Source organism: Poromitra crassiceps (assembly GCF_964638095.1).
Source record: "Poromitra crassiceps genome assembly, chromosome: 1".
NCBI lineage: Eukaryota > Metazoa > Chordata > Actinopteri > Beryciformes > Melamphaidae > Poromitra > Poromitra crassiceps.
Genome location: NC_139623.1, coordinates 30066070 through 30138158, shown reverse-complemented (window position 1 = coordinate 30138158; position 72089 = coordinate 30066070). Strand labels below are relative to the sequence as shown.

Below are 72089 nucleotides of genomic sequence, written 5' to 3'. Positions count from 1 at the left end.
ATATTTCTTGTCTTTAGGTGAGATTTCTAGATAAACACGTAGTGGGTTTCTATCTCACCTGCACATGTTTATTTTTATTTCTTTGTATACATTTTATTTTCTGTTTAACCTGTTTGCTTTTAAAATGTGCAAATAAACAAACAAACAAACAAACAAACAAACAAACAAACAAACAAACCCTAACCCCTTCCAAGTGAACTTTTCAGTGAGGTACATCTCAGGTGAACTCTCGTGCTCATACTGACAGTCACTCATAGAAGTGGTTACACCGCTTAAAAAGCAGAGACTGAATTTCACTGGCCACCGTTAACAGCATGAGTGTGTGTGTGTGTGTGCGGCCTGGCCACCGTTAACAGCCTGAGTGTGTGTGTGTGTGTGCAGCCTGGCCACCGTTAACAGCCTGAGTGTGTGTGTGTAGGCTGGCCACCGTTAACAGCATGAGTGTGTGTGTAGCCTGGCTACCGTTAACAGCCTGAGTGTGTGTGTGTAGCCTGGCTACCGTTAACAGCCTGAGTGTGTGTGTGTAGCCTGGCTACCGTTAACAGCCTGAGTGTGTGTGTGTAGCCTGGCTACCGTTAACAGCCTGAGTGTGTGTGTGTAGCCTGGCTACCGTTAACAGCATGAGTGTGTGTGTGTAGCCTGGCTACCGTTAACAGCCTGAGTGTGTGTGTGTAGGCTGGCCACCGTTAACAGCCTGAGTGTGTGTGTGTAGCCTGGCTACCGTTAACAGCATGAGTGTGTGTGTGTAGCCTGGCTACCGTTAACAGCCTGAGTGTGTGTGTGTAGCCTGGCTACCGTTAACAGCATGAGTGTGTGTGTGTAGCCTGGCTACCGTTAACAGCCTGAGTGTGTGTGTGTAGGCTGGCCACCGTTAACAGCCTGAGTGTGTGTGTGTAGCCTGGCCACCGTTAACAGCATGAGTGTGTGTGTGCGGCCTGGCCACCGTTAACAGCATGAGTGTGTGTGTGCGGCCTGGCCACCGTTAACAGCATGAGTGTGTGTGTGTGTGTGTGCGGCCTGGCCACCGTTAACAGCATGAGTGTGTGTGTGTGTGTGTGCGGCCTGGCCACCGTTAACAGCATGAGTGTGTGTGTGTGTGTGTGCGGCCTGGCCACCGTTAACAGCATGAGTGTGTGTGTGTGGCCTGGCTACCGTTAACAGCATGAGTGTGTGTGTGTGGCCTGGCTACCGTTAACAGCATGAGTGTGTGTGTGGCCTGGCCACCATTAACAGCATGAGTGTGTGTGTGCAGCCTGGCCACGGTTAACAGCATGACTGTGTGTGTGCAGCCTGGCCACCGTTAACAGCATGAGTGTGTGTGTGCAGCCTGGCCATGGTTAACAGCATGACTGTGTGTGTGCAGCCTGGCCACCGTTAACAGCATGAGTGTGTGTGTGCAGCCTGGCCAGTGTGCAGCCTGGCCAGTGTGCAGCCTGGCCACCGTTAACAGCATGAGTGTGTGTGTGCAGCCTGGCCAGTGTGCAGCCTGGCCACCGTTAACAGCATGAGTGTGTGTGTGTGCAGCCTGGCCACCGTTAACAGCATGAGTGTGTGTGCAGCCTGGCCACCGTTAACAGCATGAGTGTGTGTGTGCAGCCTGGCCACCGTTAACAGCATGAGTGTGTGTGTGCAGCCTGGCCACCGTTAACAGCATGAGTGTGTGTGTGTGTGTGTGCGGCCTGGCCACCGTTAACAGCATGAGTGTGTGTGTGTGTGTGTGCGGCCTGGCCACCGTTAACAGCATGAGTGTGTGTGTGTGGCCTGGCTACCGTTAACAGCATGAGTGTGTGTGTGTGGCCTGGCTACCGTTAACAGCATGAGTGTGTGTGTGGCCTGGCCACCATTAACAGCATGAGTGTGTGTGTGCAGCCTGGCCACGGTTAACAGCATGACTGTGTGTGTGCAGCCTGGCCACCGTTAACAGCATGAGTGTGTGTGTGCAGCCTGGCCATGGTTAACAGCATGACTGTGTGTGTGCAGCCTGGCCACCGTTAACAGCATGAGTGTGTGTGTGCAGCCTGGCCAGTGTGCAGCCTGGCCAGTGTGCAGCCTGGCCACCGTTAACAGCATGAGTGTGTGTGTGTGCAGCCTGGCCACCGTTAACAGCATGAGTGTGTGTGTGCAGCCTGGCCACCGTTAACAGCATGAGTGTGTGTGTGCAGCCTGGCCACCGTTAACAGCATGAGTGTGTGTGTGCAGCCTGGCCACCGTTAACAGCATGAGTGTGTGTGTGCAGCCTGGCCACCGTTAACAGCATGAGTGTGTGTGTGTGCAGCCTGGCCACCGTTAACAGCATGAGTGTGTGTGTGCAGCCTGGCCACCGTTAACAGCATGAGTGTGTGTGTGCAGCCTGGCCACCGTTAACAGCATGAGTGTGTGTGTGCAGCCTGGCCACCGTTAACAGCATGAGTGTGTGTGTGTGCAGCCTGGCCACCGTTAACAGCATGAGTGTGTGTGTGCAGCCTGGCCACCGTTAACAGCATGAGTGTGTGTGTGCAGCCTGGCCACCGTTAACAGCATGAGTGTGTGTGCGGCCGCTGCATGCATGAGGTGTGTTGTGTGATCACAATAAAGACAAGCGTGCTTGTCCCGGTTTTGGTTTTAAGTGGATTGAGTCTTAGGTCAACGGTCAACTCAAAAATGGCATAAAAACAAAAAACAAAAACACTAAGACACACAAGGATTGGAAACTAGTGGTGGTGGGGCGGGATCGATACAGCATAGTATCGCAATATTTTGTGTGGCAATATTGTATTGCACGAATGCAGAGTATTGCATTTTTTCATTACTGTATATAAATTGGCAGGTGCGTGCAACATTTATTTAGAACAGGTTTTTATGACAGTCTTTGTCAGTCTGTCTGCTTGACAATCCCATTTTGCTGCATAAAAATTATTGAAGTGAGATAAACACACTGGAAACTTTATCTCATTAGATAAAACAGAAGTTGACAAAGTTTTTTCCTCTGGGGACATAAACTTGCAGTTGAAAAAAAGTAATAAATCGCAATAAATCACAATATTTTTAAAACAGCAATATTATTTTGACGTATCGTGATAATATCGTATCGTGGGGACTCTGGTGATTCACACCCCTAAAGGAAACAGCAGAACTGTATGGCTGAGAAAAGACTTGATATGAGTGTCATGCCCTACTGTCACACTAACCCTGCTGGTGAACTTGCTGAATAACTTATGATCAAAAGAAAAAGTAGTAGCATCAGAGTGACTGCCTGGCAAGGCAGGTAGGCCACAACTTTCAACAGTCAAGTCTGCCTAAACATTGTTCTCAATATCCATCGTTGAGCCACTGGAGTCATACCGTAGGTGGAAGAGGATGACACATGCCCACTCACACAGCTCTCACACTCATTCATCCTACCAACATGGCCCACTCACACAGCTCTCACACTCATTCATCCTACCAACATGGCCCACTCACACAGCTCTCACACTCATTCATCCTACCAACATGGCCCACTCACACACTCATTCATCCTACCAACATGGCCCACTCACACAGCTCTCACACTCATTCATCCTACCAACATGGCCCACTCACACAGCTCTCACACTCATTCATCCTACCAACATGGCCCACTCACACACTCATTCATCCTACCAACATGGCCCACTCACACAGCTCTCACACTCATTCATCCTACCAACATGGCCCACTCACACTCATTCATCCTACCAACATGGCCCACTCACACAGCTCTCACACGCATTCATCCTACCAACATGGCCCACTCACACACTCATTCATCCTACCAACATGGCCCACTCGCACAGCTCTCACACTCATTCATCCTAACAACATGGCCCACTCACACAGCTCTCACACTCATTCATCCTACCAACATGGCCCACTCACACAGCTCTCACACTCATTCATCCTACCAACATGGCCCACTCACACAGCTCTCACACGCATTCATCCTACCAACATGGCCCACTCGCACAGCTCTCACACTCATTCATCCTAACAACATGGCCCACTCACACAGCTCTCACACTCATTCATCCTAACAACATGGCCCACTCACACAGCTCTCACACTCATTCATCCTACCAACATGGCCCACTCGCACAGCTCTCACACTCATTCATCCTACCAACATGGCCCACTCACACAGCTCTCACACTCATTCATCCTAACAACATGGCCCACTCACACAGCTCTCACACTCATTCATCCTAACAACATGGCCCACTCACACAGCTCTCACACGCATTAATCCTACCAACATGGCCCACTCACACACTCATTAATCCTACCAACATGGCCCACTCACACAGCTCTCACACTCATTCATCCTAACAACATGGCCCACTCACACAGCTCTCACACTCATTCATCCTACCAACATGGCCCACTCACACAGCTCTCACACTCATTCATCCTACCAACATGGCCCACTCACACACTCATTCATCCTACCAACATGGCCCACTCACACAGCTCTCACACGCATTAATCCTACCAACATGGCCCACTCACACACTCATTAATCCTACCAACATGGCCCACTCACACAGCTCTCACACTCATTCATCCTAACAACATGGCCCACTCACACAGCTCTCACCCTCATTCATCCTACCACATGGTCTGGCTCTCTGGCCACCCGATCTGACTGTTGTCACCCATAGATTTAGTAGGTTCGTCATCAGCCCCATTCCTATCGCTGATAAACCTGCTAGTAGGTTTCAGTAGGTTTCAATGGCCGTTATCAAACAACTTTATATTTAGGCAAATAAAACAACTTAGGGTTAGGGTTAGGGTGAGGTTTAGCGTTAGAATTAAGCAACAAAACGCGTTAAAATACGAAAACGGAAACCTCTCCTGATAACGAATCGCTGATAACGACCTTCTGCGCCTACTAGCAGGTCAGTAGGCTGCCTACTGGCCGATATGAATGGGGTGATAAGACGCTGATAACGACGCCTGCATGATCGCACCATGGCAGAAAAGATTGTTTCACACAACAGGTTGAAATACACCACAAAGTCTGAGAATTTGACTGTTTCTGTGACGAGGGCCAGCTCCTGGTGAGCCATGTAGTCTACATTGTTGTTGCCTAGCATTGCTAGTTGTTTGAAATTTGGATTCATCTGCATATGCGAGACAAATCAAATCACTCACTTTTAAAAGAGTTGTTGAAAATGAATGAGTCAGCCATTTCTGGGAGCAAGCAAACACCCTGCATGAACCAAAAGTTGACGCTAGGGGGCTGTAGTGCAAAGAGCAGGGCGAGAGACCTGGGGGAACGAACACTGGAGCAGGTGACTTTCCCCCTGTGAGAGCCGCTTTCTTTGGCCTTGCAGGTGTGATTGACAGGTTTTTCGCTCCAGGTCTCGCGCGGGCAATTCCTGTTCCTGTTCTTCCTGATGTGCATTGTACTGACAGTGGGGAAGAAATGACTGGGAACAAGGTGGAGGTGTAGTAAATGACAGATGATAACGTGTGACTTCACCGCAGGGCCACTGATTCATACGATGGGAAAATATCACTGCCTTTAACTAGCGAGACACTTGTGCGTGGTTCGTGCAGTGACTTGCTCCGGCCCAAGTGGCTGCCATCCAGACATGACAGACTCACACTTGTGCGTGCTTTGATATTCTCACCTCAGTCTCGTTCTGTACTGCAACTCTGGAACTGTTGTCGACACACCTGCATCTTCACAGAAACGGCATAGCATTTTTATTTGCCAGTAATTGTGTTGGAGAGTGTGCAAGAAGAGCTATTTTGGTATTATGACCTTTTCCAATTGAATTTACTCAATATTAAAAGTAATCACAGGGTAATAAGAGTCAAAAAATTGTAATGCAATACAAATCTTTTCTGAACAGAAAGTGAGTAGATAAGCCTGGCCTAGGGCACATTCATGGGGCAAAGGAGAGAACAATAGGGCTTTGGAAGTAGTGGAGGATCTTAAAGAGCTGCAATGTATTTGTATTTATGTTTTCCCTTTTCCTTTTGGTCCTGGGGTAGAGTGGGTGGCTTTTTCCCTTATTGAATGTTTTTTTTATTTTTCAGTGTACTGCCACAGGTGCATTAAGAGTTAGTATGCAACATGTCTCAGTGTACTGCCACAGGCGCATTAAGAGTTACTATGCAGGCATTTTTCAGTGTACTGCCACAGGTGCATTAAGAGTTAGTATGCAGACATGTCTCAGTGTACTGCCACAGGTGCATTAAGAGTTAGTATGCAGACATGTCTCAGTGTACTGCCACAGGTGCATTAAGAGTTTGTATGCAGGCATTTCTCAGTGTACTGCCATAGGTGGATTATAGTTAGTTAACACAGTGTACTGCCACAGGTGCATTAACAGTTAGTATGCAGAAATGTCTTAGTGTACTGCCACAGGTGCATTAAGAGTTAGTATGCAGATATTTTTCAGTGTAATAATAATAATAATTGATTGGATTTATATAGCGCCTTTCAAGACACTCAAAGCGCTTCACATATCAGGGAGGGAGGGGGAGCCGGGGAGGGAACTCAACTCAACCACCACCGATGTGTAGCACCCACCTGGGTGATGCACAGCAGCCAGTTTGCGCCAGAACGCTCACCACACATCAGCTATCACGGTGGAGAGTTGAGGACTGAATGTGCAAATTAAGTAATGAGGGATGATTAGATGATTAGGTGGCCATGATTGAAGGAAGGCCTGTTTGGGAATTTAGCCAGGGCACCGGGGTTACACCCCTACTCTTGGGAAGAGTGCCGATGGAATCTTTAATGACCACAGAGAGTCAGGACCTCGGTGTAACGTCTCATCCGAAGGACGGTGCTCACTCACAGGACAGAGTCCCTGTCTCTGCCCTAGGGAATTGTGGAGATTATTCATCAGATCAGATTATTCATCAGACCATTCGGACCAGAGCACCTCCTACTGGTCCTCCAACACCACTTCCAGCACCAATCTCCCACTGTGTACTGCCACAGGTGCATTAAGAGTTAGTTAACACAGTGTACTGCCACAGGTGCATTAAGAGTTAGTTAACACAGTGTACTGCCACAGGTGCATTAAGAGTTAGTTAACACAGTGTACTACCACAGGTGCATTAAGAGTTAGTTAACACAGTGTACTACCACAGGTGCATTAAGAGTTAGTTAACACAGTGTACTACCACAGGTGCATTAAGAGTTAGTTAACACAGTGTACTGCCACAGGTGCATTAAGAGTTAGTTAACACAGTGTACTACCACAGGTGCATTAAGAGTTAGTTAACACAGTGTACTGCCACAGGTGCATTAAGAGTTAGTTAACACAGTGTACTACCACAGGTGCATTAAGAGTTAGTTAACACAGTGTACTGCCACAGGTGCATTAAGAGTTAGTTAACACAGTGTACTACCACAGGTGCATTAAGAGTTAGTTAACACAGTGTACTGCCACAGGTGCATTAAGAGTTAGTTAACACAGTGTACTGCCACAGGTGCATTAAGAGTTAGTTAACACAGTGTACTGCCACAGGTGCATTAAGAGTTAGTTAACACAGTGTACTACCACAGGTGCATTACGAGTTAGTTAACACAGTGTACTGCCACAGGTGCATTAAGAGTTAGTTAACACAGTGTACTACCACAGGTGCATTAAGAGTTAGTTAACACAGTGTACTGCCACAGGTGCATTAAGAGTTAGTTAACACAGTGTACTGCCACAGGTGCATTAAGAGTTAGTTAACACAGTGTACTGCCACAGGTGCATTAAGAGTTAGTTAACACAGTGTACTACCACAGGTGCATTAAGAGTTAGTTAACACAGTGTACTACCACAGGTGCATTAGAGTTAGTTAGCTGATTTCAACATTGTTTCATTGTGTGATTTTTACTATGTAGTTTTATACATATACCTGAGTGGCGAAGGTTTGCATGTGTTTCTGTGAGTATATGTATGTATGTATTTGCTCGCATCTTTATATTTACTTTATATTTTTATAATTTATTTACTATAATTTCTGTCTATTTCTATATTCAATTTGTTATTAGTTATATATTTCTCATTCTACACTGTCAAACCCTTTTGCACACCATATTTGTGCCATGCTATGTTTACCTTTGTTTGTAACTGATTGTATGTCTGCAGTTGATTGTTATGTAGATCAAAGATGGGGTGCTGACCGCACATGCTAAATTACCTGGTAAATCTGCCCTTTCATTTTCCTATATGAGCAGCAATGGATCTGAAAATTATACTAACAACATATGTGGAGCCCTTATGAACCTCCAACATGCCTGTATTTGGAATCAATATTATACACTTCAGCTTTCTTTTCACTGCCAACTAGCCAAGCAGGTGGGCTTTGTTGCAGTACAGATGAAGATTGCTCTGACATTTACAACACATCCTTAAGTTGGCTAGCGTTCAGGCTTGTATCTCTCTCACAGCAACATAGCAGTCACTACTATGTAAGCTCACCTATTTTCAACTATTCTTGCCCAGACCAGGAGTTATTTGCAGGTTCACTGTGACCTTTAGGAATGTCACAGACAATGAATTCCCACTATGAGATACTTCCAGGGCCGTACTGCTTCAAATCAGCTTTCAGCACATTGTATTCACATGTATGTTAGAGCAGAGGTTCTCAAATGTTTATCAGCCAAGGACCCCTTACAAGATAGAAAATATATCGGGGACCCCCTCATTCTGATTTGTGATTTTGGGCTAAGCTTAATTGTTTCCACGGTAACTTGACTTGACTTTTAAATTGATAGGTTTGTTAGATTAGAATGTAATCCATGAACCATTATAGATTTAAAGCATACAATATTTTCGATGAACTATGAAGCTTTTGCTAAAGAAAACGTTTTTTTTATTTTCCTGAAAACTTTTCGCGGACCCCCTGGCAAACTGCCACGGACCCCTGGGGATCCCCGGACCCCCATTTGAGAACCACTGTGTTAGAGCCTCCAAGTCTGCATAGGTGAGTTAACACGTTCAACCCTTTCCACTGTTTGAAACTCACAGCTGTCACAAATAAAGTATTATTGGAATCATGTGTTATTGGCTTGTGATGATTCACTGAGCATCATTATCCAAGGTCTTTTGAAGGTCTTTGGCATAATTGAAGCTAATTAATAGGAATAAGGGGATTCATTCATGAATCTGGACCACTTTAGTCCATTTATGCAAACCTAAAAATGCCTAAAAATGCCAAAAAAAAAAAGCTAACTACAAAGTGGCCTAGTAATGCTCTAGTAATTCCAAATCTTGGCAATTACTGTTCTCACATAATCACACTGAAACAATTTCCCTAAAGACAAAAAATAAAGAAAAAGAAAAGAGTTGAATGATACTGTATATAGAAATGTCTATGTCATGGAAATCTGTGTATGATGGAAAATTATGAAGGCTATATTGTCTCTCTTTAGGGACCGTTCGTTATTTAGGGAAGGGTCCACTGGAGGAAAATAGGGGAGGGTAATTTTGTTTTAAATTTAGTCTGAGGGAGGGTACACTCTCTTTAATTTGAGTCCAGGGGAGGGGTATACAATGTTGATTCGATAAAAATATATAAACTTTTTTTTGTGTGTGTAATGTTTGCTTTTCGGACTTCAACAACTACTGAGTTGCTTCATTTACACCCCTCCTGTCCAAACTGTTTGGTATGTCCCGGTGCATTGTTTCTCTTTGGCGGTCCTATCTGTCAATCTTTGTGCTTGGCCTATCCAGACAGTGGGCGTGTACAGTATCTGGCGAATCAGTGGCGCTTTTCTGGTGATAATATGGAAGTACAATAACCCACTGGAACAAAGTCGAGCAAACAAACAGACATGGCATCACAAAATATATATGGGCTCTATGCGCAGATAAGTCGTCTTAGGAAGTCACAGTAGAACCGAGTTACGGCTCACTCATCTCCTAAATTACGTTAAGTCTGCGAGGGATATTTATACCACCAGGATGACATATATGTTTCACATAGGGTTGTGTTTTTACGCACAATAATAGAACCGGCGAACTTTTTTTCCATCAGTCATTGACCGCTATTTAAACACAAATATTGATATAGCCTACACAGACTGAAGATTGTTTCACAAGCGAAAATAGCATTATGTAGCGACCGGAGGAGGCGGTCAGTCTGATTGGTGACAGTTCTGCTCTAAGCAGCGCAAAGGATTATGGGAGTTCATGTTCTTGTGGGAAGCTGTTACTGTACAGTTAAAAACGTGGTTTAGTGATGTTGTGCTCATGTTTTGATTGCATTATGTGGTATGGCAATGTTTGTGTGGCCAGGATATGTTTAGTTTTACTATCAATGGAGCCACCATGACTGAGACTGTTAGTGTGTTCGATCACCTCTGGCCGGAGTTTCTGCAAATGTTAGGTTAAAAGTAAGATATCTGTGTCAGTCTGCATTCTTCCACGCAAGCTCGCCACAATATTGTTTGGGGAGGGTAAATTATATTTTTCAAATCACTTCGGGAGGGTCAAGGAAAAATATATTTTGATCAGGCAAGGGGCACAGCTTTTTATTTCAGAGCACACCAAATCCCTCCAGTGACCCCCTTTCTAAATAACGAGCGGTCCCTTAGTAGCTAAAATATGTTTATTATAGGTTATTACACCTATATGAATTAATATATGACATATATGGATTTAACATGCAAGTATAGTTCACACACGCACTTTCTTGTAGAAACCTGTATATACATGAACATGAACATTGACTGTATATATACAGTCAATGGTAGGAACTACTTAGATTTTTTGGGGGGCTAGTTGACAGTTATAGGTACTGGAGCAGATAGTAAAACAAAACTATCACAAGATGGGAAAGGGGTCTAAAATCTCATTAATCAACTCTAGTCATATCAAAATAAACATGAAAGAGTTGCAAATTTCTGAGTGTATAGGGGTCACCTGTAAAGATTTCCAAGCAGAGAAGACGTCTTTGCCCTTGTTACAACTGTTGAATGATGGTTTTTGCACATTGATTTACGACTTGTCTCCTGTATTGATGGCATTTGTGAATTTGTACTCTTTGTACGCTTGGCACAAGCTTCTTTATATTTGATAGCTTTAGCTGACATGGGCTAGACAGCGTCGTTTAATACACACACACACACACACACACACACACACACACACACACACACACACACACACACACACACACACACACACACACACACACACACACACACACAATACACTTGTGACTATGTAGGTTAACTAGCTGCCAAGATATACATCAAAATCACCTGCAGACCACAATAGAGAAAAACTGAGTGAACAGTGTTTTTATGAAACATATGGTGTTATAGTACAGTATATTCAAATAAAGTCAATATTTAGTTCAGATATGATGTCTTTATTGCTCCTAGATCATGAATGACCTGACTTGAGACTTCTACACCAACAAGAAAGGAGTAATAGTTGACTGCCACCTTTACTTATTTTCCAGGGTGCCATGAGTTGCAAATGAGTTTGAAAGTTTGAGAGGAAAACAGAGGGGAAGTAAACAAAGATGAGTCGCCTCTAGGAAATCATTACCACACATCATTACTCTTGACTACACACTGCAGCGAAGTACGGATGCTGTAGATCAGGGCTATTCAACTGGCGGCCCACGGGCCAAAGCCGGCCCGCCAATCAAGTCAGACCGGCCCGCGGATGTTTTCCTTTCCTGATGCACTATAAATGTTTACAATGCTGTGGTGTAGCTAAGAGAGGTCAGAATTGACCAAATTATATTTCAAATGGCTGGCATGTGTTGTAGAATACTTAGATTTGTTTCAAATGTGTTTACTTTTGGGGCTTTAACACAGCTTGTGTTGCACAGAAATTAAGTGTGATGCACCTTAAATAAAAATTAAGCTACTTTTGCAATGTAGTGAAATGCAAGTTTTGAAAATTGTGGTGGCGCGTTGTGTCAAGTGTACATATAATGGGATTAATCGCTCGGGGAACGGTCCGGCCCCCAGCCTCTTAGGTTTCTGACAACGTGGCCCCCTGAACAATTTAGTTGAATAGCCCTGCTGTAGATGCTTCAAAGCCAGAAAGAAACGATTTAACTGGAGTTTTCAATCGTTGATTTTGTCATAGACATGGCAGACGGCCGCCGGTCAGACAAGGGGCACAACATGTATGATCCTTTTGAATTGTGAAGGAATCGAACAGGCTGAAAACACCCAACAAGGCTATAGCGGCTGCAGAGGGAAGCCCAGTCAGTGGTGACCTGCAGACAGCGGATCTGTCTGCAAGCACGGACAGCTAGGAGCCCGAACAACATGGTGCTCATTTTTAAAAAGGAGAGTGGGCCTGTTATAGAGCTGAACAGTCTCTTGCCATGGAAGTGAGTTCCCCATTCATTTTCTCCATAGACATTTAGAAAAATCCTTCTATAACGAGGCTGAAACCAAGCCATCCCGTGACCTACTGAATCGTGAGTGACCATAAAATATTTCACTTGGAGCAAAAACAAAAAATAAAGATGGGGGGAATCGAAAATTTGACCCCGCCCCCCCCTTTGTTATTTTCTGTTCAGCTCTATTGTTTTGATTTAGACAGTAAGATGCATGTCACTCTAAAGTGGACAGAGCCAGGAAAGAGGGAGTGGGATGACATGCAACAAATGAAATGTCCCAGGCTGGATTCATACCCAGGTTGTCACTGGAACATGGCATGGCCCCTTAATCACCCGAGTCATTTTGCCTTAGCTTGGACCCATTTTAAATCAATATTGTGATTGATTCAAGTGTGTGAAATAGTTGATTTGATCTGCAAGAAACAAGAGTTGATAGGACTGGCCGGCATTGATTCAAAAGAATCACACCCAGGTGCTGAAGTAAGCGGTGCAGACAGACACACCACCAATAAGAAGACAATTGCTCGAGTGACATCACTGATGACATCACAATTGCCTGATGACTGCAACAGCAATTGCGTGACATCATTGTTGGCAAATTGCAAATGCATTCAACACACACACATACACACAACTGCCCGACTGACATCATATCCGTCACAAATTGTGACTAAGAGCAATTGCAAATGCATTCAACATTTGCTCAAGTGACATCGCCGATGACATCACAACTGCCTGATGACATCACAGTCGAGCAATTGTGTGACATCACTTCCAGTTGAGTGACAACACTCGCCAGATCTCACGAGACTACATCTCGTGATGGCACGAGATGGATTTGCCCGGGTGACTTCATGACACTTTTCATGTGAATACATCTCGTGCTTATACACACAAAGTCACTTATATATATATATATATATATATATATACACACATACACATTTATCCAATACTCCTGTGGTCACGTCAGAAACCTATATTATCATAATATAATAATAACTTTCTGAAACAATATGTATACTGGAGTGTAACTAACTGCAGAAGCAGTTATAATTATCCCACTCCGCACCAACAATTCACAAGTTAACAAACACATTGCTGCTTACTGAATGCATGTGTGCAACTAAGGATCTAAGGGCGGCTGTGGCTCAGGAGGTAGAGCGGGTCGTCCACCAATCAGAAGGTTGGTGGTTTGATCCCCGGCTCCTCTAGTCCGCATGTCGAAGTGTCCTTGGGCAAGACACTGAACCCCGAATTGCTCCCGATGGCTGTGCTAGCACCCTGCGTGGCAGCTGGCCGCCTTCGGTGTGTGAATGGGTGAATGTAGGCACATTGTAAAGCGCTTTGGATAAAAGCGCTATATAAATGCAGACCATTTACCATTTACCATAATACAAAATTAAATGTTTCTGGAAATTGGAGATACACAGATGGAGGCTACTGCAAAAACACGCCGAGGAGTCTGGCGCCGCAGGTCTCCATAGTGGGATTGCGATGGGCGGCGCTTAGCGGCAGTGCCCTTGGAAAATAGTTTCAAACAATCCAACTTGCCGTTTTAAGCATGTAGCAATGAGCTAGCGTGTAGGTTTCGACCGTTAGCTTGCTAGCTAGTTAGCATTGTTGTTTTCACTGCGGCGGCAGGGCACTATTTACAGCGACACACAGGGACGAGGGAGCGGAAGCCGCTCTGATTGACATGGTCGGAGCCAATGACAGAGCTTGTAATAAGCCGGGAGCGGACATCCGGCAGCGACTGAAACAGTCGCTCCAATGGGAGAGCAGAGTAGAACAGGGGAGGGTTTATCCCAGTTATGGAGACCTGCGGCGCCAGACTCCTCTCCCGGTAGGGAGGGGAGGCTGGCCAGCGAGACTAGTGGTGGCCCAACAGTTAGAGAAGGGAGTTTGTGACCGGTAGGTTCCTCCCTCATTACCACCACTGAGGTGCCAATGAGCAAGGTCCTTAAACCCAACCGCTCCAGTGGAGCTGCTCAGTGGCCAGCAGATCAGACTGTGGTTGTACTGGGCAGCTTCCAGGTATGAACGTGTGTGAATGTGAACAGGGCACTCCTAAAAAACAGAGCATTGCTTTCAGAGCGACTCCCCTGAATAAAGGTAAAATAAAAATTAAAACATTTCCCATCTTTGATAACACTACTGATATATCATAACATATGACCACACATGAACAGAAATACACCAGTAATGTTTTCTCTTCTAAAAGGAGGGTGGGCTATAGCTCACTTTAAGTATCTGGTTTTATTGACTTTAGTGTGAAACTATAGGGGAAAGAGAAGCAGAGGGACAGGAGAGAACGCTATGGCAGGATTCAGTTAAGAGCAAGCGGGAGCTCAAATGACAGCGATCTTTTCCATTCAACTATCACTGAGCACAAACATCATGTTTTCTAATCAGACATCAAACCATTCACTCCTCACGCCAAGTTGGTGTCTCATAGCTGAAATCTATAAAACTGGATATTCACAAAAAATTGAAAAGCATGACCACAATTTCTCTAAAAGTGATAACATGCCCTGATACTTTGAAATGATGCAGTGTGTGCCAGAGACATCCTTCCTTCTTTCTGTTGCCATATTGAACGAGCTAGCTTGCTTGTTTGGCATGGCTGAGAGGATAAGCCCAGCCAGCAGATGGCGCTATCACACACAGGTGATGCACCTGCCATCTGCAGTAGTAGGAGTTCAGATTCTCCTTACTACCCTGTTGCTCAAACTCTGGCATGGCAACAATCTGTTTGGGTGATTGGGGAAATCCACAGCAAAAATATCCATTTACTATTCAGCAAGATGACAGGGGGCATCCACTTGAGTGTAGAAATGAGCTTAAAATGTCAGCATCTGCCATGTCTGTCTCATGTCCATCACTCCCTCTCCCTGTCTTTGCTTAGCCTCCTTTGGGCCCGGGACGTTTGAGCTTTCCTCTAGTCTAGCTGCTTCCAATCTGAATTACTCACCCTTCTATTTGGACTCGCACAAGAAGTATACTGCCAGTCAGTGACACTGAATCATCCGCTTCACAGAGAAATGCTGAAATGTAATCAGCTCTTTCTCTTGAAGTTGCAATATAATATGCCTTAATATCCTAAAGTAGTAGGAGTGGGAGGCCAGGACCAGGAGTTTTTCATCTGAATAGTATAGTTGAAAAAAAAATATATATATATCGTTTTTGTAGATATGTAGGCTATATAATCTATTCCACATTTTTCACCTACCTCATTGTGTGTTTTATGTGTGTTTTTGTGTGTTTTTTTTACATTGATGTAAACTGCTGCTGCAATGCTGTAATTTCCTTTTGGGGTAAATAAACTACTATATCTAATCTATCTATTATATGACTATATTTTCTGGTCTATAAATCACATTCTTAACCATGTCAGCTTAATGCCATTGCTGACATTGGTCCTTGACTCTTAAACATTGAGATTTCATATCGTTCACTCACTGTAACACAAAAAGCACTGAAAACTGATTGAAAAGTAATGCCTTAATGGGGAAAAAAAGGGCTGCAGTGAAGTTAGATATTGTGTATAATCCCACTATACTGCCTAAACCTGAAGGGAACACAATAACCAAGCTGCCATTGAAAGGTGCTGCGTTCACTGATCTAATCACACTTCTGGATTGAGTTTGGGATGATCAGGTGAGGACGACAGTTAATATTACATTGTGTGAGTCCATGTTTTCTTATGGGATCGATACAAACTGCATCTGTGGTTCAAAACATGCAAGTGTAGTTCTGCTTTGCACTCAATGACCCCAGCAGCATAGTTGCTCTCTTCCACCCCTCCTCTCCTCTAATATCCAAGCTAGGTTTGCATCAGATCCAGCTCATTGGTAAACACAACACATAGCTATGTAAGATTAATTTTTTCCCCTATAGTTACGCCAATCATATTCAGCTCCAAGGTCAAGTGGTGATGATTGGTCATTTATTTATTTCCAGAGGTGGTTAGTCAAGTAGCCTATCCAACCTGTCCCTTAAGATTCATGCTAATATTCCTATAATATTCTAATACGATCTAATCTGTGGTACAGTGGGGTCCTTATAATACCTGTGTATGCCTTAAGGGAGTTGTAATTTGATGTGATATTTATGATATTTATATGCCTTCCCAGACTCTTGTTATTTTGGAGGAAAGACTCTAGAGCCAGTTACCAGGCTAAGGGCCAGTCAAGTGAATGTAGCTTACAACCAAAAGAACAACAACAAACACATGAAACCAGTTTACATTATTTCAATAGCCTAGCTACTGAGCAAGAAATAGGCTATACTACTATATAGCCTAGATGCTTTTGAAATCCCATCAAACACGCCAGCTTGTGGGAAATAAATCTCTCAGGCTGAGTGATGACTGGCTGTATACTTTATAGTTTCCCATTGGCCCATTCACAACCACCAGGGTCGTCCTAAAATCACAATTTAGGTCAGATATTGTGTCCATGGGTTTTCTTTATAGAAAAACAAACGAGGCTCCCCTCCAGCCAGACGCATGCCTCTCAACACCTCAAAGACGCGCCAATAGCTACAGATCAGCCTCACCTGCACGCACACACACACACACACACACACACACACACACACACACACACACACACACACACACACACACACACACACACACACACACACACACACACACACACACACACACACACACACACACACACACACACACACACTATTATCCCTATATTCATGGTGAACTATCACTCCATTCAAAACACACAAACCCATATCCTTATGATTCGCACTTCATCGTGGCCTGGGAAAGAAAATAATACAAATAAAAGGCTCCACTGACACGGCATGCTCTATGGCTATTTGACTAATAAATGCCGTGCATGCTCCGGCACCACGCGTCAGCTGATAGAGGCTCGTTTTTTGGTGAAATATGTATAAGGGTTTGTCACGACTAAACTTAAACACGGGATGTGGGTTATTGCGCGGCGTAGCCTATCTTTGCCACATCACATCTGTGGTAATGCGAGGAAAAACAGGCCTGATGTGCTATGGCTTCAAGCCTGGATAATATGGGGGCTACTTATCAATACACTGTGGGCTAATGTCAACCTTATTGCTTCGGTTTACGCGTAAATAGCCCATGGTATCAGGCCCGACGTTACCCCCCGCATTATAGCATCACATCATATGCTGCCAATTAGGCATAATGTATTCTGACAAGGGCAGTGTGTTCTAGCTATCTAATGTTAGGATGTAAACAACGCATGCTGTGGTTCATATTGAGCAAAAGATAACATGAATGAAGGTGGGGTTACCTACCTTAGTAACTAGGTAGCCTATGGCTGGCGCAGAGGGAGACTATGCCGATATCCAGTTGCCTAGGCTTGTAAAATCAGACAACAACAAAACCACGCCGGGTAGCCTATGTTGATGACACAGCTGTCTTGGCGGATGAAAGGGAAGAAAAATCCTTTCCCAGCGGTGTCAAGACGCACCAAAACATAAAATCAATTATTCAGGCATATATTAACGGATTTTCGCCTTTTCTTTACATAAAAGCGCTTCCATTTTTATGATTAACCGCGCACTGTAGCCTACTACTGAGGCTCGCTGTAGCCTGACCGGTACGAGATCTGATTGAAAACCATGATGCAATTCAATGCGACGTTACAAAATGATCCTCTGCAAACATACAGGTGAAACAAAATAGGCTCGCGACCTCCGCAAATAAAACATGGTTTCAGTGGAGGTAAAAACATCAAACCAAAATGCGCAAATATCACCGCTGGCGTTGGACATCCTCAAAGTCTATTTGCATTCATATTCATATTCATACAGTAGTTCCTGAGCACAGGCCAATGGTTGTGTTAAAAAAAAAAGAACAGCCGAGGTGGATTTGAGGCATGTGATGTGACGCTGTTATCATTTCGCTGTTGGACCGAAATTCTCCTCTCACTCATTTAGCAATAAGATTCATGCAGCAGCAGATTCATTAAATGTCCGGGTGGATTTTGTGATGCTCTGTGACAGCGCGAACATTTTACTACAAACCCCCTCCCTTGGGAAAAACAATTGTGCTCCATAATAAATCTTAGACGGGATACTAAAATAAAGCAAAACTAACTGACTCCTTATAGGCTATTATATAGGCTATATATATCACATAGCCTATGAATATTATAGTGATGAAATAGCCTCTAGTAGGCTAGATAAATTAAAATACAATTTCAACTCTATTTCAATGACACAAAGTAAGTCCACATAGGAATATTGTAGTGATAGGCAGGGCTCTAACACGTAGGCTAACTGTCATTTTCAGTTCGAGCTGGTGTGAAATATAGCCTATGTTATGGAATTAAAGGGGATCGATTGAAGGGTGGAATTCTGTTGGGTTTGTGCATTTCCATGGCGGGAAATACCACCTTATATAATTGGTAACACTTTACAAATAACGTAGGCTACACAAATAATGTAGTAGCCTAGTTATAGTAAACTAATCATTAACTAATAGTTAATAAAGTTATAATGAGTAGGCTAGTTAATGTAGGCTATAAATCGTCATTAGTCAATCACTAGTTAATCATAGTTAATGAGTAGGTAGTCATTAGTTAATGATTATAGGCCCTATCTAAGTTCCTGAGTAGAGTAGTTAATCATTAGGCTACTTAATGATTACTAAATGTCAGCTTGTGAATATAGTAGCTAATCATTAGTTACTGATTAATCGGTCAGTTCCATGAGTAGAGTAGTTAGGCTAATTGTTCATTAATGATTAATAAATGTCAGTTCGTGAATATATTAGTTAATCATTAGTTAAGGTCACATTGTGAGTATAGTAGTTAATCATTAGTTCATGATTAGTTATTAGTTCCTTAGTAGAGTAATTACTCATTAGTTAATGGTTAGTCAATGGTCAGTTTGTGAGTATATAGTTAATTGTTGGTTACTCATTACTTAATTATTACCTGTCCATTATTTACTCTTTTTGTGTACCCTATTGTAAAGTGGTGCATCATACTCAGTAGTTTATGAATACTGAATCATTACTTAATTATTATCTGTCTATTAGTTAGTCTTTTTGTGTACCCTATTGTAAAGTGGTGCATCATACTCAGTAGTTTATGAGTACTGAATCATTACCTGTCCATGTGTTACTCTTTTTGTGTATAAAGTGAAAGATATCCTTATCAAATACACACTCGCTCCAGGTGAGATTTGAACCCTCAGCCCCAAGATTCTTAAATTGTAAGTCTGGTTCTCTACCATCTGAGCTAACCAGCCTGTTACTTGGAAGAGCCATGCTATGGATCTGTAGAGCCGGAGACCAAGTATTATAGTTTTGAACATATATTCCACCCAAATACTACTTTCTGTCCAAGTACTTATAGTTTTGAAGGTATATTCTGTGCTTTAAAACACAAGTACTTAGACATAAGTAGTATTTGGCTGAAAAATACCTAAGTACTTGGACATGAAGTAGTATTTGAATGGAATATACCTTTAAAGTATTTGGAGAGAAGGTAGTATTTTGGTGGAATATATCTTCACAACTATAAGTACTTGAACAGAAAGTAGTATGTGGATAGAACATATTAGTTAGTCTCTGGCTCTACAGATCGATAGTATGGCTCTACCAACTAATGGGCTGGTTAGCTCAGATGGAGCTAACCAGGGGGGGGGTGGGCTGTCACATGACCAGCTAGCCAACACATGGCCAGTGTGAGACTAACACGCCCCCTATAGTCTCTGGGAGATGACATAAAGATGGCAGCAGCATCTAAGCCTCAGACAGTGGTTCTCAAAGTGGGGTCTGGGGATCCCCAGGAAAATTATTTTCACTATAATTTCCAACCATAAATATCTGACGATCATCCCACTCTCCTGGCCATGCCTGTGATTGGGGTTAGGGTAGGGTTAGGCTGATTGAGGTGTACTCCTTGGGCTTTAAAATAGGGATGCACCGATCCACATTTTTTCACTTCCGATCAGATTCCGATACCTGAATCTGCCGATACCGATATTATTTCGATACCGATATTTTTCTTGAATATACAGTATAGGCAAAGATTTGGCCAATTAAAGATTTTCTTTTTTGAATATATCTTGCAAAAAGCAGACAAAATTAAGAAAATATAGAAGGCAAAGAAGGATACTATTATACATGGGCAAATTACGTGCGGCCCGCACTGGAATTTTAAAAAACAAATTATAATAATCCGATTCCGATCCAATCCGATTCGTGAATTATGTCAGTATCGGCACCCGATACCGATATTGGATCGGTCCCATCCCTACTTTAAAATATCCATTTCACAGCAACTGTTTTGAGGTGGTAAAGCAGGAAATAAAGCAGGTGTAACCAATAACATTCATGATGGTTCCATTCCATTTAGGTGTTCCAGTGCCAAGGCTCTCATTAATGTTATTGGTTACACCTGCTACCTAATGTAGGACTATTTTGGTCATGGGTTTCATACACTTTCTCTAATAAAACCTTTAAGAGCAAAAATCTTATCAGAGAGTGGACCCTGGGACATCTTAACAAATTGGGGTCCATGGTCTAGTTTTTGTCAGTTTAGGTTTAAGAACCAATGATCTAAGCCTTACCCTAGGCATGAAAGTCTTTTTTAGTTTTCTCCAAATTAGCCACAGATTGCAAGTGATATCTCCTGTGCAATAGAAGGTGTAGCACACTCATGTATATGTGGATGTAAATTTGCTGTTAATGGGATATTTGACTGCTCTGCCACAAGAGACAACAGTGTGCAAGTGATTGAGCAGTCAAACAAATACAAACATTTGACATATATTTGTCATTATTTTGCATATTTTATCCATGTTACCATAAGGAGCGTCGTTGTAACCCCATGCTGTTCAGACACTTATGGTGAGGTGTGTGATTGAAAAAGCCCAGCAAATATAAATAAGTGGTCATAACTCATAACAGAGGTCAGGCCAAGTCAACTTTGCTCGAGTCCCAGATCAGTCTCAAGTCTTGAGCCACAACAGGTCTCTCAAGCCAAGTCTAAATGTAGACCGTCAAGTCAGAACAAATCAAGATTCCACGATCAATTGAATATCTTAAATGCAATTTTCAATGCAATATGGTTCTAATCAGATAAAAACTTGGTAAGAGCATCATGAGTTTGATTTCAGTTTCAACTTCAATACATTCATTCATTCCAGACAAATTCAGAAACTAGAATTTAAATTCAGTCATCTGGTCATAACTTCAATCCAAGTCATTTACACAAACACAAGATCTTTTGTCAAGACTTCAGAAACATTTTCCAAATGATCAAAAGTACAAGTCAAAGTCAAGTCTCAAGTACTGTAGTGAACATTCTGACTGGAGTCCTCACCGCTGGGTTGTAATGTTGTAGCAGCATCTTATTTTGCCACCATATTGCCATCACATGCACATTGCAGCAAACATCTCAGCTGCTTGATCAGTAGCTTGTTATTCAGCACTGGCCTATCTTGTGACAAGGCTGAAATAACCTTAGGCAGTGGTTTTAGCTTCTGTGGTGCTACTTTGTGACAACTTGTTTTCATAAAAAATATGCCTGCAGACCAGTGTCAGTGCAGATACTGTATGTCAGTGTAAAATTACTAATTTCCATAAGGAAATAATTTGGTAAATGTTCAACGTACCTTTGCATGTTGAGCTGAGTGTTTTGTCTACATTCATTCATCCCTATCACGCTCAGTCTCATACTGAGTCAGCTGACAATCTTGAGCCATTAAGTTGGTTGGACACAATGCCCATATCCACTCAGCTGGTCCTGATGCCAAAAGAGCAACTCACAATTAGTAAGGAAAGAAAATAAATAAATGAAGTCATTATCTTTGCATTCTCTGTGTGCGTGTGATTAAGAGTGACTACTATTAAGATGGGCCAGAGACAATTGCCCATGGTCCTACAGAAGAAAAGACAAAAGACCAGACACACATTCACACTCAGCAAGAGACAGTAAGCGACCAGTAAGCATACGATTTGAGGAAATCCAACAAAATGTGGTTACAATGCTGTGTACAAAAATACTTGCCCATAAATTGATTTTATTTTCGATCTTTTTCATCAAGAGCTTGGCTTATGATCAAAGGCTTAACATGGGATGCAGGACATGTGTCCATCTAATATGTGCCCAGTGTATCAGCAGTATCCCAATAGGGCAGGGATACTTGCAACTTGCTTTGCCTGGGGGCCACTTTTGTAAAATGATAGGAGGCCAGGGGCCAGTTAATAAAGAAACATTAATATACATTTTTCTGTTGCGGATTGTAGGTTTTTGGGGTGTCAGCCAGAGTTTAGTCTGACAATGTTGTGCACACGGGATAGTTAGTTAGGTTAAGTTAAATTAGTTTAAGGTTAAGGTTAATTTACGTTAAGTTAGTTAAGTACCGGTACATATAAGTGCCAGGGTGGCGAGCAGGCGGCGGTTTTTGACAATTTATCTGGAGCTCAGTCAAACTTTATTTCACAGTAGTTTTCATTGTGAATTAGAAAATGGTCAGAGGGCCACTCTGCAACCTATCGCGGGCCGCAACTGGCCCCCGGGCCACAAGTTGAGTATGCAATAGGGCATCCTCCACAGCTACTGCATGTAAACGTGTGTAAAGGCAGAAGTTCAATAGGTGACAGGAAGGAGGTTCTCTTTGTCACTGAGGAAGCATGCAGGGACAGCTTGGGAAAGCTTCATGAGGGAGTGAGAGCAGAGGATGTGATTAAAGTGCATAGAATGTGAAAAATCTAAATTAATGCATTTCATCCTGCCTAAAAGAGATGAAAGGTGGCATGCAGCCATTCCTCTCTCTCCGCAGAAGGCTTTCATAGTCCACTTCCCTGGCTGACTCCAACTCCACACAGGTGTGCTCCATCAGTAGGTAACTAATGGAGCTCTCCATGGTGCTGAACCCGTGTCCACTAATTTTGGCGACTGATTATCAATTTTTGCCAATTTAGTTGGCCCTAATTACAAATGTTACCTGTTTCAAAGTACCCTATTGCCACCGCCTGTCGCGGCAGTAAGTGTTAGATCAGTGAGTTTTAGTCATAGCAATGTGGCAATGTGGGGGTGTGGCTCCCGTGAACAGATCACACCCATTTTCAAACTTGGCCTTCATGTTGATGTCAACTACACACCTGTAAAGTGTGTAGTTGACATATACAGTACATGTCCACAGGCAAAGTACTCGAAGCGGCTTTTGTGGTTGTTCCTGCTACAATACGTTTCTCCAGGACCACATTTTGCCATGGTGGCACGCACACGCACGTACGCACGCACACACACACACACACACACACACACACACACACACACACACACACACACACACACACACACACATTTTAATTTCTTTATTGGATTTTCGATTAGAGACATTAATCGTATCAAAACCCAATAGTAGCAAGAGTCAATGCAATACAATACAAGATCATGCTCACAATGTTATCTGTAGGCTATAGACATGGGCAGGTCAAAAAAGAAACATGAGGCTATGGGTATAAGTGACAGCGTCTTTTCCAAATGAAATGACTGCCAATGATGGCAGACACAGAGCAGTACTTGGCCAACTGTTTTGCAGCTTTTTTTGCCAGTCCAGCAAGTTGGAGTCCTCGGAGGAGGCTTCTCTCCTTTAACATTTGACATTAAGCAAGTAGTCTTGAAACACTGGCATATCTTATCCAGCGATCCCCTTATAGCTCATTCTTTCCAATCCCCACCAATCTTTGCACATAAACGTGCCAAAAACTTGAGCGATACTTTGGTCAGAGCTGATTGTTATGTTCCTCCACAGCATTTTCTTTCTAATCGTAACCTCCCAGCAGGTAATTTTCCATGTTTAAACTGTGCCCAATGTAACGCAATGATCAAAGGAGACACTTTTTCACATCCTCATACTGGAAAACAATTCTACATCAAGAATAGAATTTCATGTAGAACTAAATTTGTTGTCTACCTTTCAAGATGTGTCTGTGGGCTCATATACATTGGGAAAACTAAAAGAGAGTTAAAAATCAGGATATCTGAACACAAGTCCAGCATAAGGAACAGGGACGAGAAATCCCCAGTCGCTCGTCACTTTAACTCTGTAGGACATGATGTCAGCTCTCTTAAATTTCAAGGCATAGAAATGATTCAGCCTCTCAGAAGAGGTGGAGACAGAGATAAACTCTTACTCCAAAGGGAAGCTTATTACATCCACACCTTACAAACTGAGAGCCCTAGAGGCCTAAATGAAGAATTGCTATTAGGTTGTTTCCTGTAATGTTATGTGTCAACTCCCTGAGAAATTTTTCCCATTGATTGGTAAAAACCCTCTTTTTAACTTTCTATTTAACTTTCTAATTTGTATTTTGTATTGTTTATAATTCGTAATGTTATGTATTTAACAAGGGCTGTCACTACTATGATAGTCCTTAGAAATGATGTTGATTGCCTGTTTGAGCTGTGGCCTCACCTCCTTCTCTGCGATTGGCTGCATTGCAGCTTCCACAGATGCACTCCATCTGCTGATGTTTTTTTCAAGGTGATTTGTTTGACCACACCTCTATATATACTACCCATTGTCATCTGTTCTGATGTACACTGATGATGGCCTAAGGCTGAAACGTGTCTGTTTTGCCCTTAATAAAAGAACTCAAGATTTACTCTAATTCGAGTGCTGTTGCCTACCTCTGTTAGTGTATTCATTAGTAGCCTACATTTAAATATAAAAAATAGGAACTTTCTTTAAAGCATATCAGTTCATGACAGTGAGCAAGTCTTCCTCTCACATTATCAGAAGTATGAGGAAAACTTACAGCAGTGCTGTGGTTGTTGATTTTGAGTTTTTGATAGACTTTGTGTTGAAAGACAATACGTTATACAATAGACTGAATAGATGAACGCACCTAATCTCAATGTGTATGAATACAAAAATGGAACACCAAACAATAACAGCGATTTCATCATCAAAATGCCCTCCTAAAGACATGCGATACGTAATTACTGTGTTTCAAATACAGTATGTCTGTCTTATGTCTGTCTGGAGCACACCAACACAAATTCCGGTAACGCTTTAGAATACAGCCCGGAAATTACCCTGTAAGTACAGGGTAACAAGATCTGTACTTACAGGGTAAGTACGGGGTACTTACTTATAGGGTAAGTGCGGGGTACTTACAGGGTAAGTGCAGGGGGAACTTACAGGGTAAGTATGGGGTACAAGAAGTGAATTTACCCTGTAAGTACAGGGTACCAAGTACAGGGTACTACATCTGTACTGTAGTTACTATGTAAGTATGGGGGAATTGACACTGCTTTAGAATACAGCCCACACCCCTGTAGTTAAACTGTAGTTACTAGGTAAGTATGAGGGAATTGACACTGCTTTAGAACTGCTCGTAATTAGGTAGTAACTACAGGCGCACGGGCTGTATTCTAAAGCAGTGTCAATTCCCCCATACTTACATAGTAACTACAGTACAGGTGTGGTACCCTGTACTTACCCTGTAAGTACAGATTTGGTACCCTGTACTTACAGGGTAAATTCACTTCTTGTACCCCATACTTACCCTGTAAGTACAGGTGTGGTACCCCGTACTTAACCTGTAAGTACAGATTTGGTACCCTGTACTTACGGGTTAAATTCACATCTTGCACCCCGTACTCACCCTGTAAGTACCCCATACTTACCATGTAAGTACCCTGTACTTACCCCATAAGTACCCCATACTTACTGTGCAAGTACCCTGTAAGTACCCCGTACTTACCCTGTAAGTACAGATTTTGTTACCCTGTACTTACAGGGTAATTTGTGCGCTGTATTCTAAAGCATTACCCAAATTCCTTACAACTAATGTTGTATGGCAATTAAGTATTGGATCTTGTCACTTCTGTCACTTTGACATTGCTTACTTGTGTGTCAAAGTAAGGGGGGAGTGGATGTGTTATCAGTAGCCCTACTTTAACTGGTCAAAGTGCATACTGCACATTGAGCTTGTCCAGAACTGGTGATTCTGCATCCACTGACATCGACTCGGAAATATTACAATAAGGTAAAGTGCGAGTTAGTGAGTTAATGATCTTTTTTTGTGTAGCCGATAAAGTGAGTTATCTAATTTGGCAACTGCATGTCATGCATGTTTTTTTTCCTTACTGAGAATTAAGGCCACAAGTGTGGATTACTAATGCAATCAAACCTTCATAGAATATCATTATCTTCTCAGATATGGCAAGTTTTGAAACTTCTACAAGCAAATGTCATTTATCTACACATTACCTTTAAGACATGAAATCACGGCTCAAAATGTTATCAGTGGCTGAAAATTGATGGTACGGCCTGCAGGTTGCTGAAATGATGCAAGAAAAAACTCAGTGGAAGGCGTTTTTAGAGACCATCAGTGTTCTGCAATGGGTACTAACCTTCCTCCTCTTAGGTAAGACACATCATACTTACTATGTCTGAGAGTGTCTGTGTGAATACTATAATGTCAATGGTGCACCTTACACCATTTTGCTATAATTAGAATGGTTCAGCTGTTAATTTACTCCAGAAGCCTTTCACTGCAGGCTGCTGACAGACTGGCTGCCAAGCAACATTATATTCACATTTGCAGTTGCTCTCATTTATCAAATCTCTTGCATCCCTTACATGTGGACTCTCTAACTTACCAACACACCATTATCCACACCCTTTACTTCAGGAGTGGCTTGTATTGTGTTGCTGGTGTATCTTATGTTTACCTCTCTGTGGCCGCTCTCCACTGCGTGCTTCATATGGCTGGCGAAGGACTGGAAAACCCCTGAAAGAGGTAAATAAATTGCCATCGACCAAGTACAGATTATAATGTCATCATTTTGCATACAAGTTCACTTCTGTCACCATTAGGGGGCAGGAGAACAGCATTTGTGAGGAACTGGAGAGTATGGAAGCACCTCAGAGACTATTTTCCAATCAAGGTAAAGTGATGACTGGATTTCTGACAGATTCATCATGTTGTACAGCTTTGACAGTGGCATCAGATTTAGCTTTTATTTCACCACATAGAACCTGGTAGACTTTCAGTTTGCCAGACAAATGGAGATAAGCAATAGGCTTTTTAAATCACATATTGATCCATTTTGATTGCCTGGACCTGCCCCCCTGTATTGCTGCCTGTCACACCAATTTTTAAAAGTGGGTGCGGCAGTGATGAGAATTACTTCTTACTTATTTTAAAACAGTAGCCTTATGAGACAAACACCTTACACAACAGTCTGAATTGGACAAATGTTAAATACTCTCTCTCTCTTCAATAATCTCCACTCTACTGTATTTTCACACAAAAAAGCACACCAGCTGTCCTCATCAGTTACATCAATAAAATAACAATTATATTGATTGGGGAATAGAGAACATTTTAACAGCCTGTGCTTATTCATTCTTTTTTACTCAGGTTCAGTTTAACTGATTTGTTAGCAGGCTCACAGTATAAATAAATATTGGTGTTTTTTTCTGAAACTGATTATTATCTGCTGATGTTATTTAAAAGCAGGGTACATGACAATGAATGTGGACACCAAGAAGACTAGCTATTCCCTTGGTGACAGCTAAACTGAACTGTGGGCAGAAATGATATATACAGTATATCCCGCCCCCTCCTCTTGTCTCAATCTTCTTGCTCAGCTGGTGAAGACAGCTGATCTGAATCCAAACAAGAACTATGTGTTGGGCTGTCACCCGCATGGCATCATGAGCGCCGGAGCCTTCACCTGTTTCAGCACAGAAAGCTGTGGCTTCACTGAGGCCTTTCCTGGGGTGCGCTCCTGCCTGGCTATACTGACTGGCCTCTTCAGGATACCACTCTACAGGGAGTACATCATGGGTGCAGGTATCTACAACAAGTTAAAAGGACTGGACTATTCCACCTCTGTGTGATTAGCAGTTTATGGCAGCTCAGAAACAAGTAGATAGTATAGGTTTGGTAAAAACAACTGATAAAGAATCAAGAGCGGTGCAAAAGGACAAGAATAATGGCAACCTCTGGCAAGACCTATGCCCAGTCACAAACCACCAAGGCGTGACTGCAAAAACCCATACTTGCCCCAGGTGGAGCTCAGGGTTCCACCTGCTAACTCTTCCCTATTTCTCTGACTAGGCCTCTATCCGGTCAGCAAGCCCAGTCTTGTTCACCTCCTTTCAAAGAGTGGCAAAGGAAACGCAGTGGTGATCGTGATCGGGGGAGCGGCAGAGTCTCTGGTGTCCTCACCTGGAGTCAACACAGTGGTCATGAGGCAGAGGAAGGGCTTTGTCAGGGTGGCCCTCGAGTTTGGGTGAGAGCATGCAGGGACACAAACCAAACGGCATAACTGTACTCACACAACATCATGACATCTCCACTGTAACAAGCAGAGCAGTACTGCACCATCATGTTGACCTCTCCTCCTCAGAGCCGATCTGGTGCCCGTTTACTCATTCGGGGAGAATGAACTGTTCCGCCAGGTGATTTTCTCAGAGGGCAGCACAGGGCGGAAGCTACAGGATCTGTTCAAAAAGATCATGGGTTTCGCGCCCTGTCTGTTTGTCGGTGAGCGCTTTGCATTGCTGCCCTACAGGACTCCCATCACTACTGTTGGTGAGTAATTCATTCTTCTGTGGAAAGGCCTAACTATAGCTCATTCTTCCCAACTGATTTTTTGTAATATCTCCCTATTCCCAGTGGGAAGTCCCATCTCAGTGCCAAAGCGTGTTTCACCTACTGAGGAGGAGGTGGACCACTACCATAGCCTTTACATGGAGGCCCTCTCTAAGTTATTCCATGAACACAAGGTCAGCTGTGGACTTTCCCAAAGTCATGAGCTTCGGATCATTTAACGTCTACTCCCATACGAACATTGTAAATTACTTACTATTTTTTTGCCATGCTGCCATCAATGGGACTACTTGAATGAGAGTTTACAGTCTGGACGATGTGGTGACAAGTTTGCTCTTAAGTATACAGATCCATCAGGTTTCTTGGTTCATAACTTCTGTCTGCATTTGAAAATGTCTAACATGAATATGTGGCTTAAACAACTGTGTATGTTGTTTGCAAAACAGTGAAAAGAAGAAATGTTATGGTATGCTATGTGAGTCAACTACATGTACAGTACTCCAAAACTTATTTCAAGTATTCACACAAATCTGCATACCTTTGATAAAAACTAAAACAGAAAATAACTTTTCTCACATGTCAAACCATGGTTTCATATTACTTTTAGTTAGTGGTACAAGAATAAGGACAGTGTTATAGAATTGTTTTTTCTAGGTGTACTTTCATGACACATGTATTTCAGATCAAAACAATAATGAGATGAAGTTTGTGCCACAATGTTTACCTCTAGTTTGGTTTTGTTATCCAACCTGCAGAAACAAGGGATTGATGCATTTCTTCTGACTAGTAGCTCAGCCTCAGAGATGTGGGTCAGTAGCAGACCCAGGAAGTAATGCTGTTAGTCATGAGAAAAGGGCCAACAAGCGATTTGCAAATATGATATACTCTCAGTTAGATCAAAGCTTGAGACTATTATAGCTCATTCCACTGACAAAGTATGAGGAATTAATGCCATTTATAATGTATGGCTACCAGCTTGGTTTACAAAGTGATTCACCCTTATTCACTTGTTGTTGAGCTTTGACATTGATAGCTAAACATGAATATAATCATCTACACGGGATTAAAATGAGTTTGAATTTTTACGGCTTTAACAGTAAGGGAAACGTTGGTTCCCTTAAATTCAAGTTATTTACAGTTGTCAGATGAACTCCCATAATCAACTTGCTGTGCCTAAGGATCCTAGCAGTTTTGCAAAGACAATTTCCTTGAAGAATTGAAAGAAGTTTTCCTTGAAGTTGACATTTTGGGCTCTTACATACATATTTTGGATTATACTTGAGTGCATTTCTTTACCTAGTTCTTCTCACGCAGAATAGACCCTGGGGTTCATTCACAGGAGTTATTTTCTAACAAGGTGCTTTAACTTGATTTGTGTAACTTAATGCCGTTTTCTAGCTGCCAGCTGTGCCAACAGACAACACATGTAATTCAACTACAGTATTTACCCACTAGAGGGCGACCACTCCTCACCATTCAATCTGTGTCGTTCACTTTACTTTAGCTGCTAGCACAGTGGAGGGCAGAATCTCTGTCGGTTTTCAGTCCAACAAAAGATTAGAGCAGGTGATTGCCCCAGTGCCTTTCTCACATCACAGGAGATGTGGGCCCTGGAGGGTGAATGTGCAGAAGAGCAGATGATCTCCCTTCATCAAGACATCCTGCCCCCAATGTCTGACTGGTTGCTTGTTCGTAACATTTGCTTACTCTCCTCAGCTTTCTATCACATCAAGCTGTTCTATATGCAATTGCATCTTAAAATACTATATATATATATATATATATATATATATATATATATATATATATATGAGAGGAACTACTTTGACATCTTCAAAAGACAAATATACTGTTCTTACATGTATCTTGAAACAATTTGATTAATTTTTTACAAAAGTAATTGGAAATACTTCCCACCTGTCACAATTAGTGTAGTCTTGATTTGAAAAAGGGGACAGCTTCTTGGTTCTGTGAGAAAAGGCAAATTCAAAGTGAAAACACAAAGCAAAATTTCTAAATATTTATGAGGACTCTTGTTTTGTTACGAGTTTCACTGACTTAGGCAACTGGTTTTCATGCATATGTATGACTGTCAGTCATTCACGGGGATGATTCTGCAAGTTATCAGCACACCTTGTAAATTATGACAACTTTGTGAAGCAAGCCACACTCCCAAGTGCAAGTGATCCACTCAGATATGATCAGATTCAGTAGTAAAACTTTATGAATAAATGGCAGAACACACACATTTTGAGGTATTTTTTGTGGCATCACAGAACTCAAAGCCACGTTACCTTTAATATTAAATTTCCCTTTCCCTGTTTTCTCTTATGATAAAAAAATAAATGTGTATTATTGGAATTAGAACGCAACTTTATTTTGAAGAATCAATTACAGCAGAAGCTCTAGTTGTATTAATAGCAAAATATAATACTCAAGAAAAACTGACAGGCCAAATTCATTACAGAAGACAAGTAGGACATGACACTGGAAAAGTATGTTGACTAAAATACTGAAAGGATCAAACAAATCTTCTAAAAGAAGTCAACGTCATCTGGTGCGTCCAGGTCACGATACTCAATGATGTTGCGTGGATCACCCCGTGTCATCCTGAGATGGTAGAATGTGCAGAGACAAAACACAGAGCAGGGAAAGAAGTTTGAACGTGAATCTCCTGCAGTTAAATAAGTATCCAATAGCAGAACGGAGGGATAAAAGCACAATTAAGATCACACGTACAATGGGCTCACCTGTTGTTGCGTGGCTTCCCCAGGTAGCCACCTTGTCCCCGGAAGTTGTCATAGTTGCCTCGGCCTCCTCCATACTGGTTGGGTGGGTAAGGAGGTCCACCTGGTGAAAAGAAAAGGTTGCTAGTCTGACTAAACAGAATCAAAAGAGCGACATGAGGAAGATGTAATGAAGAGCACAGTCAGAGCAAAGCCGTACCTCCAAAGCCCATCATTTGTGGACGAGGCTGGCCGAAGCCCATTGGTCCCTGGGGAGCTTGAGGGGGAAATGGCATCAAACCTAGAGCAGAAGAAACATAAAGAAAGACTATGAGCTCAGATCTTTGTCTGAAAAAGACTACTTCATTATTCAAGCACCAGCACACCATAGTTCTAAGCTTAGTTTCAACTTATTTCCTGGCTGAGCCAATCATTGTGAAAGAACAAAAATCCTTAGTTTCCAACATCTAAATCGAATTAGTTAGAGAAGTTCTGTCCACCTTGTCCTGGGGCTGGTAGGCAGGGTAATTTCATCTCTGGCAGAGACGGTCTCTTGGCATCCATGAGGAAATGGTTGAAGAATGACACCTCCTTTTTCACTTCCTCAATTTTGTCCTCATGTTTGTTCAAGATGTGTTTGCGCACAAACTCTGGGCCCTGGAAAAACGTTGCAAATCTTTAATATCTTAGCAGCATATAAAGGAATAAGCAGCAAATTACTGAATGACTGGTTGCATGCAGTGATAGATATAACTACGGTAGTCTAATGTCAAAAATCACATGACTATATCCTAATGTGTTGCACAAACCCACACACTTGGCTTTACAAGGGCTCACCTTGAATTTCTTGCCACTAAGGGGGCAGAGCCACTTGTCCTTGCCCAGCTCTTGAGTGTTGGCAGACACAAACTTCTCCACCTCTTGCTCAGGATCCTTGCGGCCCATCTTGCCTGCCTCTTCTTCAGACAGTATCTCTTTTAAACTGAACAAGGGGCTCAGTTTCTCCTCCATCATCCTCTGCCACTGTAGCACTGTGTGCACAAGAAAGAGGTTTTATTATACTTAACCCAGCCACTCCAACCTATGTAAGTTAGGATTTATTATATACTTAACCCAGCTACTCAAACATGTAGGGTTGGTTGGAATGTACTTTCTCTCTTCCCAGTGCAGCCTTGTCCTCATTGTACAACAATTATAAACACACTGACCTTCTCCTTGTGTGATGCGGTTGGGAGGGATGGGTCCACGTACATGGACCATGCCGCACCGATTTGGCATTTCGTCCTCACTGGGGTATTCACAGGTGTTATAGTAGTCAATGGAATGGACGATGCGCAGATACAGAAGCAGACGGTCCAAAACCTGGAGCAAGGCAGAAAGTAAACAGGCAACTAGTAAACATGTTGTCCCCCACCAGTGATGTAGATCCACCCATGGGTCAGTCCCATTCATTGTCAATGCTGCCCCCTAGAAGGACAAAACAACAATACAGTGTGATGAACAAACGGACGGACAGAGACCGATCCATAGTCCCCTCTTTGCTGGGGGACAAAAAGACTAAATGTCTAATTTTCATTGTTCAAGTCCTCTATCACCATGGGCCAGCTGCTACTCCAGCTGTCTAAGCAATAGGGGTGTCGTGGTACGTGTAGCGGTACATGTATTCGTCCCATGAAGTCACGGTATGGGCGTCACGGTTCGGTGCGTGAAGCGACGAATACGTCGAATCCAGAAGGTGGTGATAAAGCACCTAAACGCTGTTTGAACGCCATAAATGCCACAGGAGAAGACACACCAAAACAACACAAGGGCCATAGAAATAGGCATTCACTGAATGGAATGTTTTGTGGAGAGGAAACATTATCGGGGGTCCTCCAGCGTGTTCACAAGCCGTAGCTTCCATGCTACTTCACAAAACCACAACAATATTGAAGCGTCCAGCTGCTCCCCCTTTACCATTGTCAAAAAAGCGAGTGCAGAGCAGTATCCTAATGACTTTTATGACTCAGGCGATAAGCTGTTTTGCAAATTCTGTCAACATCAAGCCAATGAGGTAAGCTTGCTAATGACATTACGTAGACTACCGTAAATTCCGGACTATAAGGCGCACCGGTATATAAGCCGCAGCAGCAAAATTGACTGTTTTTTACATATATAAGCCGCACCGGACTATAAGCCGCGGGTGTTTTGATGTTTAATTACCATATGTAAGGGTTCGTGCACAGAGAGGAATGTCGGGAAAGAGATGGCTGTTTGGGGAAGCTCCCATTTATTAACATTTCAACAAAATCTGCATTACGGTAGGCTACTATAAGAAGCTCCCATTTATTAACATTTCAACAAAATAAATATAAAAAATAAAACAATAATAATAACAAGAATAAATATAGCCGCAAGCGGCGATGGGCGGGGTTCAAGCCTTGCGCAGATGACAAAGCTTCTGATTCTGACTAGGACATCCTCCTTGATATATCTGACAAGTTTCGCGATCATTGGACAAACAGGTGTGGAGTTACAGCCTTTTTTATGTTAAGCCACGCCCATTTCTGGCTTTTATGGCGCCCCCTTTTGGTCGAATTGCACAAAATTTGACACGCATGGTCTAGGATGGTCTCCGAAGACCTCCTGCAAGTTTCGTGAAGATTCCTTAATCGGTCATGAAGTTATGACAATTTAGCTGTGAGGCCACGCCCTCTCACAACTTTAACGATTAATATCTCCGAAACGAAAGGAGATTTCAAAGGTTTCAAAAAGCCAGTTTGTAGAGCTTGCTCCATAGATGCTTCCTGGCGATGGTGGTGCAAATCGGTCCAACGGTCTAGGAGGAGATGTCAAAAAGGTGTTTTCCAAACTTTTCCAAATATCTCAAAAACTTTCCAGGCGGACATTAAGGGTCCTTATGGCAAATTTGTAGAGCAGGTCCACCTGAACATCTGGAAAAAAAAAGTTTGAAAATCGGACCAACGGCGTGGAAGTTATGGCCTTTAACGTAAAACCGTCGATTATAGCGCCACCTTCAGGCCGATTCGAAAAATCTTTTTTGAGCACCTACCTGCCAACAATATCTGTCATTGGGCCAAATGTCAGGTCTCTACCATTTACCAACTCACGGGAATTTGCGTTGGGGCAGATGAACAACAAGAATAATAATAAACCGGGTGAAAAACAATAGGGTTTCAGCCCCTTCAGGGCTTGAACCCCTAATAATAAAACAATCCTCAAAAGGATAATGTGCTGTAAACAATAAAACAATCCTCAAAAGGATAATGTGCTGTAAACAATAAAACAATTCTCAAAAGGTTAAGGTAAGGTGCAGTAAACAAATTAACTGGAAAACAATAATATAATAAGGTGCTGTCAACAATCAAACCAGGTACCGTAATCCTTGTCTTCATCTTTTAGGTGAAGGTGCAGCGTCAAAAACAGAGTCAGAGTCAAAGTCAAGTCACTAATCCTCGTCTTCCTCTTCTTCCTCCGTACTGAAACCAGCAAAGTCCTCAACTTCAGTGTCGGAAACGAACAGGTTCAGGGTGGCTTCGTCAACCACTCTCCTCTCTCCTTCGTTGTCACTCTCAAAACCAAGGAACTCCTCTTCGTCACTGTCGGTGTCGGAATCGAACAGCCTCTGAAGGCGCCCAGCTGTGCCGGCGTCATCATCACGCAGCAGTCCAGCCTTTCGGAACCCGTTGGTGATCGTGGATGTTTTCACACTCCTCCACGCTGTCAGGATCCACTGGCAAACTTGAGCGAAAGTTGCTTTTCGCATGCGACCAGTTTTGGTGAATGATTTATCGCCGCTCGTCATCCACGCCTCCCACTGAACGCGTAGTGCCACTTTGAACGCACGATTGACACTGATGTCAAGTGGCTGCAGATGCTTCGTTGTGCCCCCAGGAATCACAGCTGGAATGGAGTTTGTGGTCTTGATGGCTGCTTTCACGGAATCTGTTATATGAGCCCTCATGCTGTCGAGAACGAGCAAAGCTTTTTTTTGGTGAAAGAATCCTCCAGGGCGCTTGACGTAGCACTCAGCCAGCCACTCCTTCATGACACTTTCCATCATCCACCCTTTCTTGTTGACTCTGAGGCATATCCCAAAGTTTGTGATTTTCTCCTGGTAGTCGGGAGGGAGTTGTTGGCACACAGTAGTTCTGGCCCGGACGGACAGTCCCTTTCGTCTCATGAATCGGAAGCACCAAGATGGGCCACCTATGAAATGTTCAATTTTCATTTCGGTGGCGACTGTTTTGGCCTTCAGTCGGATCTGCACCGTGGAAACGCCTCGGCCGTCTGCTCTCTGGGTCAACACCCAATCTTCAAGGGAATCTTCAAGTTCGGGCCATCTGCTTTTATGACCTCTGAAGGACTTTTTGGTCTTCTTGCACTGAGACAGTTCCTCCTGCTGCGCCTTCCAACGCCTCACCATTGACTCATTGATGCACAGGGTACGCGCTGCGGCTCTATTTCCCTCTTTTAATGCGAGATAGACAGCTTTCAACTTGAAAGCTGCGTCGTGTGAATTTCTGCGTACCTTCCCCATGGTAAGTGAGAGAGAGTTGCTTCTACTGCTCGTCTTGTTGTGATTCCGGGCTGCTGATGAACTTTGAACCGGTAGGAGTAACCGGTTGATTTCCGCCAATGATGTCAAGTCTTTCATACACAAAGGCAATTCAATGTGCTTTACTAAAAAATAATCGAAAAAACAAGCAGCAAAGCAATGCACATAAAATGTGCTGATGAAGCTGTGTAACCTGTAAAATCCATCGATTTTGGAGGTCACCGAGTGGCCGTTTGCTTACCGTAATTACCATATGTAAGGGGTCACGCACAGAGGGGATTGTCGGGAAAGAGATGGCTGTTTGAGGAAGCTCCCATTTACCGTATTACCGTAACATTTCAACAAAACAACATAACACAACACCACCTTTGTTTATTTTTACAGTGCACACAGTGTCCGCGGTGTGGTGAAAAGAGGGCAAGAGAGGAAATTAAAACAGAAGTGGATTTATAGTTAGAAAGAGTGCTAAAAAAGAGAGATTTTATTTGTATTTTTTTTTTTTTTCCTGAAAAAATCCATAGATAAGCCGCACCGTTATATAAGCCGCAGGGCCAAAAAACGGGGAAAAAGCCGCGGCTTATAGTCCGGAATTTACGGTACATACGCAACTATAAGGACTTTCCTTTAGTCCATTATATTTGTGTGTCGCGGCTACACGTTACATAACACTGACAAAGGTGTTAACTTGTAAACAAGCAACTTACATTGCATGAGATGACAAGCAAGATGTGGTGACAAAGAGGAGATGACTCCTTGTCATGTTCCAATAATCCATTATGATGACCGAACATAATCATTATGGTAAACAAAACTCGCATCCACTAACGTTAGCCTACTCACTTGGGAAAGTGAAACCCACCCCGCTGTCTGTCAGACAGTGGGGGAGGGGTGGGTGGGAGTATTAGGCTACTCCACATCTGAGAGGGAGGCGCACCCCACACTTTGAAAATCGCTGCTCTAGAGTAAAACCTTTTTGTGTGGATTGCCTAGAATCTAGTATTTAACAATACTTTTAACAATTTAATAATTTAATAAGATCTAGGCCCTAGATCTTATTAAATTGTGGACATTTATTAATTCCCACTTATTAGACACTATTTTGGATGGTAAAATGAGCGTAAAAAACAAAACACATAATTCAGAAAAATTCAAAGGGAAAAAAACAGAATTTGGGATTTGCTGCTTTTTTTCTCTGTTGTACCGTATTCATACCGAACCGTGACCCCGAAACCGAGGTACGTACCGAACCGTGACCTTTGTGTACAGTGACACCCATACTAAGTAACCAACATAACACATCAATGCTATACAGTGTATTCACATAATTAAATCATAATCACACTTTAAAAATAAAGTGCAAAGCATAAATTGTTGGCTGAAATGTAAATGTATTTGCTCAGATCGGGAGTTGTTTTCTCAATTGCTGTATTACATTTGTCCAAGTTTGTAAGTGTGCTAATGAGCAAACCTTGACTAGTTTGTCATCCCTCTCCACAGTGGTCTCCGTGGGGTTTCCTTCCTTGGTGCCCTCCTCAGCATCCATCCCGCTCACACTGCCCAGGAGCTCCTCCTCCTCGGCGCTTACCTCCTCTATCAGGTAATCAGTGATATTCTTCAGAACGGGGTTCTGAGCTGGCAACTTTCAAATCAAACAAACCACATGTCACTCAATCATTCAGTGACAGCACAGATCTCCTAAGAACCATCTGCTCGGATTGTGTGTGCAAATGTATGTATTTCAGAAACAGTACTGCACCTCGGTGCTTTGGCCCTCGTCCTGTGACTTGTGACTCCACAGGTCCCCTTTCTCGTCCAAGGCATGGATGAGCTTGGCAGCCAGCTTGATGTCATTGCGGAGCACCTGCTTGTGCTGAGTGATGCCGTTAACATTACGCACCCTGCGGACCAGGTCCATGTTCACCCCTGGTGCCAGTTCACAGTCTCGCAGCTGCAAATGGCAGAGAAAAGGATACACCTTTATTAGCGCCATTGGGAATTTTTAATGCTGGCATCAGACAATTATAGTCAATGTTAAATATGCCGTTAACATTACGCATAGCTGTATAAGTATATCTCTGCTCCAAGACTGCAGTGTCATGATTTACCAATGAGCGCAGTCAAACAATGTCTGATATGCATAAATTGTTGCATATTATGCATTTGTGAAAGCTTGTTGAGTTTGGCACACTTACTCGAATGTTCTGAAGGTTCCAGCAGACCTCCTTGATGTTGATACTGCGATCAAACGTCACCCAGCAGCGTCTGAAAAACCTGCAAAACACAAACTGCATTTAAACTTAGCTTGCAATTCGTGGCTTTACTTCTCCACAGCTTGTGACTGAATTGAATCAATCCCACAAAATGTATGAAATTGTTTTCACACTAAGAAAGTGGAGTAAAGAAAAGAAAATTAGTTTTTGAGGCCAACCTGCGCTCTGGGTGGGGGTCAGATAAGCAAACACGCAAGAAGCCAGGATATCGCCGACACAGCTGGGAGAGAGAAAAACTAATTAGTGTCTGCAGCAAAAACCCAAATATACTCTGAACACTGCTTCCTAGGGGTGTCGCGGTACGTGTATTCGTCCCGTGAATTCACGGTATGGGCATCACGGTTCGGTGCGTGAAGCGACACAACGAATACGTTGAATTCAAAGGGAAAAAACTGAATTGGGATTTGTTGCTTTTTTTCTCCGTTGTACCATATTCGTACCGACCCGTGACCCCAAAACCGAGGTACATACCGAACCGTGACTTTTGTGTACCATGACACCCCTACTGCTTCCTGAGTCCAACTCACAGCAACAATCTCAGCCTTGGAGATGGTGGGAGCGATGCTCCTCATGAACAGAGAGCAGGTCCTGTGGAGAGGCCGCGGTCTGGGAGTGTCATCCTTGGGCCTCTTCTCTTCTTTCTTATCCTCTTCAACTTCCTCCTTTGGTTTCTCCTCTTTAATCTCCTTGGGAGAAATAGCTGGGAGAAACCGGTAATAAATGTTGATCTGCATTATCTGAAAATGAAAATAGACTTATTTCTATGAATTATATCACTGCATTGGCATTTCTCACCTTCCCCGTCCTCTTCTTCCTCATCCTTGTCTTCCATCTCGGCAGGTTTGTCAAAAGAGTTGGAGTCTGAATCCGAGTCAGAGTCACTCTCCGAGGCAGAGCCTTCATCTTCACTGTCTCCACTGTGCTTCCTCTTCCTCCTCAGCTGGTAAATGAGAATAAGATGAAGAGTGAGCGCTATTTGGTTAATTCTTTTCAACATTTTATTTGAGGAATCTGAGGATAAACCCCGTTTTTGAGACAACACCCACAAACAATCCACCAACACAAAACAATCAACACAAGCCATTTCTAACATGCAGTGAACTCCTGAACATATCCAGACATCACTTGGATGGACTGCATGTTTAGCAACTAGGGATGTCACGATACCAAAATTATGAGTTCGATACCGATACCTGCCTAAATATCTCGATACCGATACTGAAACGATACCACGGCAAAAAACTAAAACATCAGGAAAAGTAGTGGAATAAATAGTGGGGACAAAACATGGAACTTAAAACTTATTTTATTGATTTAACAAGGTAATGCACAGCCATGTAGTCATTTTACTACATGCTGGTAGTACTGCCACCACGTGTGGCGCTGAACATGCTAGAACTTTTATTATCTAGTGTAAAATTAACATAATCTCTCCTGTAAACATATTTTAAAGGAATGTGAACCGTTTAAACTTATAAATAATATAAATAAAATATATTTTCACACAGCTGCTAGACTATTATAGCTATTTGTTTTAACAAAAAAAAGTACTCTGTACTTGCAGCTCCTGAGCTTTATGTTTAAAAAAATAAAAATGTGTTCACATCAATAGAAATATTTTTGTCACAGTGACAGAACGTGGATATTATGAAAACCAGAACATGTTTAGTTCTCTTTTTTTCTTATTCTCTCTGACTTATTCTCTGGACAGTTCTTTGGCCACTTTAAGGTTCTTAGCCAGGAAAACAAGTGTCTCAACGTGCTCCTCAGTCAGCCTAACCCGTTTAGGACTGCAGATGTTGCCTGATGTGCTGAACACTCGTTCTGAAGCACAGCTTGAGGCTGGAATGCAAAGGTACTGTCTTGCAAAATGTGCAAGAGTTGGCAGGGTGGCTGCATGGTTCTTCCACCAGGTGAGTGGGTCTTCCTCAGCATGTAGCTCTTGCATTTGTTTGTACAACACAAATTCAGTTGTAAGTTGGTCAGCCCGGGATGTGGGAGGATCATCATCTGCCCACCCCTCAGCCCCACTTGCCTCCCCCTCTGCCTCCTCCCTTTTCTTTTCTGATGTGATGCTGGACAGCAGGCTTTTCAAGTTTGCTTTTCTTTTCTTTTTTGCCCCTCCTTGATCTTCATGTTGCTGCTGCTCTGCTCCTTGGCCCTGCTTCTGTAGTGGTGGAAGCTCACCAGATTTCTGCAAAAGTATTGCCTTCACCTCTTCCTCCATGGTAACAAAAGTGTCCTTAAATCGTGGGTCCAGGAATGTGGCAGTGTTAAGGACAGTGTCCAGCAGTCTGATGTCATCATATCTTTCTGTGAAGTCTGATCTTATTGTGTCTTTCATTTCACGTGAAAGATTGCTTTCTCCATCCTCCACTGTCAGGCAGGACAATATTTTCCATTTCAGGGGCAGCACGGAAGACAGTGTGGGGTCCTTCTCTCCACTTAATGCATCTGTGAAGCTGCTTAGAGGGCTTAGGACTTCTCTAACAGTCTCTAAGTTTGCCATGTCTGAATCTTTAGGCATCAGATGCCACTTGTTTCGATTTTCAGCCAAAACAGCACAGACAGGTTGTTGCTGTTCACAGAATCTGTCCACCATGTCAAAGGTGGAGTTCCAGCGTGTAGGCGAATCGTGAATGAGCTTATGGGGTTCTATCATCAAGGTCATCTGTTTGTCCTTCAAGCTCCTCATCATTTTATTTGACCTGGAAAAGGCAGACACGGTTTTCCGGAGCCTGGACAAGGATGTTGAGACACGGTCCAGGGCTAGAGCCTTGCCTACAGCCAGATGAAGGTTATGTCCAAAACACGGTATCCAGGTGTAGCTCTCAAATGCCTTAATGTTGTTAGAGGCATTGTCAGTGGTTATCCCGGCCATTTTTGACAGGTCCAGTCTCCAATTGAAAGACACAATCTCCTCCAGGGCTTCATGGAGACACTCTGCAGTATGATCAGAGTGTAAAGCTGAACATCCTAAACACCAGGACTGTGTTTCCCAGGATTCAGTTATGTACTGGATTGTGACTGCCATGTATGCATCAACTGCCCTGCTCGTCCAGATGTCAGTGGTACAAGCGAAGGAAGGCTGGCTGCTGAGTTGTGCCTCAATAACCTTCCTGGTCTCAGTGTACAGCTTTGGGATTTCAGTATCCATGAAATAATTTCTCCCAGGCATGTCGTATCGTCTGTCCAACTGCTGCACAAGGTTCCGGAATCCACTTTTCTCAACTGTATATATTGGCACTTGATCAAGACAGATAAACTCAGCTACTGCTCTGTTCAATTTTTTTGCTTCTCTTGAGTCACCATCATACTTTCTGCACTGCCCAAACAAAGCTGGGAGGGAAGGCTGCCTTGACTGGGTTGGTGCTGATTCTGGCTGTTTGCGTGTCTGTGCCTGTGGGGGGTAGGGATGGATACATTAGATTACATTATGCTAATGTTTAAATTTTTCAGTTTGATATCATTGTCATTTTTATATCTAATTTACTCGATTAAAAAAAAAAACTCTGCCAAGGTGTGTTCAGTCTACTTTAGCCTTGTGCCTGTGCTGTAGTGTAGCCTATGTGGGTTAATAATCCTGGGTTTAAGCTTCATTAACATTAAGTGCCAGATTTATGGTTAATTTAGTAATATATATTATTTTCACACATAAATGTAGGCTATTGAAATGTAGGCTTATTATGTGGTGTACCCCCCCCCCCCAATACATGTAGGCTAGGTGTTTTTTTACAATTAATTCGTATATCATTAATAATTGGGATTATTGTAAATATTAGGATAGGTGACATCAGATGACTGCTTACCATGTAAAAGCTTTAATAACACTGGCATTGAGAGCCATAGTGTTATTAAATATTGTACATGGTATGCAGTCATCTGATGTCCCCTCCCCTAAACGTTACATGTCATGACTTGCTCCTTCCTTGGCAGAGATCTGTGCTCGAGCACATTGCCTCGTGTTTTACTGTAAACGAATAGGCTATTGTGACAAGCAAACTTTTTCAGTGAAACAAGTTCGCTTGTCACACAATACTCGTTGGACTTATTTGAGGGCATGTATGTTTATCGTTCACGTTCGCTAACCTGTCGGTCTTTAAACTCTTTGAACAGGTCGGGGTGCCTGTCGGCAAGATGTTTAGCCAGGTTCGATGTGTTTGATCCTTTCGCTTGCGTCACGTTGAAGCACCTTTTACACACTGGTTTGGATGTGTCCACGGGCTTGCCTTCGCTGTCGGCAACGTAAGCAAAATATTTCCATATTTCGCTTCGTGCATCTGCTTTTTCTACAAGCGTTGGTCGGCTTGCAAGACTAGAAGAAGCCGCTGCCATTTTCGCTGCGTCTGTCCTGTGTGTCGGGGTGCTGTAGTGAGGACTGAATGACTGTGGCCAGAGAGCGAGCAGAGAGGGAAGAGGGGAAAGTCGACACGCCCCCACATGAAGCAGACAGAGTCAGAGAAGAGCTTTTTTTCACTTTTCACGAGTCACCATTGGTTCAAGGCAAGGCTGTGTTGCCTTCACGTGAGGTGGGAGACAGGCTCTCAACTGTAATGCCGCTGTGTCTCTCTCCTCCGCTAACAAACACCACGGTCGCACACTGACGCAACCCATGACATTTTTTTAAGTATCGGTACTAAATTAACGTGGTATAGTATCCTTTTTAACGGCAGGGAACCGCGGTACCATACTAATACCGGTATACCGTGCAACCCTATTAGCAACAAATGTCCGTTGTGAGCGCGCTCCCGCACACATGGACCTTACCCACCCAATCACAATGTCCATGTCGCTCGCAGAGCGGGTCTAGTTTAGCAGGTCCAGGCTCATGTCCAGAGCGAATGAGTGGCCGTGTGCTTACAAGCAAATTATTTGGTGCACTTGTGACAACTATGAGCATTGTCAGCATCCAGCATCGACTCTAGTGAAGTATAACCAAAGATACTTATAATTTCTTTCTCTCTGGCGTGACTGTCTCTCTCTGCCATCTCTCTATCCCTCTGTTTCACTGCGCGTGGCCGCTTGCTTGTGTGTGTGTGCTCCTTGTGTATCTGTGTCTGCCCCGCCCCCTCCCACAGGCTCCACTCAGAGAGAGGGAGAAAGCGAGCGAGATGGATTATTAGTATATAAATAGGCGATGTGAACGAGTAAACATCAGATAGTTTCCGTTTTTCCACATGAAGCTGTCCTAACCTGCTCCCTGTGTCAGCCAACAGGCGACGTGTTGCTTGTTTGTAAAAACGCTCGCCTTGGCTCAATTTATGCAAAGCTTCGCGCACCACACCATCTTCAACATAGGGCATTTTTGCATGCGAGGCTCATCCTGCTGCTTCACAGTATTTAGACCAGTGGTTCTCACATTTTTTCACATGAAGGACCCCTAAACTGATTAAAATTAGACCATGGACCCCCATTGGATAGGATTTTGTCCCCCGGACCCCCATGATAATAAGATTGATGCTTTTAGATTTTATTACAGTAAGTGTATAAAATCCATGACCAAAATAGTCATTGTGTTACTTATGAATGGAATTATAGCTCAAATAAATTACCCCCCTTTTGGCTAGGGACCCCCTGGAACGCCCTCAAGGACCCCTGGGGGTCCCTGGACCCCCATTTGAGAACCACTGATTTAGACATCGCTCATAGGATATTTGGACCTATTGCCAGAATAAAGCTTTTTTTTCTTCATGGAGTGGAGAATTGCTTTCTATATATCTCTGATGGAGTCTTCATTTGTCTCGCATAAACCCCGCAGCACACTACATTGTGTTGCCACACAATAAACCAGCTGTTTGTTCCAAGCCAGTGTGATCCTTGACTCACTCTCAAACGGCAGCCAATCAGCATTGAACAGCGAGCAACTGATGCCAGCGTATTTTCGCTCGAGTTGGGATATTTGATCTGGGACGACGAGCATATTTTCTCCCTATTGCTCTGTCTCTGTCGCTCGGACGCCCAGCGATTTTTCTCCCAGGCGAATATACGCTCAATTGCTTGTTTGCATTGACTTTGTATGTAAACTCGATGCCAGCGAAAAACTTTAATAGATCGGTGTGAACGCAGCTTTATAGACAGCATGTTGTGTATATTTGATATTTTTTCTTAATTCAAGTTATATTTTATATTTGTTCTATTCGTGTTTTTATATTTCTAGTTATTTATAATTATTAAATTCCCAGTTCAGTTTACAGTTTCCCATTGCATTGATGTCATTTTGGACAATAAAGTTGATTGATAAGCTGTAAAATATCCTGACTACTACATGACATATCTCAAGTCATGTCAAGTCATATCTTTGTCAAGTGTTTGATATTTGAGGGATCATTGCAAAAACATTGTGTAATATAATGTGTATATATAATATAAGAATATCGGCCGATATATCGATATCGGCATTTTTTTACTCCCTAATATCGGTATTGGCATCGGCCTAAAAAAATCCAGTATCGGTCGGGCTCTACTCTCTACACCGGAGATTTTCCTCATGTGTGGAAACGACGATGCCTGTGGTGTGAAGGGTAACTCCGGGGAATGCCCTGACCTGATTCAACGGGCATACTCCAGACAGAGATCATCTTTAGAAATGGCTAACAGACATAAACACAAGGGCTCCCACACAATCCCAAACCACACCCCTTATATCTACCACAAATGTAACACTTACAAACCATAAACAAAGAATGAACAAATGAAGAAACCAAATGACATTATCATTTGCCCATCGACACATGCAGAGACATTTTAGAAAACCATTTTTAGATGAAAGAAGCTAATCTCATTCCTGCCTCTAAAGAAGACCACTAGGGGGCATGATTAAAACTAACCTTCTTGGGTTCAGGCATTTCTTCTTTGGCAGCCTCTTTCTCGGTCTCCTCTTTCTCAGTTCCCCCTTCTGGGGCTCTTGCTGTGCCCCTTTCTGTGCTGGGAGAACTGCTCTCCTCCTGTGGGACAATTCACTCATCAACACAACACAATGAAATGCTCACTGTCTGTTGGATATAACAAGAAAGACATGGCATACCTTGTCATTCTTGTCTTTCTCTGCTGGAGGTTTGCGGTCACCATCCGCGGTTTTGAGATCTTCTCTCTTGGGAGGTTCGGCTCCCCCTGAAACAGCTATTGACTTCTCCCGTTCTTGTTCCTCCTCAGATGGCATGTCCAAGATACGAAGATCATGATCTGTCCCTCCTTCCATCTTTATCACAGCTGAAAGTGAGAAAGAGGGTATATGGTTTAGGCCAGTGTGCCACGGGCTGCAGTGACACAAAATGGATCTGTTTTTGAAACTATAAAGTGAAGAGACAACCCTACGCCAGTAAAAGCTCCAAATCATGTTGTGAGGAAATATGACCCTGAATACATTAAATTTGAATCCATATAATGGCAGGCAGTGATGCCGAGCCGAAAGCATAGTGGGCTGAATATGGTGAAATCCTGTCAATGTGTTGGGAAGCAATGTCCCCCCCCTTATTTATTTGGGAAGGTGGTCCTTGGACATTTTTTAACATTCAGATACTATGGTACTATATCCTGTAAATTATACTCAGTGTATAATTTAAAATGGACAAAATAGAGACATGAGTAGGAAAAAAGAATATCATCGCAGCACAGGTAATTTTGAGTAGCATATTACTAAGCAAGACAAGTATCCCTCTGTGAGGCGTCACCTGCATCCAGGACTTTGATGATGGCTTGGGTACGTTCAATGTCCAAGGAGACGTTAGCAAACCAGCTGTTCTCCATCAGGAATAAGTAGACATTCAGACGGTTCTTCAGGGCACTTTGGGCCTCGGCCTTAAGTCGGCTCGCCTCATCTGGGTGGTACTTGGACCTGAACCTGTGTCCAGATTTAGGGTCCAAAAAAGTGTAGGGAGGGGATGTAGGGGGTTGGGATGGACGGCATGTAAAGGTTAGAGAACAAATGTATATTACAACTATGTTGCATCAGTGGTGCAATAAAAATAACACTATGAACGCAGCTTTTTTTTTTACAAAAACATTAAGTTAATAAGATCTTTTTTTTGTATTCTTTTCTGGGAAGAGTTAAACATGCCTATGCATCAATGAGAGTGAACATACTGTATCTATCTAGATGACTAGCAAGTGAAGATTATGTTGATTTCTGCACTTGATATTGCCTAGTCCTTGTGGTAGTGTTAGGGCCTTCAGTGTATGCATGTTTTGTCTGTGATTATAGCTGGTTATTGCACACATCAGGAAGCCTGAGGTTAATTCACCAGGAACAAAGCAAAAACACAACAGGGAGACAGATTATGAAATTAAACATTCATATGATTATTTCACATTTAAAAATATTAATATTATCATTGAGTGGACTGAAGTTACCTTTTCTTCTGCCAGTTTAATAACAAATAAATACTGAGAAGGGTCTCTTCTGTGAAAATGTGCTCCACTTCACCCCCCTGGTGTGTCTGTACACACAAATTCGGTTTTCGGATTTGATTTGATCCGAATATAAAAAGAAAATAGGGAGGAAAAAGCATAAAACACAAAAAATAAAAAAAATCTCCGTGCGCAGAAGGCTACTTGACTATCTATCTAAAATCCCTGGTACTGTGTGTCTAAGAGCAACTGCATTGTGCGCAGTGCATGCCCTTGCTGACTAACCACGATTCTCGCGGACGAGTTCCACTTTTTCTCATCTTCAAAAAAACGTGTCGTCAAGGTAGTAGAAGGAATGGAGGGAAGAAGGATTGGTTAGGTCAAAACAGAAACATTGACAATTCAGCATGATCCCTAGGCACACATGAAACAAATGTAAAAGCATTAACAGGCATCATACATCTATGAATGTTTGCAAAGTTAAAATAACAACTTAGAAAAAATCAACCCAAAACATAAAGAGGTGTTTTCAAGTAACAAATCTGTCTTTCAAAAGTCCAAAATTCACATTCAAGCTAAAATCCATTCAAAATCCTACAACTGACAGAAAAACAAGGTGCATAAAAATGACCAAGCTGGCCATTTACATGTTTACCACAATCTGCAAACACAAGTTGCAAGTTGTAATTAAAGAGATAGTTTGGCTTGTTTTTAAGTGGGGTCCTATGAGTTACTCACATACAGTAGGTGTACTGGGTAAAGCACTCTGGACGCAATGTGCACCGAGATAGAAGAACTGCACTCCAGGCGCGGCAGGCACAGCCACAGAGAGCTGTCTGCTGAGTGTGAAGCATGAACAAAAAAAACTGAAAAAATACATAAAATGCTTCCATACTGCTCACCTGGCGTAATCCAAGTCTCCACAAGCCCTGAGATGCCATGTTGACTTGAAAATATGTCATTTACACCCTGTTTTTAGCGGAAATCTTCACTGTAGCCTTTCTTTCCCTTTCCCTTCATCCGTACCTGGTTACAGTGAAGATTTCAGCTTAAAACAGGATGTAAATGACATATTTTCAAGTATATTCAAGTATATTTTCAGACAGCTCTCTGTGGCTGTGCCTGCCACGGCTGGAGTGCAGTTTTCCTATCTCAGTGTGCAATGCGTCCAGAGTGCTTTACCCAGTACACTTGACTGTATGCAAGTACCTCTAGGACCCCAATTCAAACAAACCGAACTATCCCTTTAAGGGGCTTTTCAGGATGGTCAGCTGGTTTATCTATCATATTTTGTCTTCCATTAATAAAAACTAACTTTACCAGAACATGTCCAATCCGATCAAGAAGATCAAACCCCAGCAATATGGAGGTCTTGCATATCTCAATGAGCAGAACTACAATTGAACCTTGTGATACCCACATGTTGTTAATCTTTCAGTTATGTCATTCTGAATGGAATTTAGAGCCAAATGTGATTTTGTTGAATTATTGTAAGGCAGAATATCAAGCAAAGTTCAAATGAGGTGACGGTAGTAGAAGGTGTACTTAATGTTTGACTTGCTGTGCACTCTATCAATTCGCGAGAGAAACTTAAATTTATTTGAATACTCACAGAAGCCTTTGTGCAAACTGTGCAACACATTTATTGTCCCATTTGATTCCACAAACAAACAAAATGACAACATATAGACTTCTATGGTTGAATTTGGGTTGATTTCCCCCCGCTTTAAACCAATATGTCATGTAACACAGATTCTTAGAAACTCTACACATATCATGGGTCTGGTTCCCGTATGTGGGTGTGGGTGGGACTGTTGGGTCACTTGGATTCCCCGGTTTCCCCTGCTTTGGACTTTTACATTCTCAAGTGTGCAACTATCAATCATGTTTAGCTCACATTTGCTCTCTTATTTATTTGAGTTACTCTTATATTTAATCAGCAAGATAAAATAATTGTTTAATAAATTGGCATGATTTGCTGCAGCAATATGTTAACTAATACCTGCAATGGGTAAAAAGTCTTGAGTGCATTATATTCCCTTGCCAAGTTTGTTAATACCACCACTATACTCATCACAGTAAACAAAGAAATATGATTGCATTATAAGTACTATGCTAAAATATTTAATTATTGCAATGTCCCAGGATGCACCCACCACAGAACCATGCCCGACTTATCAGACTGTCATGTTAGAAAAATGTCCAATATCTAAAATAATGATAGTGAAATGAAATTCATATTGTACACCTAAATTACAACTTACTACTAATATCTATTATTAGGGCTAACATAGTAAAGGCAATGAATAGCGTACCACTCTTCATCCTTGTGAGCCAAAAAGAAGTCCTGCATCTGCTGTCGGCGGAAGTCAATCTTGTACTCATTGTAGCGTTTGACTGCTTCGGTCTCATCCACAGAATCATCCAAGGTGATCAGGAACTCCTTAAAGCTCTTCATTATTGGAGGGGGAGGACCCAGATCCATGTCATGGATGTTACCGAGCCTAAAGGAGAGAACAACAGGTTAGATGGAATGAGTTTAGGGGTGGAACTTTAGGATTTTGTGCATGGGCCAGCCTGGCTAGTAGCCTTTTTCTCTACATTAACTTTGATCATATAGTTCTGTAATACTACCGGTACTGTATGTCATATTATATGTAATAAAAACATCAGCCTTAATTGATCTCTTAATCTAACACTCTAGTCCCAGAGTTAATAGTGTTGTGTTTTGGCCTCAACTATAATGTGCCTTTTTATCTACAATGGCAAACGGAGGCTGTTGGTGAGTAGAACAATGTTTTTTGGCCTCTTGTTCACCATCAAGTAAACAAGAAGCCGAGGTGTAATTTGGGAGAGAACTAGGAATCGTATAACCTGACATTGCCAGATGGGGTGGTATTGAGTTCACAACACCCGCCCCCGTCTGGCAGTGTCAGGAAAGGAATGGTAATAGTTCAAGAACAATAGTTAAGTAGAGAAAAGTGTCATACACTCTGGCTCCATATGTATTTCTTTAATTGTATGACGATGTTTCGGCCCTCCGGCCTTCGTCAAGATCAACAATAGTATGACAACAGGTACTGGGGATGTTATATGGGCTAGTCCACACCCAAAGTCAAGTATAAAAATACATTTCTAATAGATGTATAGAGAGTTTAAACATAATAGTTAAAGGATAATTCCTGTTTTTTACACCCCAGACCTTATTTCCACGTTAAAATATGATGTTTTACTCACTCAAATAACTTTGGTGTCATTCTAATCCCCCTAGAAGATATTTAGATCTGAGTTGAGTCCTGGAAGTGGCCAAAACAGGCGTAAACGGGGGATACATCGTCCACACTGTAAATAACGTATTTTCTGTCACATCGCGGTTCATTGTGGTTGTTATATAATTATGAGAACATGAATTAGCTATCTAACGAACCTCCCGTGCTGCCGACAGTCTGCTCTGTTTGCTGTCCGAGTGTCCGTCACATAGATAACACCTCCTGTTTTATCTCCCACTGCTGTTTGTAATCGATATATGGCCTTATTCCATACGAGCGGCAATTGAATGGAATCGTATATAATCTTGAAATCAGATCATATCTATATGCTAAGCTAGGCTGCTAACACAACAGAGCGAGTCAACTCTGACCTGCCCCGGATGTGCTTATGTTCTTCTTCTGTGGTTTTTTCTTTTTCTCCTGTTACCAAAAAGAAGCACTTCTCATTGCTTCTTCTGAAGCACATCCAGGGCAGGTCAGAGTTGACTCGCTCTGTTGTGTTAGCAGCCTAGCTTAGCATATAGATATGATCTGATTTCAAGATTATGGACGATTCCATTCAATTGCCGCTCGTATGGAATAAGGCCATATATCGATTACAAACAGCAGTGGGAGATAAAACAGGAGGTGTTATCTATGTGACAGACACTCGGACAGCAAACAGAGCAGACTGTCGGCAGCACGGGAGGTTCGTTAGATAGCTAATTCATGTTCTCATAATTATATAACAACCACAATGAACTGCGATTTGACAGAAAATACGTTATTTACAGTGTGGGCGATGTATGCCCCGTTTACGCCCGTTTTGGCCAGTTCCAGGACTCTACTCTGATCTGAATATCTTCTAGGGGGATCAGAATGACACCAAAGTTATTTGGGTGAGTAAAACATCATATTTTAAGCTGGAAATAAGGTCTGGGGTGTAAAAAAACAGGAATGCTCCTTTAAGGAACAAAACATGCATTAGGTTTGTCAAGGTTGATGCCTAATGCCTAGCGTTTTGGTTTTTTTTCAAATAAAAAATTACATTAACTCATTGAGTGCCAGCCACTTTTGGAGAACGGACAGTGCCAGAGTTTCAGAGCGTTTTCAGTGATTTCTCGAGGCCCACAGAATATTGTGTGATATTACTATGTACAGTAAACACCGAACACGCACAAAGAACGATGAGACTCTATTGTATCAGCAGCAAAAAAAAGTTTATTGATATCATTTTCCATTCTTTACTTATCAGCCGGAGAAGATAGGTCAAAAACAGAAAAAATTGGCGTTTCCATCTATAAGCTGAGATATTGAGCCTTTTGTGAAATATAGCATTTCAAGCAAATCACTGACTCTGAAACTAATATTTTCTGACCTGAAACATCTGAACAGTAATTTCCTTCAATATAACAGCACCCCCACCCCCCCTCTACTGCAAACTCCTCCTCCGTGGGTGTGTCATGATGTTGCTGCTCGCTCTGAGTGCTGCTTGTGTCAGGCGAGTCTGCTGCCTGGATGGCGGCCGCTCGTCGGGGCAGTCTGGATCGGGCTCGCTCGTTTCTGGGGTTTCGGTTGTGAGCTGTGAAGCTGCGTCCGATTCTGGGCTTTCTGGGCTTTCTGCTGCCCTGCGTGCCCCACCCCCCTCCTCCTCCTCCTTGGGAGTGTCTCTGGGGCTCTGCTGCGTTTGCTCTCGCTCTGCTTTTGCTCTGACTCTGCACTGAAAAGTGCGCTGCATCCCCCCGCTTTTTCACATCATGTCGCCGGCTCCCAGCTGAGAATAATGTAACTTTTCAGAAAGACGCTGGTGTCGCCAACTAAATCATATGGAGGGGCTATTGCAGCGGAGACGGAGGGGCTGTGGCAGCAGATTGACTGCTGTTCACAGGCACAGCTAACGTTATGCTTCATGCATATCGATCGATGCGATTTCCGTTTCCTCATGACTTCTTCTCTCTTTTCTCCTGGCCTTTCTCTAATCTGGAGAGCACTGTCGCCACCTAATGGGTCGGTAAAATAGCTTTTACACATTCAACATGCCCCAAAATTTTACAGGAGATGGATCTGGCTTTGATCCACGTCCCACCGTCAAAAACGCAATTGACGACTTTAGTCATCTTTGGCACTCAACGTTACTAAAGCAATTGACGACTAAAGTCGTCATTGGCACTCAATGAGTTAATAACCAAAATATCTTAGATATTTTGGTTATTAATGTATTTTTTTCTAATAGTTTCCTTTGCTGTCAAGTTAATTCTACATCGCTAAAGAGATGTGAATCAATTCAACTTTAAAGCAGCAGCTTATTCCAACCTGATCACCTCTCACCTCGCCTGGATGGGGATACCATGATGAGGTTGCATGAGGTGCAGGTCAGGGTGGCCCCAGTGCTGCGGTGGGGCATTATAGCTGGGGCCTCCTCCGCCACCGTATCCCATGTTGTATCCCCCATGGTAAGGTTCTCCACCATGGTCGTCCCTGCCCAGGCACATATAAAAGACAGGGTTCCCACACTTTTTCTCAGGCAAAATTCCAAACTTTTCAAGCACCCAGAATATAATTTCCATGACCATTCGCGACTATTAAGTACATGAAATGTACATTGTAGCACCATGCCCTTCACGCCAAAAGCCATTTTCAGATATGTGAACTCCCGAAGATATCCAGACATTACTCAGATGGGGTTTATTATGCGTCAACACAATTGTCCGTTGTGAGCGCTCGGCCGCGCAAATGGATCTTAACCACTCAAGCCCCTAGCACAATGTCCGTGTCGCTCGCAAATATCATAAATAAAATGATTGTTTGTTATTCATTGCATTTCAGGCAGTCTTTGCGATGTGTTTATTGCGCATGTTCATATCGCAATGATGATGAAAATGCGACTTATTGTGCATATAACAAAGTGCAGAACTGTCCTTATTGCAGAGTATTGTTGCCCCATAAAACACAATTATGGGGATGGAATATCCGAGTATGAATAACGAGTTTTAAGACTTGAACCAAGCCAACAATTCTTCCAGAATGGGGAAACGGGGGAAAAAACACTCTCTGGAAGAATTGTTGGCTTGGTTTGAGCCTTAAAACTTGTTATATTTGGATTTATCGAAATGTCTACGGAGAAAATGGATGCAGAACTTACTTCCGGCAAGTTGTGGGGCAAATTACGCCACGAAAAGTCACGTGCCTGTTGAGCTATATTGTAAAACCCAAGGAAGAAATGCGTGTGACATCATGGGAATACTAGAAGTGTCAAACCTGTGCAGTGCAGGTCTAGATTTTGAATTAGTAATACAAAAAATAACATGTTTCACGTAATGTTAGAGATATTTTGGGATTGTTATGAACACAGTTTTAACAATAGGCAAAAACAGTGCAAATTCCAAAACTTTTCCAAAACACTGTAAATTCCAAACCTTTTCCAGGCCTGGAAAGCAGTTTTTCAAATTTAATAAATTTTCCAGTTATTTCATGACCGTGGGAACCCTGAAAAGAGCTTAAACTACAGCAGAGACAAGTTGTCAAGACTACAGAGTGTAGCAGCTGATCTCACCAGTCTCTTCTCATGCGTTTCTGCTGGGGACTCATGTCGTGTCTGGGCGGGGAGAATCTCTCCCTACGACCCCGCTCATAATCCCGGTATTCTCCTCGGTTGCGCCGTTCTCTGCCCCTGTCCCACTCCCTGGCAGATTGGTTCCAAACATGAACAGTCAAAGCTAACAACAAGTAATCAAAAACTCAAGTATACTCAGTTACTTTCTACATTTTTTGTAATTAGAATCCAGCTCTGATCAAATAGTCCTCTGAACTATCCCACATCTGCATTTCTCACCTGTCATTCCAATCATCTCTGCGTCTGTCTTCTCTCTCTCTTGACCGATCATAGTCACTTCTCTCCCGTCTGAATTTGTCTCTTCTCCTGCGATCATATTCATCGTCGCTGTCCGCCATCTCCATGAAGAAACAAGATAGCCAGGTTATAACAGGGTATGGTAATATTGTAAATTATCTGACTGGGGCCTGGGCTGCCATCAGAGCTAGGTAGCCTTGCTCTGAACTTGCTGGTTCTACTATCAAACTTACCCTCAGGCTCTTCTAAATTTCGTGTTGACACTACAGTTGGAAGAGCCCTCTCATGGACCATGCTTTTTTCGTTAGACAATCTGTGTTGGGCATTGAACTCACCTTATTTCTGCACTTTAAAGTCACAGGTAGGGTCAGGCGGGGCAAACGAATTATATCGGAAGTCTAGTTGCTGAAAAAAAGTGAGCGGTGGTGGTCTGTCTAAATGCATTGTAGAATGTATGTACAAGACAAAATGATGCCAGTGCGCATGCGTCTGGACTCTGTTTCCAGGCAACTCGGTGATTCTCGTCAAACTTTGTCTTAAAAAAAAAAAGAACAGCTCAACTCGGTGATTCTCGTCAAACTTTGTCTTAAAAAAAAAAGAACAGCTCACTTTTTTCCGCAACTAGGCTTCCGAATTCCGATATAATTAGTTTGCCCCACCCGACCCTACCTGTGACTTTAAAGTGCAGAAATAAGGTGAGTTCAATGCCCAACACAGATTGTCTAACGAAAAAAGCATGGTACATGATAGGGCTCTTCCAACTGTAGTGTTAACACGAAATTTAGAAGAGCCTGAGGGTAACTCTCAAACTGTGTTTACTGGAGTCGGCTAGCAGCCAGAATAGTATACAGTAGTACACTACAAGTACAATTCATGGATGTATTAAAATAACAAGTGCACACAGGGCTCACCATTGTTTGGCATTTCTGTTGGGTAGATTGAATTTGATACTTTTTCATTCTATAAATGAAAACCATTTAACATTGTGTGTTTCTCCCATTAACGCTATTAAATGCAAATAAAATCAGTCTCATTTTTTCCAAATGAATAGGCAAATGGGCATGGCCTGGAAACACTACAAACATTTATTAGATCGTTACAACGTTAACAATAGGCTAACAAAGCTACTACGCTAGCAGTGGAGCCTATGCACATATTTCATAATAATTGTCCAGATATTTTCTAGATTATGTTAACGCTAACGTTACTAGCTAATTAAGGTTTCAGCTAAGCTAGCTACGCTAGCTATTAGCTAACGCCAGTTGGCCAGTTATCTAACGTCAATGCATTATACATGAAAACTACTTAGCTCACCCGCTAAGCAATTTAAAATTAGTTTATGCAATACGATATAACGCTAAGCATTTTAACTACACGTTGCTAGCAAACATTTAAAAACCTTTGAGATACTTGTTCGGCTGATTTTCGTGCTTCTTCTCGTTGGCCTCCTGGTTCTTTTTCTTTTCTTCTAGTTGATTCCTCTTTGAGGGTGATGACAGCCAACTGAGAGGTATTACCGCCACCTAGTGGGCTGGAGGGTGGGTAGAGACTTGGAGGATGAGTAGACTTTTGAACTCTAAATTCTATTTAAATAGAACCCTAAGTTTGTCCTGACCAAGCAAATCGTGGAAATCCCCGGATCCTCAACCACTTATAATAGTTAGAATACATCTGCTCTTTCTTTTTGTATTTCTTGTGCACATCTGCTCTTTGTTTTGCATATTTTCTGCAGACTGACTGAGCCTCCTCTATATAACCATAGTGACTGAGAACAGGTCTGAGAGCAGGTCACGTGGGGGATGGGTTTACCCAGGCTAGGCCTCCCCAGGGGGGCTCCAAGCAGCTTCAGGGGAGGCTCAGTAAATGGAAGGGAAAATATGACTAGGTATTACATTAGTTATCAAAAGGAGATCACAAAGAATAGCCTAAATGTGTGTGATTTGGTTAAAGATAGTTCAGATACAGTAGTTTTTGGAAATGTTACTGTTTTTCCCACTTTCTCAGTCAGAAACAGATAAATGGCCTTCAGTATTTGGTGTAGTCTGAAGTATGTCAAACGGCAAAATCAGGCTATCTTGGCTCAATAGTTGAGCGTCTATGGGATCAAATAACATAATCATGATTCCATAGACACCCAGGAAATAAGCAAGGGGGGCGACTTTTTCCATGCTTTGTCTAGTGGGAGGCCCACAGTCTCCGACTTTGAAAACCCCTGATATGTGATATACTCAACATTTTTGTGTTTTTCTCCCCAATTGTACTTGGTGTAATTGCTCCACAATAGCACTAGCAGTGGGGAGTAGCTAGCACTAGCACATGCTTCCTCCAATACATGTGCAGTCGCCAGCTGCTTCTTTTCACCTGACAGTGAGGAGTTTCACCGGCAGGACGTAGCGCATGGGTAGCCTGGGTAAACCCATCCCCCACGTGACCTGCTCTCAGACCTGTTCTCGATAGTGACTGGGAACTGAGAGAGCAGGTCACGTGGTGGCTGGGTTTACCTAGGCTAGCCCATGGGGTGATCACACTATTCACCCCAGTTCCCGTCCCCTATGAACAGGCTCCCCGATCGACCAGAGGCACTAGTGCAGCGACCAGGACTCATACCCCACCGGCTTCCCACCCGCAGACACGGCCAATTGTACAAATTGTACTTGAATTGCGGTACACTCATCAATGTACAGTACATTGTATGTTAACGTTATACTGCAGGTTCACACTGCAATAAGTTAATTGTAAGATAAAGTGTTACCCCATTTTCCTAAATTACGCAAGTCACCACACTAGCATGTTTCAGCATCATTTAATCATAAATCACACGTTTAAATGTGGGTTTCCACAGATTAATTGTGTTTAGAATTCCTATAGTTCCTGAAAACAGCTTTATATCTGATAATTAAGTATATATGAACATTATATTTATTGAAACTATATAAATCTGTTATTTAGGTGTGATCATCTAGCCACATTCTAATTAGAGGAAAAAATTAACATTTTGCAATTTGGGGATCAGTTGTTCAGGTTTCAATTAACAGTTGAGATTCTAGAATGGAGACCAAGAAAGTATACAGTACAAAAGACATTTGAAGCATACTGCAAATAGCCATCCAGCCAGCGTCCCAGCTTGTATGTGCAGTATTCTATGATACAGACTGTTGCCAAACTTGTCTCAATCAAACTTTTAGTCAATAAACACTGAAAGATAAAGCTGGAATGTTATCATGGTTACAGTCTGAGCAATTCCCCCATTCAAAAATCCCAGGTCTAAATAATCTAAGTAAATAACATTTATCTGGATCACATATAAATATAGTCACGTCTAGGTAAAGAAGTATGGGAAAATGTTATACAATACTTATTTGTTTTGTGAATGCTCCACCTTACTCAAAGCTTGAATAAAATACAAAACCTAGCTACTGTAATTGTCAGTGTATCATCACTTATGGTAAGCTAGATACAATATAGTGTATTTATTTGGAACAGTGAAACAGTTTGGCTTAAACTACTTCATACAATTTACAGTTGTACTACCACCCATTACATAAATCGCATGACCGATTCAACCCCACCCAGAAGAAAGTCTTCACACAAGTTGTGGTACCAGAGATGAGAAAAACAAACAGCTGGTTAGCATGTCCAAATGTCCAGGTCCAAACCAAGCATTCTGCCTGAACTGCTGTTGGCTATTTGCAGTGAACATTAGTAGCACATATCATTTGGACTAAGCTGATAGCCTCCTCTTTCCTGTTCTTCACTATAAAACAAATCTGGAGACATGGGGACAAGATCAAAATGTCCTAACCTATATAACACAAGCTATAGAAGAAATAAAAATACAAGTGTGAATTATGTCCCTTCAATATGTAGATAAAGGCCAATGTAAGGCAAATGCTATTTTCTCTCTCTCTAAAAAATACGTCCAGGGTTCCAGGGTTTAACATTTCATCGATGACATTCTGTATAAAATTTTAAAAATATCAACACAGTATTTATATATCTACATTCTATTGATTCAAGGAGCCAAAACAAAACTAAATGTTCTGAGACCAAACTCATTAACTCTCACTAAAGCATTTACATATGACTGACCTTTAATATGTTGCTATTATACCTGAGTTTGTTCAACTTAACAAACTGTATAATGCTAAAAAAAAAAAAAAATCAGACTGACCATATAACACAGTCAATAAGATACAAAGTAAAAGCAGCAGAAATGTATAACATCTTTAGAAGATTATATGAGTGTCATGTACTGTGGAATTACACAGAGAAATCTCAAAATACAGCTTTAAAACATGTTCATAAAAAGTTGAAGCGATTAAAAAATATCAGGAAGACAAACATTTCCCCTCCATTGGCATATCCTCATTAGCAAGTGATTCATAAAAGAAACAAACCTCCAAATATTAATCTATGATTGAGGCAACATAGTCCTCAAACTGCACTAACCTGACATAAGCTGTATAGTGCATACAGAGTACAGAATATACTGTATGAGAGCTTTTAAGTTTCCATTACAAACTTGACCACAGAATTTGTTCCGTTTAGCTACACAGAATCTGGGACTAGTTGCACAAAGCACTTTAAGTTAAGATTTTCCCTAGGGTCCGATTGAATGTGTCCATAAAATTAAATCGGTTGCACAAAACACCCTTAAATCTTCTCCTTAAGGTTAAACATTTTAAGGAAAACGTAAGCACAAGATTTAAGGGTGTTTTGTGCAACTGATTCTATTGTATGGACACCTTAACTCTGACTCTAAGGAAAATCTTAACTTAAGGTCCTTTGTGCAACCGGCCTCTGACCTTTAACCTCAGCCTTAAACTACTCATATCATATTCTACTTCAACAGTACATTTAGAGCACTATCATTGAGACAATCTAGTGGCTCATTTATTTTGTGCAACACCAGTGGTTAGGTCATGTGGAGTGAAGTTGTTACAACATGCATTCAACCAATGAGGCCTGCTCTTAAAAGATGGTGTAGTAGAAGTTTGTGCATGTGTGCATGGTGTGGAGTGATATATTGTATGTGTGCATGGTGTGGAGTGATAGATGTGTGCATGGTGTAGAGTGATGCATGGTGTAGAGTGATAGACTTCATCAAAATCTTTGATTTATCTAAATTTGCTGACAAATGCATGTGCTTCAACACAAACAAGCAGGCCTCCTGTGATTATTGGGTAAAAGATACTGTTACAACCAACCAAAGTGGTGAATATTCTAAAATATCTAGCTGAGAAATCTTTGTAACCACAAATCCACACTACTTGAAATTGTAGTGTGATAATTGCACGCCTGGCGACAGAAATACCTTATCAGACAGCTAACTTTAGGCCCTCAGACCCCAACTGCACCCCTACCAATGAGTTGAGCAGTGTCATCGTTGGTGTGGTGTGTGTCCTCTCCCGTGTCGTCACTTTCTGAGTCCGTTTCCTCCTGGGGGGAATAGTAGCCTTCAAAGCCCAGGATGGGTGAGTCGCAGGGGGCAGGGGAGGCCAGGCACTGGGCAGTGGTTACTGTGGTGGGAGTGGCTGAATAGGGCCCCGGGCTGCTAGAGGGGGATCCTGGGTTGGAGGGGCGAAGCAGAGGAGTGCGCTCATTGTCAGCTTCGCCCTCTGTTCCTTCTTCCTCTCCGCGTCTTGTCACGTCCTCCTCAGACTCAGACTCCGACTGCTCCGGGTTTTGCCGGGTGACGCGCTGTTTGCACACAGGACACGTCTTCTTGGTCTGCGTGAGCCAGGGGTCTACACACTTGCAGTGGTAGGCTGAAGAGAAAGAGGGATTTAAGGACATTGTGGAAACAGACATGGTATAATATAATGGTATATTATAGAAGTTCCTTTGACTGAAACACTTTGGGAAGTTTCTCAGATGACCGAAGGATTTATTTTCGTATACAGCAAGATACTACCTTTCGGTAAGATGAACACAGGTTACTGATGCACTTGGAAGTGACTATTTTTGCTGAAATGATGTATTATGTAGCCTGGTATCCAGCCCCATATGAATCGCAGCTGTCGGCACTCTTCCAATGGGTCCGGACCACTGGTCTGGACGCAAGGCTATCCACTGGCGATTATTTCAGACAGAGTGTCTGAGATGTCTGATTGGCTGGTCGAGGTAGGCAGTGGGACTAATCTACAGTTGACGCATTACTACAGAGCGCAGCAACAACATACAGGTGGTATGTTAACAGCTAGCTAGCTGTTAGCTATGCTAGATAAGCCCACTATCTGCTGCTGTAACCACTTCACCAGTCTTAAAACACCACTGTGAGTGACCAAAGTTTTTGCCTGACAGCTTTTTCCAGTAAGCCCATCAGCATTGAAATGCGTTGGCCGGTTGTTGAGCTGCTTGCGGCTTGCAGCTAAAGTTAATGTTTTTACGGTGGTTGCAGCAGACAAAGAATATTGAAGGCAAGAGATGAAGCTATTGTGCTTTTTTGACAACAGCACTCCTGCCATGTGGTTGCAGTGGAAGAATCTATTAGCCTTCAGTTCTTATCAATTTAAGTTCTTTGGCACAGAATTGTCAAAGTCATCCTGCTTTGCTACTGTTTTTGGTCAAAGAGTTCGATGATTGAGAGACCAGACAGCAACCAATCAGTTGGGGCTGAAAAATACGTCACCGGATCAGTGACTAATAGGCTTGTGTGTGTCCAGACCCCAATGAAGGATTCATTGAGGCTGGATACCAGCTGATGCTATATTATCTGTGGATTTACCACTAGAAATGAAATCCAAGTATGGGATACATCCAGGACCTTAAAAGGAAAAGTCCCCCCTCAGATATTACAGATCTTTTTGTTTGAGACAGAACGGTCAAGTTTCTCTGTGTAACTTTACCTTACTATGTTACATGAATAAATCTCCCAGACCAGTTTATTACAGAAGCCAATCCAAATAAATTATTTAGCTACACGTACATCATATCCACAACAAAATGAAGTGAGAGGACTGTGAGGGAGCCTCATCTACTGAGACTAATGTTTTCCAGATTTACCTTGGGAAAGGTTTACATTTATAGATCTAGACATTAAACATGTTCACATACTGTACTTTTCATAATTCACATCATACCAACATATAAAATAGTATGATTACCATGTGAACAAGGTAGAACCCGCAGCTTGTCTCCTTCTTCATACTCATCCAGACAGATTGCACACACATCATAGTCATCACCTGAGAGAGGAGAAAGTCACCAACTTTAATCAATCAAACTCTTTTCACAGCAGCCATTTTGTGTCTCAAAGGCAGGGTAAACACAGGTGTAACCAAAACATTAATGATGGTTTCCAACTTCTATTCCAATTAGGTGTTCCAGTGCCTTCATTAATGTTTTGGTTGCACCTGTGTTTACCTCGCCTTTGAGACACAAAATGGCTCCTGTGAAAAAGGTATTTCCGGGGTCTATAACTGACAATCTCCATCTGAGTGTAAGAATTCTTTCCCAAAGCAAAATGTTCCACTGAAAATGAGAAACTGATTGGACTTGGAGAATGTTTTAGCTTTACACACTACATTAGGATATATTCCATAATAGTTCTCATATTTTAAAATAATATCCAAATATACCCAAAACAACCTTGCATACTCATATTTTCTATCATTTTAAACCAATTCTGTGTGGAGCTATACATTGATACGATACACCAAATTAGTAAATAGAAAGTCCTGCTTTAGTATACCTTAAACTTAACACCAAAAATGATCAATGAACTCAAGAGTTAAAATTCACAAGAAGAAACAGGATAGGAAAACCAGATTATGAAACTCAGCATACTTGTTTCTCAACATTCCTGAAGATAACACTAACAACTGTTTTACAACGTGGTTGTGACATTCAGTACACTGCAGTGCCGACAGATCTTTTTTTTTTTCTTTTTTTCAGTGTGATAGATGATTAAACAGTGAAAACTGGGGCGAATGTCTAAATTCTTTGGAAATTGCCTTAGAAACATTACAAAACAAACACCAATAAAGTTACCTTTCCTAAACTTGTGGATTGGAATCCGCTTCAGTTGATCCTTGGACAAGCGATTTTTCCTCAGCCTTTTTCTGTACTGTACACAACGTACAATCTGAACCAAAACAAAACCAGAAATCAATAGATAATGATATTGTTGTGACAATGACATTGACACTCACCATGCAAGAATCAATTTGTTTTTCAATTTCCTAGTGTGTCTGATACTTGCAGTTAGAATAAATGTTACACAATATAAACTTACCAAGATGACAACCATCACAAGAATGATCATGCCAACCACTCCAGTGAAAGGAATGAGATAGTATGAGAGTGGGAAAGCAAACTCTGGCTTGAGAATCACATAGGCCCTGTGCACCAAAAAAAGACAGTTTAGCATCTGGATCATGACACGGTCACACAAATGCACCCCTTGCACCTCAAAGTCAGCATAACATCACATGTACATGAGCGATATTAATACTGTCTAATTCTGTTTCCTCTTTGGGATTGTAGTTCTTAAAGGCCCAAACTTGAGGTGTAATATAGTTGAGTCAGTCGCATGATTACTGGCTTTATTTATTTACTGATTTATTGCACAGCCATGCAAGGCTGTAACAACATGCAGCCAAAGACGATGGGATTCAAGCAAGACGGCCCAACTTCAACTCACTTCCTGTCATTTTGTCACCTATATACAGTATATATATATCAATCAATCAATCAAACTTTATTGCAGCCAAAGGCCAAAAGGTACAAAACAGGACATGTATATAAATAACAACATTTTAAAGCTAAAAACAGGTCCATCATTAGGTCGTCATCATATAAGTTTGCCAACAAACAATATTTGTGGAAACCTAACTTGTGCATACACAGGGACTGACCATGGGGCACCACCCCACCAATAAAAAGTTAGTAAAACTTACATTGTGCATACTTAAGGACTGACCGTAGGGTACAACCCCACACAGCCAAGAGTCATAAGAGGCATATATATATATATATATATATATATATATATATCATCAGTGATGATATATATATATATATATATATATATATATATACATACATACACACATATATACATATATATAAGACTGGCTACAGTATCATGCTGGGGCTGTATTGATGAGTTTGTCGCCAAAGAGAAAAACAGAAACAACGCGTTTGTCATCGTTAGTAACTCAATGAAGCTGGAAACCATTCGTGACCATGAACAGAGCAAGTGTCACTTTGGCTGCATGTCTGTGTCCCGGTCTCAATTGGAGTCTCTCCTCCCAAGACCATCTGTGGCTGCACTGTACTAGCGATGTCAGAGCAGACTACCATGAAGATGAAGATGTTTAGGACTGTACACGCCATTGGCAAGAAGGCAAGACCCTTTACTGACTTTGAGTGGATGGTAATTAGGGCAATCACCTAATAAAAATCCGGCTCCATCGTGTGTGTGTGTGTGTGTGTCAGAGCATGTGAGCGGAGGGAGCGGGGAGCGAGCGCGGGGATTTTGGCTTGAGCGGTGAGCGGGGACCAGAGTGGTACCGGAGCGAAAGTTGGAGTTGCACCGATCACCCGCTCAGTCCCGCTCCAGTTTCGATCACAACATGTTCGAACCAGAATGCATCGGTGCGTGGGCATGTGCATGCCCACTATCTTCTTGCCAGCTGCTGCGAGATGAGAAGGAAGAGACTCATGGACCCTCACTCAAGACAGACAGAATGTTTGTTTATTCATGTAATAAAAACGTTCAATAATAGCCTGATGCCCCTCGGGCTATTATTGAACATGTAATAAGCGGTATACTTATATACTTTTCTGCCTCGCGCTCCTGCATCTCCGCAGCGGGGCTGCTGCGTGCGTAATTACGCAGCGTACTGAGAGCCACGCTGAGTGATGCCGCTCGAAGAAGTTGAATTACGTTGCACCAGCACACATTTTATTTATCAGCTTTTTTTCATTAGTTTCTATTTAAGCATTATACAACAGGTAGTTCCGGCCGAGCAATTTGATTGGACAAGAGGGATCCTACGAGTGTCGTTATTTCATGATAACGCACTGGCGCTTCACTGTGTGTAGATCACTCCGCTTCACAGCTGCCCTAATCAACAAAACGCTTCACAGCTGTAGAGTAGACAGTAGTAAAGTAGACAGCCTGCAGTTAATTAGGCTGATTAGGCTACATTTTCAGCAAAGCAGAAAGCTGAGGGACTATTTTTGTTGGCGGAGGAATAAATACAGAAATCATCTATTTTCTCAGCTTTTTGTCATTTTTTAATCCGCTTTGTTTAATAGAGCTGTTGTATAAAAGCAATATCACACTCGAGGCCGTGCTGTTGTTGTCTAATATTGGCACTGCTGTGATTATCTTCGGCACTCGGCTTGCGGCCTCGTACCTACGACCGAATCACAGCAGTGCCGATATTAGCCAACAACCGCACTCCCTCTCATGTGATATTGCTTAAATATCACACGAGAGGGAGTGCTGTTGTTGGCTAATATCGGCACTGCTGTGATTCGGTCATAGGTACGAGGCCGCAGGCCGAGTGCCGAAGATAATCACAGCAGTGCCAATATTAGCCAACAACCGCACTCCCTCTCATGTGATATTGCTTAAATATCACACGAGAGGGAGTGCTGTTGTTGGCTAATATCGGCACTGCTGTGATTCAGTCGTAGGTACGAGGCCGCAGGCCAAGTGCCGAAGATAATCACAGCAGTGCCGATATTAGACAACAACAGCACGGCCTCGAGTGTGATATTGCTTTTATACAACAGCTCTATTAAACAAAGTGGATTAAAAAAATGACAAAAAGCGGAGAAAATATATGATTTCTCTATTTATTCCTCCGCCAAAAAAAAATAGTCCCCTCAGCTTTCTGCTTTGCCGAAAATCTAGCCTAATCAGCCTAATTAACTGCAGGCTGTCTACTTTACTACTGTCTACTCTACAGCTGTGAAGCGTTTTGTTGATTAGAGCAGCTGTGAAGCGGAGTGATCTACACACAGTGAAGCGCCAGTGCGTTATCATGAAATATCGGCACTGGTAGGATCCCTCTTGTCCAATCAAATTGCTCGGCCGGAATTACCTGTTGTACAATAATCTATATACATCGAATCCAACCAATTTAGTCTGATAATTCATGAGCGAATTGTATCTATTTTTTTCTGCCAGCATTCGTCATTTTCCCCTTGGCGCACAAGCCACACATAAAGACACATATACGCTATTAGGCTATTGCTTTAAGGGCTGCGGCCGGGTGTGACAACGAACATGCAGCCGATTCTGCTGAGCTCATGTTATTTGTAGTGAGCACTGCCCATTGCCCAGGCGTTTAAACACAAATTAAAATGCCCTGGCCTTTTTATCTTTTTTATTCTTTTGAGCGGAGCGGTGAGTGGGAGAAGGTGAAATCTGTATCGAGCGGGGAACGGTCTGGAGCGGAGCGGCCGTGAGCGCTGGAGCGGGTGGAAAGGGCCGCTCCATGAGCGAGAAGCGGTAATTATCACCGATCCACTCTGCTCACATGCTCTGGTGTGTGTGTGTGTGTGAGTGAGTGTGAGAGAGACACAAAAATGTGATTTATTATTTTGGCCGGTAAAAAATATGCTTGGCCAGTGAGTCAAAAAGTTACTTTCTGGCCCTGTGTGTGTGTGTTTACTTACTACTTACCCTTGTTCTGGAATGATGAAGCTCCTGAGAATTTCGGAGGCGTAGTAGCTGGTGAATACTGAGGGGATCTCAATCTCGTCAGCAATGGTGCCTGTGCAAAGATCAAAACAGAAGAACACTGAAGAGCTAATCTTTAGATAGAAAGTTTATGGTAGTGGCCATCATATTATTTAGGCCATTTTACCGTAAAATGTTTTGAATGGGTAAATTCATTTTAGAAAGAATATTCACCATTGCTGTAGTTCATACTGAGCAGATTGTCAGAATACATGTTGTGAACGATGGCGGCGCTGAATCCAGCTTGCTGTGCATGCAGCACCTGTAAACCAACCCCTCGCATTAGCCCAGTTTGTTTCACAAACAATACAAAGTATTAAATGTCATTCAAATAGACGACATCACAATGATCACTGACCTTTATATCGAAATTACAATCATAGCGTCTGATGAGAGCTATGAATTTGGTGATGTTAGCATCACTGGGTGGTGGCAGTGCAGGGGGGGGTTCTATTGCTGTACAGCCATTAACTGGACGTGACTCCACCAATATGCCCTTGTGGACACAAAGACAAAAACGTTACTATTATGGAGGATCACAACCTATGTTTTTCTGTATGATTCCCCTCTCCATGTCTCCACTCTCACCATTAGTCCAACCTTGGGTAGTGTGGATCCAAAAAAGGCAGGCAGATCCTCAAATAACATGGAGGTCATATTGCTGTAGTGCTGGGGGTGGGGCAATTACAATATGGATGGGGGGGGGGAGAGTAAAAGTTATACCATGGCAATTTCTGGATAATTGAAGGAGTCACATCAAAGCTAAAGCATGAAGCCCCAGGATTACTCACAGCGTAGATATAGGCGTGCGTGGGTGAGGGTGCCAGTGTGCAGCACAAGGCCAGGGCAAGGACGCTCAATCGAGCTCCCATGCACCACACACCCATGCGTATCATCCTGGTTCACTGATGATTACAATGAACTGTGGGAAAAGATAAGACAAAATAAATTACACACCCCAGACAAGACTGGGCATTTTTCCTGACTCTTCCGGTTTCTCAATCTGAAGTTCATCTTGCACCCTCAGTATATAAATTTGGCAGCAATAACATCCCGACGCAAATAGACAAGGTATGCAGTAAAATAAATCCACATGGATTTGCACCCAGATCGGCTCTGGTGAGCCGGTCTTTACTTATGTTTAATCGACATTGCACCTTTGTTTCAGAAAGCAATAATGCTACATTGTCCCGTGATTATATGTTGCAATGTTATACATTTTACTAACTATTTATTTCGTTTCCCAATGTTAGTCCAGACGGCTTATCACTTTAACTCTGACCTGGTAACATCAGAGACTTCTTTTTGTTGATAAGATTCATATCTCACTAAATAAATAAGCAGATAATATTGGCTAATCATCCCATTAGTTGATATTCTCAATAGCTGTTCATTGTCTATGCAAAACAGGTTATTCTGGCCCTAGCATGGAAATCAAGCTCACATGGGCCTGGAAAATAATGAGTAAACAAAGGGGGATTTAAAGGTGTAGTTAGCTAACAACCGTACATAACGTTACCTTATTAGTATCCCTAGTGTTCGGGTTTCTCACATGCCAGGCAGTAAAAATGACAAGATAGATTTCCCTTGCTCAGTATATACATTTGGCAGCAATAACATCCTGATGCAAATAGACAAGGTATGCAGTAAAATAAATCCACATGGATTTGCACCCAAGGACGATTATAAACTGGTTTTCCAACAGGAAGTCTGCATCAACGGCATCAAGATTTGTTCTCTGTGTTCATGGTTTAGCTGTGAAAACAGCCTAACACTGAAGTAGTTGCTACAAGCTTTGTTAAACGGAAATGCTGTAAAGGCTACATCCTGCATTCCAGTTCCAATGGGAACTAGGAATATCCCAACCGAGCGATGTCACACCCGAGTCAATTTGGGAACCCAGTCAATTTTGGCACGTAAATAGACTCTGGGACAGCCGTGACTTTTTTTTAGGCTTCCTGTACAGCGCGAATCTTCCGCCCGGGACTTCCGCCTCCGCACAGTGCCGCTCTGTTGTTGTACCGACAAATTCTGGTCCCGAACGCTAGTGAATATATACGAATTTTGACGTTTAGCATTCAAAATAAAAGTGACGCAATGTATGTTTTTTTTAAAGCACCGCTGCGCGGAAGTGAAAGTCCCGACTCCCGGGCAGAAGATATGCGCTGTACAGGAAGCATAAAAAAGGGTACGGCTGTCCCAGAGTCTATTTACGTGCCAAAATAGACTCTGGGTTCCCAGATTGCACCCGAGTTGACTGCATTGCAGTAAAACAGTCGGAAAAACAGCCAGGGTTAGATCTATCGAGGCTAGCTATCGTTAGCAATAACTGTTGATAATGCACTACGTGGTTTTGTGCATACAAACACGGTAGCCACATAGATAGAAGTTACTAACTTAGAGAGTACTGTGTGTACGACTAATGATTTAATGCAACCCAAATAAGACAGAAGTGCTAATAAATAGTGTATTACTACAGCATTCACTACTATTTCTGTGGGGTGTGCCATCTTAGATTTTGAGGATGTGGTTGGTAACGTTCCCCTGAGTATCAAAATAGGAAATCCCAGTTCAGGTGACGTCACAAGGGCGTTCTCGACCTTTGAACTGGGAGATTACTAATTCCCAGTGCAACTGGAATGCAGAAACACTAGTATAGTTAAATTAGTTAGTTGAAGTTAGTTCAGTAGGTTTGTACAACAGAACGTCCCATCATGTGAAAGGAGCTCAGGAGAGCCAATGAGCAGCAACATTAAAAGCAGGATATAGCCCATCACCTGAAAATATTTGTGCGTTCCTTAATCGCAAAATAACTGGGATGTGGAGGCTAAATGGTGTCACATCCGTTTTGTTAGCGTTCCATTTGCAGAAAACTTGAGCTGGTAAGTTCACTGTTCATTGGTCAGATCCAGTCGCTAGCCAAGCTAGCCATTGTTAGCAATAACAGTTGATAACATTGCATTTCGCGCATACAAACACTGCAGCCTCATGTCCACACAGATAGAAGTTAGGCAGTGCTGTGTGTACAGCTGATTTAATGAGACACAAACAAAACAGAAGTGCTAAACAACATTACTACGATTATAACTACTGTTGTTGCGCGGCGCAGCCATCTTGGATTTTTGAGGTTGGGGCTGCTGAGGCTCCTACGAGTTTGGAATGGGAAATACCAGCTCTGGTGACGTCACCGTCCCAGCTCAAGACCTTTGAAGTCGTAAGATGACCAGTTCCCAGTTATAAAGGAATGCACAATGCTTCCTTTACAAACAAGTTAATGAAACTACCTCCCTATATCCTCCTGGATAAATCAGATTAAGGTTTTGGTATAATATAATGCATATTTTAGCTATAATTTCTGAAGATTAACGCTAGTAACAAACATGTTTGAATAACAGTTTATAAGTCTCATTGTCAACTTTTAAATTTGTCAATTTGATTCTGAAAGTTGCAAAAACATAATCACAATTCCCATTAGGATGACCTACTGTAATGTTTCTGTAAATAGAGTACAGTTTATTTTCCTGTAACTTCTAACTGTAGTTGATAACTAAAATAAAGTCAGTGCAGTATGGTTACAGCATAGCCGATTTCACTCAGAGGGCGATTGCAAGTTGCAACAGATAAGTGCATGCTCTGGCGAGCCGGTGTCATGTCGAGTTTTGCACCCCCGCCGAGAATTGCATCCCCACCTTCCGGGAGCATATTGTAATGATTTATACGGAAACGTAACTGTTTAAAAATGATACAATTGTCTGGGTAGACGTGATCTCCAAGCCAGGGGATCTGTCCTGGCTCATGGAGACCGACTTTGATGCATTAGATCCGCGTGGAGGTGACTTCCATGCTTGGGGATCTCTTCTGGCTCATGGACTTTGCTTATGTTTAATCGACATTGCACCTTTGCTTCAGAAAGCAATAATGCTACATTGCCCCATGATTATATGTTGCAATGTTATACATTTTTTTACTAACTATTTATTTCGTTTCCCAATGTTAGTCCAGACGGCTTATCACTTTAACTCTGACCTGGTAACATCAGAGACTTCTTTTTGTTGATAAGATTCATATCTCACTAAATAAATAAGCAGATAATATTGCCTAATCATCCCATTAGCGTTAGTTGATATTCTCAATAGCTGTTCATTGTCTATGCAAAACAGGTTATTCTGGCCCTAGCATGGAAATCAAGCTCACACGGGCCTCGAAAATAGAGTAAACAAAGGGGGATTTAAAGGTGTAGTTAGCTAACAACCGTACATAACGTTACCTTATTAGTATCCCTAGTGTTCGGGTTTCTCACATGCCAGGCAGTAAAAATGACAAGATAGATTTCCCTTGCTGGAGCGTGAATCCACAAGAACGCGAAGAAGGGATTAACGTTGGCTAGTGTTTACGAAATTAGCAGACGGTAGCGACCTAAAACATCTCGGTGACAGGATAATAAATTACCTCTCTGGAACACCTCTACATTATATCATACACAGTTGACAAGTTTGAATCGCTATACTAATTATCTTCGTTTTAAAACAAACGCTTTGTGCTGTGTTGCCAAACGTTAGCTTGCTGCCTAGCTTGCTGCTAACTTTTGTTGTCGTTTTTCTCCTACTTCTTCTTCTTCTTCTTCGCGTTTTTTGGCAGATTGCAATCCAATTGTTAAGGAGCATACCGCCACCTACTGTACCGGAGTATGCAATACAGGATCACATTTTTCCTACATCAGTCTATGAAAGAAATTAAATAAAATAAAGCTAAAAACAAACAAACAAACAAACAAACAAACAAACAAACAAAAAACGCCCCCCCCCCCCCCCCTACATTTTCTTCGTTTGAAGGAAATTGGAAATTGTGAACTCTGAAGAAAAGTAAAATTGTATTTAGCAGCCAACAAGAATGCTATTTATGACCAGTGGTTGTTGTTGTTGTTGTTGTTGTTGTTGTTGTTGTTGTTGTTGTTGTTGTTGTTGTTGTTGTTGTTGTTGTTGTTGTTGTCTCTTCTATCTTCTCTCCTGTGGCTGTTCTAAACAGCATCTCTCAATAAACAAAAATTGTCAGTTGCTTACATTAAGAATGAGATATTTTTCCTGTAAAACTTTCTAATGATGACAATAATAGTAGCACCTAAATATCTAAATCAAATAACTGGACATTCACCTCTGCTAGCCTTTAATCCATTTTGTATTTTGACAATGATGGAAAGTTTTCCACTTCATAGACTTTTTCTACAATTTTGCAGAAACCTCATGATTTTTATCCAAAGGCTACTGATGAAAATGTTTCAGTTCCGTTCACTCCGTCTGTCTGATTGATTATGTAGCTACATAAATGAAAGCAGTGCAATGGCACTCGCAGATCAGCAGAGGTCGATATTCTCAAAGGCAACATGGAGGGAAGTGTGAGAGATGCAAATATAGGTTGTTTACACAGGCCTACACTGAGCCAGTAGCCTATGAAAGCATTCCTCTCAAAATCACCATCACCATTCTATATCCTGCCTTAGCTGTAGTAATAATATAACCAAACCATAGAAATGTTTGAAAGGACTTGTTTAGCACTTGTTTAAGCTTTTGTATGACAATAGCATACTCTACCCAACCACATGTTCACTGTAACATTACTGAACCCAGCTTCAGTATTACCGTCTCATGTGGTCAGACCCAACGCCTTATGTCAGCATGCTACTACAGCTGGCTACTGCAAAACTAGTAGGCCTATTACCCTAACAGTAGTGCACACAGTCTAACATTAACATTCTGATTTTGTACCCAAGCCCCTGTTCAGGGTGCTGCCTTCTGCCCACTGCATGGGATAGCATGGGGCAATGTTTTCCTGCTCCTAACCTTCCCAGCTTCCTGCTTTCCTTTAGGAGTTATAATTACCTCATTTGAGTCCTCCATAACAGTTGCTGAAGACTCCCAAAGGTGGCCGTACAGACCTTGAATGACAGGTTTTACACTGGAGACTGACAGTAAACAGTAACAGTGTTTTTGTGAGGCTGTCATGTTCCAGTGATACAGTCTTATCACTGGACACTAGAATGACTGACAACATAATCAAAAGAAATGTATTGGATGAACTATATCCAAAGTAATTTAACTGTAAGCACACAGACAGCTGATGACATGCACAGAGAAATTCAAGATACCATGATGCAGGATTTCAAGTCACTGTCTCATTACAGGAAGATGGGACGAGCTACCAAGTGACAAGTATAGCCATCAGACAGCGAGCCAGTGAACCTCATTCTGACATTTTCTCAAGTTACCGTAATTTGTTTTGCTCTTTTATTAGTGCATGCTCTCACCATCTGCCGCTTGACCTAGGGGCCTAGTTTTACTGGAAGTAGGTTGATGCCCCATCTGTTCGTCAGTGTGATATGTGGGACGGAGTCCGGACCGACACAAGTTGAAAAGTTCCCAAAAGTTATAGCCTAATTCTAAATACAGAATTTCAAAAATGTTTCAGG

General features: G+C 42.3%; 3 protein-coding genes across 9 annotated transcripts; 1 reads left to right on the top strand and 2 right to left on the bottom strand.

The window, feature by feature from the left end:
* Positions 1-26649: 26649 nt before the first annotated feature.
* Positions 26650-29148, top strand: mogat3b (monoacylglycerol O-acyltransferase 3b; the record flags this gene model as incomplete). Its single annotated transcript, XM_083639208.1, has 7 exons — positions 26650-26731; positions 26999-27106; positions 27184-27254; positions 27961-28165; positions 28433-28607; positions 28725-28909; positions 28994-29148. The coding sequence occupies 7 exons, from the start codon at positions 26650-26652 to the stop codon at positions 29146-29148; spliced, it is 981 nt and encodes a 326-aa protein (XP_083495334.1).
* Positions 29149-31139: 1991 nt separating this feature from the next.
* srrt (serrate RNA effector molecule homolog (Arabidopsis)) lies at positions 31140-55365 on the bottom strand. 4 transcript variants are annotated; one of them, XM_083648363.1, is made up of 20 exons: positions 55325-55365; positions 53908-54026; positions 53629-53757; positions 52404-52553; positions 49143-49331; positions 46152-46321; positions 45506-45690; positions 45309-45425; positions 39277-39421; positions 39009-39181; positions 38640-38701; positions 38404-38482; positions 37968-38159; positions 37680-37850; positions 32862-33015; positions 32491-32684; positions 32154-32310; positions 31874-31954; positions 31667-31777; positions 31140-31537 (listed from the first exon to the last, which is right to left on the bottom strand). In XM_083648363.1, the coding sequence occupies exons 2-19, from the start codon at positions 54024-54026 to the stop codon at positions 31674-31676; spliced, it is 2571 nt and encodes an 856-aa protein (XP_083504489.1). In that variant the 5' UTR covers positions 55325-55365; the 3' UTR covers positions 31140-31537; positions 31667-31673. The 4 variants fall into 4 exon arrangements, with proteins under 4 accessions (XP_083504489.1, XP_083504487.1, XP_083504488.1 ...); XM_083648361.1 differs by having other exon boundaries at positions 31678-31777; XM_083648362.1 differs by having other exon boundaries at positions 31678-31777; positions 55336-55365.
* A 1403-nt stretch (positions 55366-56768) lies between these two features.
* Positions 56769-70229, bottom strand: rnf167 (ring finger protein 167). Of its 4 annotated transcripts, none has more exons than XM_083636314.1 (10): positions 70210-70229; positions 66418-66548; positions 66215-66295; positions 65985-66122; positions 65801-65888; positions 65570-65660; positions 62162-62267; positions 61918-62011; positions 61032-61112; positions 56769-59693 (listed from the first exon to the last, which is right to left on the bottom strand). In XM_083636314.1, exons 2-10 carry the CDS (start codon positions 66520-66522, stop codon positions 59266-59268), a joined length of 1212 nt encoding a protein of 403 aa, XP_083492440.1. In that variant the 5' UTR covers positions 66523-66548; positions 70210-70229; the 3' UTR covers positions 56769-59265. The 4 variants fall into 4 exon arrangements, with proteins under 4 accessions (XP_083492440.1, XP_083492437.1, XP_083492439.1 ...); XM_083636311.1 differs by having other exon boundaries at positions 69894-70220; XM_083636313.1 differs by having other exon boundaries at positions 70076-70220.
* Positions 70230-72089: the final 1860 nt, after the last annotated feature.

Bases quoted from the DNA above. Each gene is read 5' to 3' on its own strand.
- srrt (XM_083648361.1), bottom strand. From the start codon at position 54,026: ATGGCGGACAGCGACGATGAATATGATCGCAGGAGAAGAGACAAATTC. The intron at 37,851-37,967 runs GTGCAGTACTGT...TTGATTTGAAAG, and splicing joins ACGAGGGCCAAAGCACCGAG to TTGCCAGCTCAGAACCCCGT. The intron at 31,778-31,873 runs GTACGGCTTTGC...TCTTTTCACCAG, and splicing joins ACAAATGATGGGCTTTGGAG to GTGGACCTCCTTACCCACCC.
- rnf167 (XM_083636314.1), bottom strand. From the start codon at position 66,522: ATGATACGCATGGGTGTGTGGTGCATGGGAGCTCGATTGAGCGTCCTT. The intron at 65,889-65,984 runs GTCAGTGATCAT...GTTGGTTTACAG, and splicing joins ATTGTAATTTCGATATAAAG to GTGCTGCATGCACAGCAAGC. The intron at 65,661-65,800 runs GTGAATATTCTT...ATCTTTGCACAG, and splicing joins CAGTATGAACTACAGCAATG to GCACCATTGCTGACGAGATT.